At 42.2% G+C, this 72,089-nt stretch overlaps 3 protein-coding genes across 4 annotated transcripts in view; 1 reads left to right on the forward strand and 2 right to left on the reverse strand.

Annotated features, from left to right (window-relative positions):
- Positions 1 to 3,937: 3,937 nt before the first annotated feature.
- LOC130069860 (peptidase inhibitor 16-like) lies at positions 3,938 to 37,499 on the reverse strand. Of its 2 annotated transcripts, none has more exons than XM_056234012.1 (7): positions 37,302 to 37,499; positions 8,916 to 9,064; positions 8,703 to 8,778; positions 8,504 to 8,613; positions 4,519 to 4,610; positions 4,323 to 4,385; positions 3,938 to 4,280 (listed from the first exon to the last, which is right to left on the reverse strand). In XM_056234012.1, exons 1-7 carry the CDS (start codon positions 37,455 to 37,457, stop codon positions 4,102 to 4,104), a joined length of 825 nt encoding a protein of 274 aa, XP_056089987.1. In that variant the 5' UTR covers positions 37,458 to 37,499; the 3' UTR covers positions 3,938 to 4,101. The 2 variants fall into 2 exon arrangements, with proteins under 2 accessions (XP_056089987.1, XP_056089986.1); XM_056234011.1 differs by lacking the exon at positions 37,302 to 37,499 and adding an exon at positions 19,560 to 20,159.
- Positions 37,500 to 46,908: 9,409 nt separating this feature from the next.
- On the reverse strand, positions 46,909 to 51,414 carry LOC130069866 (peptidase inhibitor 16-like). The gene is made up of 5 exons (XM_056234018.1): positions 51,164 to 51,414; positions 49,533 to 49,681; positions 49,325 to 49,400; positions 49,130 to 49,239; positions 46,909 to 47,072 (listed from the first exon to the last, which is right to left on the reverse strand). The coding sequence occupies exons 1-5, from the start codon at positions 51,317 to 51,319 to the stop codon at positions 46,934 to 46,936; spliced, it is 630 nt and encodes a 209-aa protein (XP_056089993.1). The 5' UTR covers positions 51,320 to 51,414; the 3' UTR covers positions 46,909 to 46,933.
- A 15,106-nt stretch (positions 51,415 to 66,520) lies between these two features.
- The window catches only part of LOC130069851 (specifically androgen-regulated gene protein), an 8,942-nt gene continuing 3,373 nt past the window's right edge, over positions 66,521 to 72,089 (forward strand). Inside the window, exon 1 of the mRNA XM_056234003.1 lies at positions 66,521 to 66,625. The gene's annotated coding sequence lies outside the window, so the exon portion shown is untranslated. The remainder of the gene's footprint in view (positions 66,626 to 72,089) is intronic.

The raw sequence follows: 72,089 nt of genomic DNA on the forward strand, positions 1-72,089 counted from the left end.
AAGGATTGTATTTTTTCCGAAATCTAAGCGTTTTATTTTATTTTATTAGAAGCGAGTTTTTCCCCATCTGTCAATTCAATCCAGATTATTTATTTAAAATAAATAAATAATAATAATAATAATAATTAAAAAACAATAAACAATAATATGAGGAACTCTTTTTCTCATGTGTATTTTGGTGACATTTAACATATTGTTAATACATTTTGTATACTGTTTACAAAGTTGTATATCATAAACCTGTCATCTTTGACGTTTGCAATCTTTATAAATAATAATAAGACCATAATATGAGGCATTGCGTTTGGAAATAAACACGATCAGATAAGGCAATTTGTATGGGCAAAATTCAACTGAATATATTCCTTCATATAGCCCGTGAGTTTTGGGGGTAGTGCCCTTTTTTCAGGTCAGAGCAACTGCCCCACAAAATTCCTGTGCACGTCCCTGCTTTGTTCTTTACAAATGTTAATCAGGTTGATATGAGGAACGATGTCTAGTGCTGGATTTCACTTTGAGTGTTTGTCCTGTTTTGATCCTATTACGTTGAATGAATAGAAATAAATAATAAGGCACTTTGATTTAATTTGAAACACGTCAAAGCAGATGCACGTCTGTGACGTCTTCAAATGTGCATTTATTTATCTTTTTATTTTTTTATTTTTTTTACTTATTTGCTATTCTGTGTCTCTAAAGCTGATCGTGTCTGTACACAGTAGCCTATATGTTTTATTGTATATATTATTATCATATTAAGAACCAATCATGCTGTACAATCAATATGCTGTAGTTACAACATCTGCCAGCAGGGGGAAACGAGACAACGCTAATCACACGAGTCCACGGACGGTTGACCCTTTTCACACAGACCAGACCTTTACTGTCTATGGACCAGACGCGATGACGTGTTTTAACGGTCATGATCGTAAATGCTGCAAGGTTTTTTATATCTATATATATGCACATTTATAACACTGTAGCCTACTTAGTAGCCTATTATATTGCCGTTGCATAAAATTACAAAAAAATAGTTAACGCTGCTGTGAAGGTGTTTCTAGATAATACAGCGGCTGTGGGAGTGACGGTAAAAAAAATTTTTTACCGTCTATTTTTTTCTCTTTTTGAAAGTTGTAAAAACATATTGTCGAGTTCTTTTGCTATTTTAGAAAATTGGAACATTGCATAGCCTATTTAATGTCTTTCATTCGCGCTATAGAAGTTTACCCAACCACTTCCGCTTCTGAGAAACGTGAAACGGTTTAAACCCCTATTAAATAACATGTGTGATGTAGGCCCAGGGCCGTAGCTAGAGGATTCGGGGCCCCCTGAAAAAATATATTGATGTGGGCCCCCATCACCCTCCACCAATATTATATACTGTACAATAGATGAACATGGAGGCCCACATAACAGAAGATGGTGATGTTGTTGTAAAACCTTTATTTTAAAAATTAAATGTTTATTTAAAAATTACAACGAATAAAAACTAACAAAAAGCAAGAAATTGTTCAATAATAATAAAACCAATTTTTAAAAAGTAAAATTGTTTTTCCCCATCAGTCTGTTATAATTCATAAATCAAAAAGTAAACATTTAGAAATTGACAAGAATGCAGTCTAATTAAAAAAATAAAACCATTCATTGTCTTATTATTAAATAAAGCGAATACATTTATTCATCCAAGTGCAGTGTGTTTTATTCGTGTTTTCTCGATGTTTTAAATATCATCAGCCGGCAGGTCAGATGCAAAATGCAATGCGTCATGACTCGTGTAATTTTTTTAAAACTCTAGTTACAATACTGTAAAAAGACAGGAATTTAGACCACGTAATTATTCGGTCTATTATGGCGCGCACCGATAATAAAAAATGACTGTACACGGCAGACTGTAGACGGAAGTTTTCTAATTCCCAGCGAAATAACAATATATAACCGGTCTTTAAGAACGTCTTGATCGACTGGGATACAACCACTCTCCTTGCCTCCCTCTCCGTCTTTTCCTGGCATTTCTGGTTCCCTGATTTATGTTTTCTTTTCCCCGACATTTTTCAGTCAGTTAGTCTCCTGCTCTTCCACCAAGTTCATCGTTAACTTCAGGCTGCCGCCTCAACTCTGATTGGTTCTGTTCACGAGCTGGGGTGGGACTTACAATTCTATTGGGTCCATCTGATGTTTGTCACTGACTCTGACTGAATAATTAATAAATACTTTAGGTCGGACTAAACCATTTTTGTGGAGGTAAGAGAAGCAGACATTTGGAAAAATATTTACCCAAATTAAACGTTTTTGTGGTTTTCATTTAAATCTCAGGCATACAACTAATATAAATATTAGAATTATTCATACAACAGGGGCCTAAATAGTATAACTGCTGGATTTTGTGGGGCCCCCTGGGCAGCGGGGGCCCCTATAATTGTCACCACCTTTCACCCCACTAGCGACGACCCTGTGTAGGCCTATTTGTCATAGATTGATGTAAGATATAAAACATTAAAATGCCAAAAGGCTTAAGTTTACTTTACAACCCAGTCAACCTAGCTTGACAACTTGTGTCATATATATAGACAAAAACAAAGGATTTGCCACCACCAGTTTTACCGAGGACTGCAGACCTTCAATAACCGGAGGATGATGAAGAAAAAAGTGAACCTGTGTTTGTTTTTGGGGTATGTAGCCTATGTATCCTAGATCCTAGTGATTTCAAGCCAAGATGACTGCCATTAATAACGCACGTTGCTGGTGCTCGTCATTCTAGTAGGCTAAGCATTGGACAAATAATGTTATACAATCTAAAGTCCAGGTCTATTTTGGTGTGTTTTCCATGAGCTGTGCTTATAAAATGTGTTTATCTAGGCTAAAAGTGTTTTTTGTTTTGTTTGTTGATAGTACACTACCATATAAATGACCCCAAAGCTCATAGACATGAACTAAATGCGACTAAACTCCCTTTTTAATGTCATTGGTCTTTGAAAATGCAAAATATTCGGTTAAAATCCATTAAAACAGAAAGATGTCAACACCTTTGAGTTATACTGCCATCTAGTGATGTCTGTTGAGTCCAACATGGAACATCATCATCTGTGAATTATGATTGGTGGAGATGATCAATAACTGTTAGTGGTCGTGATCCGTCATGTGACTGCATAGAAGTTCTCACAGCCAAAATAAGGACAATAGTGGACATTTGACCACATATTAAATAAAATGACCACCACAGGTCATTTTAAATAGGATAAATCATTTTAAAAAATGGAGTAAACAAAATTCAAAATTTATTCGTTCATTTAGGTTTTTCCATTCCAGTTTTTACCAGCTTTTGAATTTGAACAAAAATATAAATGACGTTTACCCTACATATAAAAAATGTATACATGTAATACATGCATTCATTTGTGCATTGTAATAATTCTCAAATTGTTCATTAAAACTAATATACTGTCAATCTATAAAAAGGCTGCGCAAATTCAAACCAAAAAATATATTTTTTTATACAATGCTAAAGTGACACATCTTACAGTAAACTTAAAGACATTGGGGTGAACAGATGATAGAATCTTGTTTCTGCCATGCAATTAAAAATATTCTGACTTTTTTTATTGCAATTGCGAGTTTATATCTCACAATTCTGAGGGGGAAAAAAGTAGCAATACCTTATTTATTTGTTATTCCATGGCGGAAACAATCTTCCATAAAAACCGGCTTGCATGAGATTATCTTAAAAGATTTGAAAAAAGTTTTCATTTCACTATACAAATAGCTGCAATAAAACAAGAGGTTAAATTCAAAGAGTTTGGTTTGTTTCTCAAACACCTTCATTTACTCTTAATGTCTTAGTTTTCTGTTTTCTACCGTATATACGCTATTGCCGTACTAATCGAAGCCTTTGGTGATTATGAGTCAGGACATTAAACAAGACTCAATATCTTCAGTCATTTTGCTTCTCAAGAAAATGTATCTTGATTTATGAACGTTTAGATATTTGTACTGGAAAACAAGACAAAAATACTGAGGAAGACAATCATTTTTGCAGTGCACACACACATCTTATGCGTTGTGTATGTGTCTTATCAGGTTATGAAGGATCTCATCCACTCCAGACCCTCACAAAACAAGCGCCAGCACGATGAGCATCAGTAGATGAGATGTGACGCTTTCCATCTTGGATCCATGACTCATTTGTTTCGTTGTTTTTTTCATGCCGGTCTCATCTACTTTATCAGGCACACGTGTGGGCTCTCGGGGAAAATCGACGGGCTCCGTGGTCCAGCGGGAGCGCTCAGGTAAGGCAGTGACAGGCTCCGTGGTCCAGCGGGAGCGCTCAGGTAAGACAGTCGGATCTTCAGTGACGTCCGGCTCCTCGGATGGATGGAAGAGATTCTCACGCACTGTGAGGAAAAGAGAGATTGAGAGGAGTGTGTACAGCAAAAATAGGCATTTAGTTATTCATGGCCGCTTTCCACAATGTTTTAGTTCATGTTAGCTTTAAGTTGATTTGCACTGATAAAGTTTTAACATTACCGCAGATTTCCTCCTCACACACTGGCAGGTTTTCTGGACACTTTGAGCACGGCTCTCCAGACACGTATGGAAAATGTCCTGGAACATTTCCCCTGAAATGAAGGAAAAAGGAAAGGGGGTGTGTGTTAGAAAGTGAAGTTAGTGGAGAGGATTTTCATAGATATTTCATTTTATTATGTGAAATTTATTTTAGATCAGTGGTTCTCTACTAAATGGCTTAAATATCTTTAAATAAGCTTAAACAGCTAAAAATCAAGATTGTCATTTCTTAATTCATTCCCTCAACAACTGTCATATTTAGCTATATGTTTCTAGAACTGGAAAAGTCATGAAAATGTATACAATCTTAAAAACTCCTAGTTGTGTCAAGCTCTTAAATATTTTATTGAGAAGAAATTGCCATTTGTGAGTTAAAAATATTTATACAATCCTTATGTCATAATCACTGAAGATTTTTTAAATATACAGTATTTATATATAATGTATAATACGTGTGTGTGTGTGTGTATATATATATATATATATATATATATATATATATATATATATATACACACACACACATATATATATAAATATATATTATATACACACACACACGTGTGTGTGTGTGTGTGTGTGTGTAAATTTAATAAACTTAAATTTGATTAAATAATACAGATGAGAAAAGTTATACTGAGCATTATTTTGACAGAAAAAAACCTAAATAAATAAATTATTTAAAGAATGTTCAGTTCTTCAATCTTCTGAAATTGATTTATACAATTTTATATTTCACTATAGTGTCACTTCTAGTTTCTGAAAATAAAAAAAAACTTTGAAAACAAGCAGCTTTGATAGTTGTGACGAAGAGGCTGAGGCGGTCGGATCCATGTGCAGTAATTTATTGATACAGGTAAGCCAACAAAGGAAAGCAGTCATAAAACTCAGAAGCCCGTGGCAAGGGTAGCAGCAAACTCAAACACAGCACACTGGTAAGGGCAATCCAAGAAACGTACGTCAAAACAGGCAAAGGTCAGGGGCTGGCAGCATAGGTTCAAAAACGAGTTCAGAGTCCAAGTCCAAATATCAGAGAAATACGAGAAAACGAGCTAGAGACAGCGTGTAGGTAAAACAAGACTTCACAAATGAACAATGAATAGAGCAGACCAGATAAAGGGGACCTAAGGGTACACAGGTGATACTGATGCAATGATGGGGTGGTTAATCAGGAGGTAAAGAGCAGGGAAGGATGAAGGGAAATGAAGTCCTAATACGCAGGAGAGAGGGATCTGGTGAAACCAGGAGGAGGCGTCGTTGAGCGTTCTGTGACAGAGCCCCCCCCCTGCGAGCGGCTCCGGAAGCGAGGACCTGGTTGACGGCGGGGTCTACCACGGGGTCTTGGAGCAGGGCGATCAGGATGGTCCCGGTGAAAAGCAGCAGTTAATGTGGGGTCCAGGATATCCTGAGACCTGACCCAGGAGCGTTCCTCGGGACCGTACCCCTCCCAGTCGATAAGGTATTGTAACACCCCGCCGTGACGTCTGGAGTTCAGGACCTCTCGCACCCGGAAAGCCTCCGCACCGTCCACCTCAATGGGGGGAGTCTGCACAGGAGCGACCTCCTCCTGGCTCCTCTCTCTCCTGGGGGCGACAGCGGGCCTGAAAAGGGACACATGAAATGTAGGTGAGATCTTGTAATGAGCAGGAAGAGCCAAACGAAAAGAAACTGGTGTTATCTGACGAAGAATCTTAAATGGTCCGACGAAACGAGGAGACAGTTTCCTGCTCGGGAGCTTGAGAAGGAGATCTCGCGCAGAAAGCCACACCCACTGGCCGGGTCGATACCTGGGACCTCCTCCTGCATCCTCTCTCTCCTGGGGGCGACAGCGGGCCTGAAAAGGGACACATGAAATGTAGGTGAGATCTTGTAATGAGCAGGAAGAACTCACCGAACCTAGATCCAGCAGCCATGCCTACCTGGAGTCCAGACGTAAAGATTCTCCGTCTCCGCCAAGAGAATCGCGCTATCGAGGATTATGTCGCAGAATTCCTCGAGCTGGCACATCTTGCGCAAATGAGCACCCATTGCTTGACGATCTTCTTCCGCGGGGGATTATCGGAACCACTCCGGTCTCAGATGCCCGAACCTGATCCGCACGGGTCTTTAGAGTGGTATATTGACCTTGCCCTGTTGTGGAGCGGCTCTTCGTTTACTGTAGGCGTGGAGGAGAAGAAGCTGCGAGAGCCTGCGCTTCACGTCAGCCCGGTCGCGCCCGCGCTTCACTTCAGCCCAGCCGAGACCGCGCTCCACAAGCCTGCACTTCTCGTCTGCCCAGCCGAGCCCGCGCTTCACGTGAGCCCCGACGAGCCCGAGCTTCACGTTAGCCCCGACGAGCCCGCACTGCTCGTCTGCCCAGCCGAGCCCGAGCTTTACGTGAGCCCTGCCGAGTCCAGTGAGTCAAGTGAACCGAATCCCGAGTCAAGTGAACCGAATCCCGAGTCAAGTGACCCGAATCCCGAGTCGAGCGTGCCAAGTACCGAGCCGAGCGTGCCAAGTACCGAGCCAAGCGAGTCGTCCAGTGAATCAAGTGAGTCATCGTCCAGTGAATCAAGTGAGTCGTCGTCCAGTGAATCAAGTGAGTCGTCGTCCAGTGAATCAAGTGAGTCGTCGTCCAGTGAATCAAGTGAGTCGTCGTCCAGTGAATCAAGTGCATCGTCCAGTGAATCAAGTGCATCGTCCAGTGAATCAAGTGCATCGAGTGCCGAGTCAAGTGCATCGAGTGAATCAAGCCCTGTGACGCGCCGCCGCAGGAGGAGGAGGAGGACTCGTTCGGCTCACCAGGCTCCGGTGAGCGTACCCAGACGCCTCGCCGGCCCCGCCTCTGCGCCTCGCCCTGCCGGGCCCCGCCTCTGCGCCTCGCCCTGCCGGCCCCGCCTCTGCGCCTCGCCTTGCCTGCGCCCTTCAAGCTCCGGGAGGTCACTCTTGAACCCAGTTACAGCCCGGAGGTTCCTCCCGTGGATTTCCCCAAGTATTTTTTTTGGGGGGGGCAGTAGGTACCCTGAGAGGGCCATGGAGGCAGTGCTGACATGGACCTTGTCGGTGCTATCTCCACCTGAGCCTCCTATGCCCTGGTCCCCTGCCAAGTGTGCTCCGCCCTGGTCCCCTGCCAAGCGTGCCCCGCCCTGGCCGCCGTCACGTCCTGCTCCGCCCTGGTCACCGGCCCAGTCTGGTCCGCCCACGCTCTGCGGCCCAGGCCCGCCTTGGCTACCTCCTGGTCCCGTTCCCCTGCACGGGCCTGGCCCTCCGTCCCTCCCCCAAGACCGCCTCCGCTTCACCGCCCTCCTGAACTTTTTGTTGTTTTTATGGGCGTCAGGAGCCACCCATAGGGAGGGGGCTATGTTACGATGTGGTTTTGTGTCCTGTCATGTTTAGTGGTTCCCTGTCTTGTCATTAGTTTTCCCAGGTGTTTCCCATTTACCACGCCCCCTTGTTATCCTATCTAGCTCGTGTGTCCCTGATTATTTAAGCCCTGTTTCAGCCTTGTCTTTGTGAGTTCTTGTTTAATGTTTACGTGTATGTTGGTTGTTCTTGTATCCTGTTCCCGAGTCCTGTATCCACGTTTAGTTTGTTAAATAAAGCGTGTGCTGCATTTGGATCCTGCTTCATCTCTGCCTCAACCGCACCACGTTACAATAGTACAGCAGAAATATCTTTGGGTGCCTTTGAAAGTATACATTTACATGTAATCATTTAGCAGATGCTTTTATCCAAGTGACTTACAAATGGTCCATGAGTCCTTCGAAAAGTTTGAGAACCACTACTTGAGATAGCTAGATAAATACTTATAGATAAATAATATATAAGATAAAGCTGTGTTTCAGTATTAGCTGGTGGTATAGACTTCTAGACTGAAATATTTGTATATGAACTCATATGATGTTAAGTTGCAACTTATACCACAATAAATATTGTAAAAATAAATATTGTAATGAAACACACTTACTGAGGATAGTAATCACAGACGAGAAGAGTGGACTTACTGAAACCTAGACCCTCAACAGTGTCACAGAAGTGAGTAGCACAGCCAATTCTATTGGTGTCTGCCCACACCATCTGTAAAAACAACAGAAACGCATCGTCACATCTGCATAGTAATAGTCTGTGAATACCAATCAAACGCACAGAATGGAAACGGTGCTTACCTGAGTGTAATGGCCACACATTTTGTCTTCAGGACAGAACTTGTTTTCATAGTTATAATCCACATTTTCCTCAAACCTGGGGTGCAAAGAAATGAGTTGCTTTAATGCTTATAGGTAATATATCCGCATATCACAGATCATTGGTATGTATTCTTTTTGGCATCAGTCATTTATTCATTCTCATTTATGTTTTAGTTAAGATAGTTTTCATACCAGCTAACCGTTGCTGCGGTTGCATTAAAAGGTCCAGTGGTGAGATAGAGATTTTCACCCAAAGTGAGTTTCTGAAGGTCAGGGTTGTGGTCCCAGATGCATTTTGCTGCGTAAGCTTCCGCCACCACACGCAGTGTCTCGTCCCACACCTTAAATGACAGAAACAAGTTTGATGATGTTATTTGACTTTGACATTTGTTAGTTTTGTGACAGCAGAACAATTTATTTACTTAAAGGGGCACTTCACCTCTGGGAAGATGAATGTGTATTTAAAATGGGTCATTTATGTAGAAGAAATGTGAAATTATTTTTGAATTTGGAGCTTTCTAGACTGAGAAAAGCCAGAAAATGCATAGCTGTCAACATTTGGTTTTCAAAATCCGGGAGATTTGTTCGGCGCGGGGGGGGGGGGGGGGGGGGGGTCCGGTGTGTTCTCTTTCACACATTTCTGTTATTATCAATGTAGCTGACTGCACAGTGAATCTTTCATAATATATACACTTTGTTTGTTATAATTAGAGGATTTGCCAGCATACAGAATTCAGCACTGAACAAAAAAGTTTTGAGCGATGAGGGGAGTCTATCTTAAATGCTTCTGATTGGCCATTGCGTTCAAGAAATCAACACATATGTCTGTGATTGGCTACATCGCTCAACGCTGCAAACATGTTATAAATATAAACTCTGGCCTGTAAATCGTTTTTGTTGTTATTGTTGCTTTTCTGCAACAGATGAATAAAAATGTATTAGTTTTTTGTGTTTTATTCATAAATATTTCTAGTTTGCGGGAGTCCCGCGAATCGTTTTATTCTCAAACACACAGAGTGAGTGCATTACCGCCCGCGCTCGCACTCGGCCATCAAATCTAGTCCCGCGCCGCACTCTATTTCGGGTTAAGCTTTCCGCGACTGCGCAACTGGGTTATAGGTTGCCAGGTTGAGATGACAAACGGGTTGAAATTGTATATGGTGTGTGGATTGTGTGAATATAATGCATTTAATACAAGATCTGGCAACTGGTCAACATTAGACAAACATATTGTTCCGATTATTCATAAAGGAGTTTGGGCCATGCAAATTACGGGAGTTTCCCGGGAGAAATAACAAACCGGGAGGGGTCCGGGAGATAGGGCTAAAAAACGGGAGAAACCCGGGAAAAACGGGAGTGTTGACAGGTATGGAAAATGTATTTTTGGCTTATGTGGATGAAAGACAACAACTCCCAGAATGCACTTGCTTCGCTGCCCTAGGAGGCCACGCCTACCGGTAACAGAGCGCAGTAGTTAAACAACAAGGCTAGGCTACTACTATTGAGTCTCCGTGATGAGTCTGCCCGAGATTTCGAGATCGATATTGTCCAGGATTCAGCTTTTGCGTTCTATAGTCGCCATTCATCATGTTTACTGTGGCGAGCAGGACGAGTGAGGGCCGTGGGAGAACGACACGAGGCCGGTGGCGTGATTACTGATGAGCGACACCTGTGAGACGCACCGGCCTCATATCTCTCACGGAGGAGTGGGAATTTTCTTAGCAAAACGCACTTCAACCGATCACTTGTTTAGCGTTCATGTAAACACTACATTCAGATTCACCAATCGGAATGAATTCAGTTAGATTGAAACAAAAGGTGTGCATGTAAACAATGAATGGCGACTGCAGAAATCAAGCTGAATCCCGGACATTTTGGACGATCTCGAGGCCGGACATGTCCGGGAAGAAGAGGATGGTAACCCCTACTAAGCTTTCTCCTACTACTCAGCTTTCTCCACAGAACAAGAGCCTGCTAGCTTAGCTTCCAAAAAAAGATGGCTGACATTGTGTACATTCTGTGTGAGTGAGATCCGTGAGATCCCACCCTCTATGGGTGGAATTGAGAACACGTGGGACAGAAGAGCAACTATTGGCTGTAGTCTTTAGCCTCTGGCCAAAAAAATCCTCCGATTACGCAAAATGACGATTTTTGCGTCATCGGAGGATTTTTTCCAGACTAAAAATACATAAATCTCTCATATCAGGGGGATATGGGGGGGGGGGGGGGGGGTTCTACTGATACAAAGCTTAATGCTAAATCCTCAAGTGCCCCTTTAACTCTTAAATAAACCAATGTTGTTATTAATTATAATTCTGTAAAATGATAACTTAAGTAATTACCGTAATTCCTCAAATAAAGACCGGGGCCTTTATTTACCTGAACTGCAGATGGTAGCCGGCTTTTATTTGAAGCAGGCTTTTATTAGAGGCAGGCCTTTATTTCTAATTCGCGATCCCCGCCCGCCAGCCAGCCAAGTTTCCATGGTGACGCATCATGCTTGGCACGTGTTCACCACAGCCAAAATAGCCAACAGATGTAGCGCTTTTATTTCTAAATATTAACAAACTTGCTTACCATGTCATCAACTATCTTCTATTCTGACTCTCAAATCCGTGTAAGTTGAGTTTGTTTTGTTGTTTAAAACCCTTTATAAATTATCTTGATCTGTAACGCGAGATGGGCGCCGCAGTTCAGAGATTCATGTCTGTTGGATTTGTTACGTTACAGCGCGTGAATTCTTCAGTTTCTCCCGAAATACATGAAAGTAAGTGGCCGGTGAACTGGGAGAAGAATAGATTCAACTTTATAGTTACTTACACTGTGTATATGATATGAATAAAACACGTCGCCAAATATATTTGAATGGATTGTTATTGCTGCTTCCATAGACACCATTGTGTATTTTACAAACTATAAATGTATTGTTTTGCTACACATCATATCTATTTAAATGTCTGAAACCTAAAATAAACATGTGGTTAAAAACACTGTGATATATGACAAGCGCTGAGCGCGTCCGTCTTTGAGTGTACACTAATTTTTCCCCGGCCTTAATTTGAGACCGGCCTTTATTTGTCCGCGTTGACCACGCCCCCGGCCACTATCAGAGGCCCGGCGTTTATTTGAATACCGGTTTTTATTTGAGGAATTACGGTAACAATGAGTGAATCTTGCAAACGCCTGGTCATATTTCATGCTAAAATCCAAAATAAGGACATTATATAAATATGCAGGGCCTAAAACTAACTTTTTGCCACACCTGCCAATGGCTGGCAACTTAAGAAAACGTCTAGGTTACGATTGTAACCTCTGTTCCTCTGTAACCTCAGGGAACGAGACACTGCGTCAATGACGCTATGGGGAACGCCTCCGCGTGAACCGGTGTCTGAAACGCTTATCTAATCACACCAAACATATTGGCCAGTGACAGCATATGACATCACTAAAGTGCGACCTGGAAATATATAAGGGGAGCCTGTAGAACATGTCAACAACTTATCGTCTGAACAGACTGTTCAGCAGGCATCCCGGAGGCATGGCGAAAAGACGTCTCGTTCCCTGTTCTCAGGGAACAGAGGTTACAGTCATAACCTAGACGTTCCCTTTCGAAAGGGAACTCGCACCGTGTCAATGACGCTATGGGGAACGATATACCAACACCACCATGCTGAGGGGAGTGCATGCCAAATTATGGCTGTGAAAAAAAAAACGTCAAAAAATGTCAGTTTCCAAAAAACACTCCCCCTTCGGGTCACATACCCCCTTTCCAGCACATCTGGAAAATTACAGACCGGTATAACTTCTTCCATTTGTCGCGAAAACACTTGAGCGAGTTGTTTTCAACCAGATCTCTTCCTTTCTTACACAGAACAACCTCTTGGACAACAACCAGTCTGGTTTCAAAAGCGGACACTCAATTGAGACTGCCCTGCTCTCGGTAATTGAAACTCTGAGACTGGCAAGAGCAGCTTCCAAATCCTCAGTTCTCATCCTGCTGGATCTGTCTGCTGCCTTTGACACAGTTAACCATCAGTTCCGACGGTTGCTGCTCGCATCTCAGCCTGCCTGACAGACATTTCTGGCTGGATGAAGGACCACCACCTTCAACTGAACCTTGCGAAGACAGAGTTGCTTGTGGTCCCGGCCAACACAACACTACACCACAACTTCTCCATTCAGCTAGGTTCGTCATCCACAACTCCATCAAGGTCAGCCAGGAACCTTGAACTGCCCGGTCCAGTAGATTTGCCTTATACAACAGTAGGAGAATCAGGCCCTTCCTATCAGAGCATGCTACACAACTCCTTGTCCTAGTACTTGTTCTATCCAGACTGGACTATTTTAATGCTCTCCTAGCAGGTCTTCCAGCTTGCACTGTCAAACCTCTGCAACTGATCCAAAATGCTGCAGCCAGTGTGGTCTTTAACGAGCCAAAGAGAGCACACGTCACTCCTCTCCTCACAAAATTGCACTGGTTGCCAGTTGCCCGTCACATCAAATTCAAGTCACTGACTTTTGCCTACAGAACAACTACTGGCTCTGCTCCCTCCTACCTAAACTCATAACTTCAGACTTACGTGCCAAACAGAAAACTGCACTCTGCAAGTGAACGCCGTCTTGTGGTGCCATCTCAAAGAGGCACAACATCTTTTTCTCTGACTTTTTCTGGTCTGTTCCATGCTGGTGGAATGTCCTGCCCAACTCAACCAGAGCTGCTGAGTCCGTAGCCATTTTCAAGAAACGGCTGAAGACGCATCTTTTTCGGCAACACTTGATCCATTAATACTAACACTTTATCTTCTATTCTATATCCATTATCTTTATAAAAAAAAATATATATATTTTTTAAGTACACTTACTGCGTTAGATTAAACTGGGAAGGATAATAGCACTTGCATATTGTTATCCTATTGTTAGTTTAACTGCTGCTTATTGTTCTCATTTGTCGCTTTGGATAAAAGTGTCTGCTAAATGAATAAATGTAAATGTAGAAACAGGGAGGCTCCATGGGGGCCTGCAACGTGATACTTAATGCCTTTGCAATGCTAAGCATCCACTCGTTGGGGAGCCGCCTTCAAGTGGCCTGTTAAGGCCTAACTACTTGATAGCGGGACTGTTAGTAGAGCTAGCCTCAGAAGCCAGGTGCTCTCACAGACATCTCTGTGGGCCCGGTTATACTTATTTAATATTGCCAACAGGCAGTGTACATGGCAGAAGTGCTATCGGCCCTTTAAAGCAAGGGGAGTACAATCTTACGCTACCGGATTATCAAGGAGGCCTACTGTAAGGCCTACAGCTTCGAATTTCACGGACGTCAGCCCGGGCAGTGCTTTGGCTTTCTAAACAGAGTCTCTAACATTATTTGCCTCACTTGTGGAGGCATCCGATAGGGAGGACTGCAGATAGTGGCAGTAATCACTCACAGACCGGATCATAGAGACGGGCATCCTGGAGAGTAGAACCCAGCATAGCTCTTTCTAACCCTTGCAAATGAGGGGAGTGACCCTACTCGATCCTGGTTCTACACAGTGCTTCAAAGCCCTGTGGATGCTGAGCACTCTAAGAGGGACCCTAATAAGGGGAGCACATCCAGCTCTAGGGTTTACATTGCCAACAGGCAGTGCACTCAACAGAAAGTGCTATCGACCCTTTAAAGCAAGGGGAGTACAGTCTTACGCCACCGGACTATCGAAGAGGCCTACTGTAAGGCCAACAGCGTCAGCCCAGGCAGTGCTTCAGCTCTACGGGAGCATACTCAACCATTCCAAATGGGAAGGAGTAACTAATCTGTCTCTTCTTGAGCCTGGGTGGTGAAGGGTGATGTGATATACGAGCTAGGGGTAGCAAAGTACTCTAAATACTGCCCTAACAAGGGGGGTACTATCAACATGACTCTGAGGAATGTATCAGGGTCGAGGCCTATTATCTTTTTTTTTTCAAGTTCAAATTTACAAGACAGATTTTACATTCTCTAGTAAACCCAAGGAAATGAAGGCCACAGTAAGTGGCCAACGACTCAGCTCTAAAGGGTGGAAGCTTGAGCATACTGCTAGAGAGAAAGGCCTGACAACGCCCATGAGGTATCTACATGAGAGGCCTAGTTACTAAGCCTAAGCCAGATATCGAGGCGGCCCCGTGAGGGCCGACACGAATATTATATGACGGAAGTTCAGAGCTATAATCTCAAAGCGACTCTCAAAGTGAGAGGAGACCTGCTGCTCTAGTATAAGGTGGCTATCAAGGTGGCCTGACGAGGGTCAAATGTTTGACTCTTCTATCTGGAGTTTGACAGAGCGGTGGCCTCAGTAGAATAACTCCCGCTAGGGAGGAATCCATCTCACACAGAATGTCTGTTTGATGCTCAGATGAACGGTGGCCTCACTAGAGAATTTTCCATAAAATAAAGCCAACCTGTTCACTACTACAGATTGGCACTACCCTCTACATAAGCCTGCCAACTCTAATATAAGAGGAGGCCTCTGGGAAGGGTATGCATAGGCTACCTATATATGGGAACTTCAGGGCCCTAATTTCACCATCCTATAAAAACCCTACCTAACACCCCCATGATACTTTATAACAGGGAACCGTGGTCTACCCTTTAACCTTACTACAACTCTCGTAAAGGGAGGAGACCTACAGAGCTCAACCTGCTGCCCATAGATGGCCTGAACAACATTCACAAATGGAGGCCTATCACCAGAAGAGCTCGAAAGAGCGCACTTACTACCAAACCCGACGCCAGACCTACAGAAGGGTTCCTACGCTGAAGGAATAACTCATCATGGGTCCAGCCTCAGGGCTGATGCAAGAAGCGCTTGGGGTGAGAAAACACAGATTCGGACCGCATTCCTTTTTATTCTCATGCGGTCCAAATCTGACAGCAAATCAGCCTGGTATGCTTGCAATGCCGCCATTGTGTGCAAAGCATCACCAACCAGACCCGCCGTCGCTGCGTATGCCCTGCCATTTAAGCGAGACTTTCTCTTTTTTATGCTTGAAAGGCAGGGCCGGAGCACTTAATGTCGGTGCCTCTCCAGCTGCAAGATAGTTCGCAAACATCTCATCAATTGGGGCATCAACACATACCCGCATCCCCTCAACATCAGCGTAGTTTGTGCGCTGATGGTGATGAATGCGCGCTGAATATGGGTTCTTCCATGCCTTTTCGATCTCATTGTGTAGATCGGGCAGGAATGGAAGGCTCACGAGAGCTGGAGCGTTATGGCTGGAAAGGAAACTGCCACAATATTAAGGGGGTATTTTTTTAATTTAAAGCTAAATATAACAAGTCTAGAACATGACAATGAGGTATATTTTACATGAACAAAAATGTCCTGAGTTCTATTTGTTTATATTTTTTAATTGGACCAGAGCTAACATGATGTATTTTTATTACCTACTGTTATCAAAAATTAAAATATACTGTAACAAAAAAGCACTTAACAGTATCAAATTGGAGGATAGAGAGTCAGTAATGTATAATAATAAGATTAAACATTCAATTTTCAGTTAAAGGCATGTCATTATTGAATTCAGAGATGCCATTGTCTAGCTGTTTAGTTGAATTAATATCTGTGTAATCAAATTGATGATAATCGCTAATGAAGGAAAATTGCAGAATTAAATAATAATTTTTGAATAAAGTTAAATAGCCACCAGTTAATTTACATTTGACCACAGTTACAATATTTACTAGTCTAAGATTCCTCAGTCAGATTATGTTAACTTTAAGAATTAAAACGAGACAACACAGACTCTTATCAACAACAATACTAGGCCATCTTGGTTAATGTTTCAGAAAAGTTCAAATGAGAAGTTACAGTGTTTCCTTGAGGATTTTTTTTAGCAGTGGGGGCAGGTCTGTCCAAACAACAAACACCCCTGATGCTGAGCATATGCTGTTAAATAGTAGCCTACCCCTGGAGCCTGTTCCTTAAGTCTGTTTTCACCTATACAATAATTTTAAAAAATGAGTGATGTGAGGAATTATTGATAGTCAAACAATCTGTTGGGTGCCCGCAGCCCGCTCGCGTGTCCGCGCTATTCTCCGACATGCCCGCTCGCGGTGTGTAGCTCGTGTCCGCGCTATTCTCCGTCATGCCCGCTCGCGGTGTGTAGCTCGCGTCCGCGCTATTCTCCGACTCCGACATGCCAGCTCGCGGTGTGTTTTTTACACGTGTCCGCGCTATTCTCCGACATGCCCGCTCGCGGTGTTCTTTATCAATCAACCAAAGCCGGTCGCGGGGGCGCCGCCCTCGCCATCTTTCCATTCACTTCACTTTTGCTATTTAACCAGAGCGAATGAGACGAGTGCGTCACGTGTGGTGTTTGTCAACGCGCCTTTTGAGAGAAGTGAAAGTGACTGCTCGGCTAGTATCGATACTTCGGGAAATTAGTATTGGTACCGTTCAGATATTTCAGTATCGATATTTATCGAAATATCGATATTTTTGACAACACTACTTACAACTCATCATACGCGGGCAGGGTGGCTGTGAGGGTTCAGGTCGTACATCCTCTTCCCCCCTTATCAGCCATCTTCTGCTCTCTTGGGCTGGTTGTTTTTATAGCCAGCAGAGCACTTGCTGCTGGATGAGAGGATTTTTTTTTTTTTTTTTACATATCCTCATCCTGTAGCTCACTCTCACGAGTCTCTGAGGGGCATGAGAGATTACCAATTCTCTCCAACTCCTCACCGAGCTCCCTCTGAAAAACCCCACGATTCCAGTCTCCACTCTGCCTCAGCGCGAGCGGGACCCAAATCGCCGGGTACAGATGTCTGTCTCTCGAGAAGAGGGCAGTCAAGAGTGGAGTTTTCTCAAGGGAAAAACTCATAATTGGCACAAGCAGATCCCTGAGGAACTGATTGGGCATGCTCTGAGCTCAAATAATAAACATACAATTTGTGTGTGTCATCAGGTGTCAAATATCTTAGACACAGATGCACACACTTCCTGAAGCATTTTTCACAAGCCATTTTGAAAGTGATGGCATAGGCTGTCGCCGGCCAATAGGATTGCCGTGATTAGATGAGCGTTACAGACACCAGTTCACGTGGAGGCGTTCCCCATAGCGTCATCGACGCACTGCGAGTTCCCTTTCGAAAGGGAATGTTTTTTGCAAAAACGGGCAGTAATGACACCAACATTTTAGATACTTGTGAAAATTCGCAATTTTCCAATTTTGGTAACACAGCTAAAACTACTAGCCTAATATAAATTTAAAACATTATTAAAGACAAGTAAACAGCCAGTAATAAAATAAGGAATAATAATTAAATTACAAGCAATAGCACAAATAAATAGGTCTTTAGTATTAGGATACTGTCACTTTAAGACCTAATGCACGGATCCAATATACTGATATACTGTACACATGCATTTTCTTTCTCTACTGTTTACGTTCACTTAAGACATAACCGACAATGTTTACTAGGATACTCGTCGAGACGGGCGTTTTTTTTTTACCTAATGTTGTGTGAATTTGTCCATTCAAGTGCAAGAAGAAATGAAAGTGAGCTCAATTTAGTATTCATGCGATGTCTGAGACGCGGTTTTCTGGGCACGTGCTTCAGATGCTTAAACTTCCCACACAGCGTGCGAGTAATGAATTGATTTCCCTTTCGCATCTTTTTTGCGCTTGAATATTTAAGTAGGCAATTCTTAAGCTTTCATGATGATGCAACATTAAGAATGGCCTATTTAAATATTCAAGTCCAAGAAGACGTGAAAGGGAACTCAATTCATTCCATTTATTTTCAATTAATTTGTATCATTGATTTATATGAGAATTGAGCACCTCCAAATTCTCACACCTGTAATGGTTTTCTTTCCTCATTTTTTTTATTTTTCCGGTCAAATATGACCCAGCATGTTGTTGGTATAATCCACTCTATTGTTGTGTAAATGTAAGGGAACAAAACATGTTTCACACAACACCCAGAATCTTTTCCACTGAATCTCCCCATATTTCTGCTCTGAATTTCACCCGTAATACAAATACAAGAGATTAAGACAGGATGACCACATGGGGCTTTATTAAAACACTCACACTCAGCATAGTGTTCCTGCGGTCTCATATAACATTCACATTCCTCAGCAATGCACCCCCCCCCCCCCCACACACACACACAGAGATGTTGTGCAACGGTATTTCATGCATCCAGGCACCCACACCACACGCACTCCATTAAGTCTAAATCAACTGGAATCAGAAATCATTGGTTTCTTTCCGAAAAGTCCCTCTTTATAAATAAAGGATGGTCTCATGCGTTCACATAACGCAAATTGAGGTGTGTTTCATACAGCAGCAATGCTTCTTCTTAAAGGGACATTTTAAATACTTACATTGATACTAAATGACTTTATACCAAAATGACTTTATGCTGAGTGATTTGTTTAATACTTTTAGGATCAGTTTTCATTTGGTAAACCACAATCATGATTACTGCATTACTTAGACTGCCTTGTGTTTTGAAGTTATTTGTGGTAATGAATAAGCATTATGACACAATTACCATGGATATTAATGTGATAATTGTTGTTTACAGCAGTAATGAGACCATTAAATATATGATTCCAGTGATTGATGGCAGATTATTAGATGCTTTGACCTCATAAGAGCATCCAGAGACCAAAACATCAACAGTCTGAGATCAAACTCAATCACACACATGTGGTTGGGGAAAGTCACAATGTACACTACCATTTAAAAGTTTGGGGTAAGTAAGTGTTTTTTTTTAAAGTACTTTTTTTAAAAAGGTTTTCACCACTAGAACCAAAGCGAAATATGTTGTGTACATGTGTTTCTCCAGTCAGGTGCATCTCTTACCACTTTTTGCATGAAGGCGGCGCTGGGCTGAACCTGAGAGCGAAGCTTGTTGTGCATGTCCACGATGGTTGATTTCTCCTGCTCGGTCAGTTGTCCAGCAGCTAAACTCAGAATCGCCCAGATCCCGGCGCTCCAGAGGGCCACGTCCCAATACATGCTGCCTGTCCGACTGCGAGGACACTAGATCAGCTGGACAAAATCCTCTTCTCTTGTTCTGAGTTGTTCTCTGCTGTCTTACCCCGTCACTCGCTGTCCATAATGCCTTCAGAACATGTAAAAGTATCTCTCTCAGAGCTGTTAGTGTGTGTAAGTGAGAGAGAAAGTTAGGACAGGACCCCAGAAGGAAACTCCCACCCTTTTTATCCTGTACTCAAGCTGCCCCTTGGTCATATTACACATCTCACATGCACATAAACACACTCCACCGGTTTACTCATAATACTGGGAATACATGACTCTGTCCGGCTGTCCAACTAGAGGCACTAGGTCTCCAAGGCGTTGAGAAATACTTGGGTTTTCGTCACAGGGCATGTTATAGCAGCTCTGCTTGAGGAATGCCTGAGATAACAGGGATATGATTTGGTTTATCTTGCCTGTGTTTTGACATGAAAATCTTATGTACTCATATTACTGAAGTAATTTCCTTTGTACCAGGTTCTGCTCTCTCCGGCGAGGATTCACCCTTATATCAGTGGGTACCTCCCTGCAGAGGGTTACACAAACCCAGATCTCCTTTACTTTAAGTGACACCAGTGAAATTCTTTCCCTCTTTAAAGCTGAGCTGTTAACTGAGAGGATTATTTGATTTCAAAGATAAGGTCTGAATTGTTAAAATTGACAACACAAAGTAACAACATTTCAAGAAACAGATTTTTACATATTCTAGAGGGTTTTTAAAAAAATACTTTGTTTTTTATTGCATTTTCTTGAACACTTACACAGCAATATACATCACATGTCTGTAACAACAAATATAATGTACAAAAATAAAACAAACAAACAAACAAACACCGGGGCTCATATTACATGAAAACGTCCAGGTTACGACTGTAACCTCTGTTCCCTGAGAAAAGGGAACAAGACGCTGCGTCGATGACGCTTTTGGGAACGCCTCAGGCATGATAGGTGTCTGAAATCACAATCAAATCACGGCAATCACATTGACCGGCGACAGCCCGTGAATCATTAGCGTGAATGATTAACGTGGGACCTGGTAGTATAAAGGGCGCCTTGCAAACATGACAAATCACCTTATCGTCTGAAGGGACTGTTCGGTAGGCAAGCCCCGAAGCATGGCAAGGAGACGCAGTGTCTCGTTCCCTGTTCTCAGGGAACAGAGGTTACAGTCGTAACCTAGACGTTCCCTTTCGGAAGGGAACTCGCACTTCGTCGATGACGCTTTGGGGAACGATATACCAATGCCACCATGCTAAGGGGAGTGCATGCCAGGTGGCAGTGACAACTGTCAGAACAAGCAAATTCAAATGAAACGCTAGAACCACTCACTCTCAGGTCACACCGGGCTGTCAGTGACAGCATTCCCTACGGTCATAGCCCAAGCTAAGCCTCACAGGAAAACCTCCATAAACATGGTAAAATGAAAGGCCTACCTGGACCTGCTCAGGGCCTGGAACCACAGTTTCCACTTAGAAGGGGTCCCTTCTGGGGAATGTGGCTAGGGAACCCGAAGGAACCCCAGCCAGTCACTATTCAGGGGAACGTACTCACCCCGAAATGCCACCAGGACGGCCTGACCCGGCATCAGTTACATAGACACTTTGTCTGGCCACTTCTTGTCTGTCCGGAGACAGAGCCTCTGGACACTAAGGCATCCAACCCAAGGGACTGCGAAGCTGGCAGTGAACCACTCGTCCCGGATCTCAGAGACGGGATGTCCCGGAGAGTATGACTCAGCAAGTGCTTCCCAACCCTTGCCAGCGAGGGGAGTTTCTCTACTCGATCCACGGATCTACCCAGTGTGTATGTTTCAAAACACTGAGGAGGTCTGTGAAGGCCTAAGGACTGATCTAACTGGGAGGCCTCACGAGAGGCCTACGACCGTCTGACCAGGCTCAGGAGTCCGCATGCTCAAAGTGACCCTCGATGAGGGGAGCACATGGTCCGCCTGGTAGGCAAACCAGGCTGTAGGCAGGAAAAAGGTTCCAGGAGGGAACCAGTAGCAGAGAATGAACACTTAATCGAGCCAAGGCGCAAGCTCGCCTTCAGCAGCTGCCTGCTAAGACCAGCTGAACTGATAGCAAGAGGCCACTAGCTTCCTGAACCCAGCACCGCTAGGGAACCACTCACAGGGAGGCCTGGTGAGGCCTACTACCTGATAGCCACAGTATGTGGTCACCTACAGGGAGGTCTAGTGAGGCCTACTACCTGAAAACCACAGTCTGTGGGAACTCACCTTCAGGGAGGCCTGGTGAGGCCTACTACCTGATAGCCACAGTATGTGGTCACCTACAGGGAGGTCTAGTGAGGCCTACTACCTGAAAACCACAGTCTGTGGGAACTCACCTTCAGGGAGGCCTGGTGAGGCCTACTACCTGAAAACCACAGTCTGTGGGAACTCACCTTCAAGGAGGCCTGGTGAGGCCTACTACCTGAAAACCACAGTCTGTGGGAACTCACCTTCAGGGAGGCCTGGTGGGGCCTACTACCTGATAATCACAACATGTGGTAACTCATCTTCAGGGAGGCCTGGTGAGGCCTACTACCTGACAGCCATAATATCTGGGAGCTTTTTCTTCTACTTGATAGTTTGTAGGCTAGCTGTCCAGTTGTCTGTCCTTGGGGCTTGTCCCCAGGGAGGCCTGGTGAGGCCTACTACCTGATAGCCAATGTAGGTGGGTATTCGCCTTCAGGGAGGCCGGGTGAGGCCTACTACCTGATAACCATCTTAAGTGGGAATTCACCTTCAGGGAGGCCTGAGGGGCCTACTACCTGATAGCAACTGGAAGCTGAGTCCGGGTGACAGTTCCAAGGCGGCCTCCTAAGGCCAGCCAGCTGGGGACTCGCCTATCAGGGAGGCCTGGTTGGGCCTACTAGCTGAGAGCAAGTCAATTCTGCTAGAAAGGAACACTGTTGGGAACATACTACACCAACATACCTTTGGGCCCACCCACAAGGAGGCCTAATACGGCTAGCTACCTGGTAGCGGCTATAAAGTATGTCCCACAATGTTGGGACTCACCTCCGAGGAGGCCTGTCTAAGGCCTTACTACCCATCTGCTGAGTCAACTGCCCGAACCACCAAGGCCAACCACGAGAAGTAAGCTGGCCTACAGCGCCCTCTTGGGGGCTGCCCACTCAAGGAGGCCTGCTGAGGCCTACTACCTGACGGCGCAGCCTTCGTTGGCAGATAAGCTGTTTACACAGCGCCTACAGCATCCTGGTGACTAATCACATTGCCCACGGCAGTGTACTCAGCAAGGGAGCTAGCACCCTTAAAACAAGGGGAGTACAACATACACAACTCTGCCTCAACAGAGGCCTCTGTGTCAGGGGCCTACCATCTATACGCATGGGCGTCAGCTCAGGGCAATGCTCTGGTTTCAGGGGAGCGTACTTCGACCAACAAGAAGTGAAGGTTAAACTTCCCACTCGACCCGAGCCATAGTGGTGCGAGGTAGGATATTACAGAACTGGAAGTGAAGTGCTCAGACCTACCCTGTATCACAGGGGAATACTCACACCTCACCCTGGGGTTACCAGGATGCGGGCCTGCCAGCGGCTCTAGGGGTGACAGAAATGTATCTGTGCCCAACCTAGGGGAGTGGGGCTAGACTTGAGAGCCACCCACCTACAACCCAGCGCTCGAGCAGTAGCCTATACTGGCCTAGATAAGTAAGCCAGTTCTGCATGGCAGGGTCGGGCAGACAGAACCAGTCCTCTTCGTGAAGCGAGAGACGGCCTAACCCTGCTCAATAAAGACATGTACCATGGCGGCCTATTTAAGGCCTAACCATGTTCTTATAAACCATCCTCTGCACCACGCTGCATTTCTCTTGTTGCCCCAGAATGCAGAGAAGGGGGCGGGCCTTGGCCTAACGACTCCCATGGGAGGAGGTTGTTATACAGGAATGCTAGGAACCTACATTCACAAAGTGAAGGGTCAAAGGCAGAAATGCTATTTTTAGCAGAGCGTCTCCATTATCCCTGGCACAGCCTAGGCCAGCTACAGAGGCGGCCCTGGTGAGGGCCAACCTGCAAGCATAGATCTACCTGAGGGCTTGGAGGAGCCACAGCCTTACTAACAAATATAGTCTGTATTATTCCATACAAGGGGCTGCAGAAACGCTCAGTCTACTGAAAACCCAAAAGAACTCAAGGGGCGAAATACTCAGGAAGTCGTCAGACGGCTCAGTGGGCCGGACATAGATCTATCTGAAGCTCTAGCGTCAGTCAACACTCCAAGTAAAAAATTATATGAGAGAGAGACCAACTACTCTACCCTGAGGTGGCTAACAGCCCGAAGGCTAACATAGTTACTGTATCATTCTGGCCACCTAACGGGGAACTTCAGGGCCCTAATAATCCAGGAAATTTCTCTTACCTTATTACCTTGACATGACCCCATAGCTCTATACAGGGAACGAGGTCTGTAGAGAGATACATTTCGGAATTTTAATTCACAGAAAATGACTCTTAAAAAGACCAGACAGCTCACCTGCGGCGTGTGGAGTGAAGACTCGCCAGAAAGTTCTATACGAACCTGGGGTCCACCACTTTACATGCCTGAAAGAGGCGTTCTCACTACCCAAGCCTAGGCGGGCCATCAGACCATCGTTCTCATCATAGGCCCATCCCCAGGCCTGATGTGATGAACGCTGGGGAGTCGGAGAGAGGAGAGGGCAAATTTCATGACCCTCCGGGGAGGTTATCCATCACCGACGCTGTGTGCATTTGTGCTGGATAACCTCCCTCAAATCTCTCCTGTTGCAGGAGTCACGCCTCTTCTGCGCCCTGCTCCTCCAGGGAGGGGGCGTACGAGAGGAGACGCTGGCTCGCTGGCCCTGCCTATGGTCCTCAGACCGTGAAGGGCCAGGTCCTCCCGCCTGCCTGGGCGTGGATATGGATCTCAGCGGTATACATGTTTTAAATGCAGCTGAGCGCGCCTTCGCCTCCCTGAACTTCCCCACCACTGCCTCTACGGAGGTGCCGAAGAGTTCAGAGGGTGACACCGGTGAATCGAGGAGAAAGGATTCTCTTCTCTTTCTCCCAGATGTTGGCTAGATTTAGCCACAGATGTCTCTCCGTGGCCACCATCGCCGCCATCGACTGACCAATCGCGGCAGCGGTTTGCTTGGTGGCCCAGAGAGCAAGATCTGTGGTGCGGCGCAGCTCAGCCACCGTCTCAGGGGACATTCCTGCCCCCTGGTCGAGATCCCCCAGCAGGTCGGCCTGGTATGCCTGCAGCACCGCCATGGTGTGCAGGGTAGCACTGGCCTGACCCGCTGCCGTGTATGCTCTGCCATTCAGATGCACCGTTGTTTTCAGCGGTTTGGATGGCAGGGTTGGAGCTCTCAGTGTCGACGCCCGCCCAGAAATTCATCAATGGGCGGCATTGACACGTACCCATGCTCCTCGATCCCCTCGACATCAGCGAAACTAGCTCCCCGATGTCGGTGGATACGGGCAGAGTATGGGTTCTTCCATGCCCTCTCGACCTCAGTATGAAGGTCGGGAAGAAATGGAAGGCTCACCTGAGCTGGTGATCTATGGCCTAGGAGAAACCGATCGTCGAGCCTGCCGCGAGCGATCTCTCCTCTAGCCAAGGCAGCTGCAACCTGCCTGCGGCGTGCTCCATTACATCCACCAGCTCTGCATACACTGGGCAGGGTGGCTGAGGGGGTTCAGGATCATACACCTCCTCAGCCATCTCCTGCGCATCCTGAAGAGCACCAGCTGCGGGAAGAGTCGGTGAAAAATCTTCACCCTCAACCTGCAGTTCGCTCTCGTCAGTCGTCGGGTCATCTGAGAGGTTTTCAGCCCTCAAGGTGATCGACGAGCTCCATCTGGGACCCCCATGATGCAAGCCGCCGCTCTGCCTCGGCATAAGCGGGACCTGAACCACGAGGTCCAGATGCTGAGCCCTCTTCACTCTTCACTTTGTTTTCACAGAAAAAACGCTTACAGTTTGCACAGCAGGCTCCCTCGAGAACCTCCCGTGCATGCTCTTCTCCCAGGCAGAAAACGCACAGCTCGTGTGTGTCACCCGGCGTCAAAAACCTTGGGCACGGGTCTGCACACTTCTGAAAACAATCAGCCTTTGCTGCACGTTTCATTTCCTCACCGTTTTTTTGAGTTGCGTTTCACACAGACAGTCCCTGAAGACGAAAGGATGATTTGTCATGTTTGCAAGGCGCCCTTTATACTACCAGGTCATACGTTAATCATTCACGCTGATGATTCACGGGCTGTCGCCGGTCAATGTGATTGCTGTGATTTGATTGTGATTTCAGACACCTGTCACGCCTGAGGCGTTCCCCAAAGCGTCATCGACGCAGTGCGAGTTCCCTTTCGAAAGGGAACGACATGCACAAACCAACGTTGGATAATACAGTATGTACTTTGGAAGTCAGAGTTAACAATACATTGCAATCAATAATAGCCACAGAGCAATAAAATAGGGTTAATACAGTTCAAATTAAATTATATTTTCATATGAATAAAATACCTAATCAAGCATTTTGTTAGGTTTTTACATATTCTGATGAAAATGTGAGTGTTTTTTTTTTGGTGCAAAATGTGAAAATAAAGTGAAACGCAAGCGTGCATTCAAAAAAGATTTCAATACCCTGCATATTAGGGGTGTATTGGTACACAGAAGTCACTGTTCGGCGCGTACTTCGGTTTTTGGGTCAGGGTTCGATATGAGTTCGGTACAACAGGAAAATGCAACAAATCCTGTCGAGGAACATAAGTGAGTCGGCTGCGTATAGGCCCCCTCTCGTACTGATTGGATAGATCATTTGAACTTCTTCCTCCTGAACTCTGATAATAAAACATAATTTAGTGTATTAGACACTAAGCAGTAAACAGAATGCACTCATCTGCCATTGTCACATACGGTGCACAATGTTCAATATTACGCTTTTTCAAGAAATCACGGAAAGATGAACAGAAAACTTCACCTTTCCTTGGGGAGACAGTGAAGCGGCACCTGAGGATTCCCATTCCCAGAACACACAAATTTCATCACGGAACTGTAGTAGTGAGACTTCCACAACACAAATTGGCACAATGCCAAATTATTTTGTATCATTATAACAGCGGAAACAGTACTACTCAAACAGAACATACTCAAAAAACAGTAGACGGCACCCAAGGTTTAGATTTAGGCGATTTATGCGCATTTGTGAGGTCAGGCACTGATTTTGGATGAGAAGGCCTGGTTCGCAGTCTCCGCTCTAATTCATCCCAAAGGTGTTCTATCGGGACATTGCTTTGTGCACTGGTGCGCTCTCATGTTGGAATAGGAAGGGGCCATCCCGAAACTGTTCCCACAAAATTGGGAGCATGAAATTGTCCAAAATATCTTGACATGCTGAAGCATTAAGAGCAAGGGCGTAGGTTTAGGGGGGGACGCTAGGTGCTAGTCCCAATCAATATTTTGAGATGACAAATTTGTCCCCACCAATATTTAGCAAGCTCCTTTGAACTGCTATTTTGATATTTGCGCTGCATTTGGATCTTTGCGCTGCCATTTGGATCGATTCCAACGGCCAGGACGACGACAGTACAAGATACGCCGTAATTTGATTGGCGGCGGGGTATCTGACAGGCAGGCTACACGCGCGGGCCGGGACTACTTTTTGTGCTTGCACTCACTGGCAGCGAGCGAGCGGGTGGTGTGTGTGTGTGCGCGCGTGACGACGCCGACGGTAAGTTACCAGGGCTGTCTCTGCGTGCCATATACAAAGGCCAGAGTAAAACATTTTAATATTCCGTTTTTTTGCCCCTTTTTGTACTTTGTAGATCAGCTATGTCACCCAAGAAGAAGAAAGGGGACATACGAAGCTTTTTCATAAAGCAGAGTGTAAGTAGGCAAAAATAACTAGCAGTAGTGACTGACCAGGCTTTCAAATGCAGATTCTAGTGGAAAATAGTATTAACTGGTGATCCTGGTTACCCAGGATATTGTTACAGTTAAACCTAGCTTGAAGCTTCTGCAATCTTTCAAGGTTAGGAGCATTAATTAGGGGTGTGCAGCACAGATAGACTCATAGAAGTCGCACTATCATGATAGAATGCTACGTTAGCAAGTCACTGAATGTTAATTAGCCTACCTTAACTTAGAATCTTGCCGTCATAAACAGTGGATCATCTGAGACATTTTTCGTTTCTACATTCTGTTTATGTAATGTATTTGTGAGTGTAGCCTACTTGCTTAGACACATGTGCTGGAAAAACATGTTGGCAATGTTAAAAAGGCAAAAGTTAACACTGTTGGTTATTCAAATATAATAAATCATTATTTGATTGATAATATCCAAAATAACAATATCTGGTAGGAGGGTTAAACTTGCTAGCCATAGGATAGACTACAAAATTAATTAACCATTTTGTATGCAGGAAAGACAGCATCAAACCACAACAGATTTACATTTATTCATTTAGCAGACACTTTTTATCCAACGACTTACAATTGAGAACAATAGAAATGACAAAGGAAATCACCATTAAAGCACTGTTACTTATCTTACAACAAAATAATTCCCGGCTGGGGGGGGGGGGGGATTGGGGGCGGGGGATGTCCCCACCAAAGCTGAGACCAAACCTACGCCCATGATTAAGAGTTCCTTTCATTGGAACTAAGGGGCCAAGCTAAACCCCTGAAAAAAAACCCCACACCATAAACCCCCCTCCACCAAACTTTACACTTTGCACAATGCAGTCAGGCAAGTACCGTTCTCCTGGCAACCCCCAAACCCAGACTCGTCCATCGGATTGCCAGCAGAGAAGTGTGATTCGTCACTCCAGAGAACATGTCTCCACTGCTCTAGAGTTTAGTGGCGGCTTGCTTTACACCACTGCATCTGACGCTTTGCATTGCACTTGGTGATGTAAGGCTTGGATGCAGCTGCTCGGCCGTGGAAACCCATTCCATGAAGCTCTCTACGCACTGTTCTTGAGCTAATCTGAAGGCCACATGAAGTTTGGAGGTCTGTAGCTATTGTTTGTAGAAAGTTGGCACCTTCTGTGCGCCTCAGCATGCGCTGACCCTGCTCTGTGATTTTTGACGTGTGTCTTTGAGGGATTGGCATCCGCATGTTAGGGAGCTCATTTTTACTTCAAAAAAGTAATTATTACTAATTACTTCATCAATGTTGTATTTAAAATACTTTTCTAATTACTCTGTCTGAAAAGTAATTTAAATACTCCTTAAAATCCTTCTAAACTATGACCAAATAGACAACAAAAAAGGAAACTCTTTCAATAATTTAATAGGAGTCAAATATGTAATAGTTTAGCTTTTTAAAACATCTTAGCTTTATTGAAACATTAATAAATAAACAAACATTTAATGAACAAACGTTACCTTCTTTAGTTACCAAACAGAATTCCTCCGCAAAATATCTGAACAACAAAAAAGCTTATTTAAAAAAAATTGAGTGGAATCTGGGTCGAGGCAGACTACAATTTCTTACAGATCTCATCCACTCCAGACCTTCACAAAACAAGCGACAGCACAATGAGCATCAGTAGATGAGATGTGACGCTTTTTATCTTGGATCCATGACTCATGGTTGTTTTTTTCATGCCGGTCTCATCTACTTTAACAGGCACGTGTGTGGGCTCTCGGGGAACGTCGACGGGCTCCGTGGTCCAGCGGGAACGCTCAGGTAAGACATTGACAGGCTCCGTGGTCCCTGTGGTCCAGCGGGAGCGCTCAGGTAAGACAGTGACAGGCTCCGTGGTCCAGCGGGAGCGCTCAGGTAAGACATCGACAGGCTCCGTGGTCCAGCGGGAGCGCTCAGGTAAGACAGTGACAGGCTCCGTGGTCCAGCGGGAGCGCTCAGGTAAGACATCGACAGGCTCCGTGGTCCAGCGGGAGCGCTCCGGTAAGACATCGACAGGCTCCGTGGTCCAGCGGGAGCGCTCCGGTAAGACATCGACAGGCTCCGTGGTCCAGCGGGAGCGCTCCGGTAAGACAGTCGGATCTTCAGTGACGTCCGGCTCCTCGGATGGATGGAGGAGATTCTCACGCACTGTGAGGAAAAGAGAGATTGAGAGGAGTGTGTACAACAAAAATAGGCATAGTTTAGTTATTCATGGCCGCTTTCCGCAATGTTTCAGGTCTTGTTAGCTTTAAGTTGATTTGCGCTGATAAAGTTAACATTACCGCAGATTTTCTCCTCACACACTGGCAGGTTTGCTGGACACTTTGAGCACGGCTCTCCAAACAAGTATGGATTTTGTCCCCTAAAATTTCCTCTGAAATGAAGGAAAAAAGGAAGGATGGGTTTGATAGACATTTCAATTCATTATGTGAAAGGTATTTTAGATCAGTGGTTCTCAAATGACTTAAATATCTTTAAGCTTAAACAGCTAAAAATTTCTCATTTCTTAATTCATTCCCTCAACAACTGTCATATTTAGCTATATTTATATGCTATATATAAGTGTGATTTCTAGACCTGGAAAAATCTTGAACACGTTGCTTTTATCCAAAGTGACTTAGAAATGGTCCTTGTAGTTTGAAAAGGTTGAGAACCACTACTTAAGACAGTTTTAAAGCTGTGTTTCAGTATTAGCTGGTGGTGTAGACTTCTAGACTGAAATATTTGTATATGAACTCGTATGATGTTAAAGTTGCAACTTATACCACAATAAATATTGTAAAACTGGCCATATTCTAGAATGAACACTTTCTAGAACATTGAGCTCATGTTCAGTTTGGATTATTGAAACACTTACGGAGGATAGTAATCACAGACGAGAAGAGTGGCCTTCTTGAAACCTAGACCCTCAACAGTGTCACAGAAGTGAGTAGCACAGCCGATTCTATTGGTGTCTGCCCACACCATCTGTAAAAACAACAAACACATCGTCACATCTGCATAGTAATACAGTGAAAACCAATCAAACCCACTGATTGGAAACGGTGCTTACCTGAGTGTAATGGCCACACATTTTGTCTTTAGGACAAAACTTGTTTTCATAGTTATAATCTGCATTTTCCCCAAACCTGGGGTGCAAAGAAATGAGTTGCTTTAATGCTTGTAGGTAATATATTCACATATCATTTGTATTTCTTCTTTTTGGCATCAGTCATTCATTCTCATATATGTTTTAGTTAAGATAGTTTTCATACCAGCTAACTGTTGCTTCGGTTGCATTAAAAGGTCCTGTGGTGACAAAGAGATTTTCACCCAAAGTGAGTTTCTGAAGGTCAGGGTTGTGTTTCCAGATGCACTTCGCTGCGTAAGCTTCCGCCACCACACTCGACAATGTCTCGTTCCACACCTTAAACGACAAAAACAAGTTTGATGTTTTTTGACGTTTGTTAGTTCCCTTTCGAAGGGAACTCAACAATACGTCATCGACGTTATGGGGGAACGCCTCAGGCGTGACAGGTGTCTGAAATCACTATCAAATCACGTCAATCACATTGACCGGCGACAGCCCGTGAATCATTAGCGTGAATGAATAACGTGCGACCTGGAAGTATAAAGGGCGCCTTGCAAACATGACAAATCATCTCATCGTCTTCAGGGACTGTTTTGTCTGTAACTGCTTTGAAAATCAGGTAATTATGAAATGCTTTCAGAAGTGTGCAGACCCGTGCTCAAGATATCTGAAGCCGGGTGACACACGCGAACTGTGCATTTTTCTGTCTGGGAAGGGAGACGCGCACAGGCAGTTCTCGAGGGAACTGCCTGTACAAATTGTGATCGCGCCGGTCCCTCTTCTCGAGAGAAGAGGGTTCAGCGTCTGGATGTCACAGATGAAGCTCGCCGATCGCCTTGAGAGGGGTGTAATCCTCTCAGACGATGCGGCGGCTGACGAGAAGCTGCAATTGGATGAAGTAAAAAAAAAAAAAAAGGAAAACTTAGTCCGGCAGCAAGCGCTCTCCCGGACAAACAGGAGATGGCTGATGAGGGTGGTAATAATAAGATATTTTCCTGTATCTTCTCAGCTACCCTGCCCCGTGTATGCTGAGCTGGTGGTATTATAGAACGCGCCGCGGACAGGCTGCAGCTGCCGTGCCTGCTCGTTGGGGGACAAATCGCTCGCGATGAGAGCGGTTTTTCCCCGGTCATAGAACCACCAGCTCAGGTGAGCCTTTCATTTCTTCCCGATCTCATACTGAGATCGAGAGGACATGGAAGAACCCATACTCTGCCTGTATCCACCAACATCAGCAGGCTAGTCTCGCTGATGTTGAGAGGATAGGAGAGCGTGGGTATGCGTCGATGGGAAAACAATCGACACTGAGAGCTCAAACCCTGCCAGTTGAATGGCAGAGCATACAGGCCAGCATTGAATGGCCAGCAAGAAGAGGGATCTGAGGGAGGTGATCCGGCACAAACGCACGTTGCGTTGGTCATGGATCATCTTCCCTGAGGGCGTGATTGTATCTTAGCCCTTTCCTCTCTTCCCCGACTCCCCAGGCGCTTCTTACATCAGGCCTGAGGCTGGGCTCATGGTTAGAACAATGTTCTGATGGCCCGCCTCGGCTTGGTTAGTGAGAGTGCCTCTTTCAGGTATGTAAAGGTGGTAGACCCCATGTTCATGAAGAACTGTCTGGTGAGTCTTCACTTCGCACGCCGCAGGTGAGCTGCTGGTCTTTCAAAGAGTATTTTTTGTGATTAAAAAATAATATGTTTCTCTTTACAGACCTCGTTCCCTGTATAGAGTTATGGGGCCATGTCAAGGTAATAAGGTAAGAGAACTTTTTTGGATTATCAGGGCCCTGAAGTTCCCCGTTAGGTGGCCAGAACGATAACTATGTTAGCCTTCGGGCTATTAGCCACCTCAGGGTAGAGTAGTTGGTCTCTCTCTGATAGAATGTTTACTTAGAGTGTTGACTGACGCTAGAGCTTCAGATAGATCTTATGTCCGGCCCATGGGACTGTTTTGACTTTTCTGAGTATTTCGCCCCTTGAGCTCTGTTGAGTTTTCATTAGGTTGAGCGTTCAGCAGCCCTTTGTATGGAATACAGACTATATTCTTTAGTAGGCTGTGGCTCCTCTGAGCCCTCAGATAGATCTATGCTTACAGGTTGGCCCTCACCAGGGCCGCCTCTGTAGCTGGCCTAGGCTGTGCCAGGGATATTAGAGGCGTTCTGCTAAAATTAGCATTTCTTCCTCTGACCCTTCACTTTGTGAATGTAGGTTTTTGGCATCCCTGTATAATCAGCCTCCTCCCATGGGAGTTGTTAGGCCAAGGCCCGCCCCCTTCTCTGCATTCTGGGGTGACTGGAGTAATGCAGCGTGGTGCAGAGGATGGTTTATAAGGACATGGTAGGCCTCAGTTAGGCCTCCGTGGTATATAAGTCCTTTTGAGCAGGGTTAGGCCGTCTTTCGCTTCACAAAGAAGACTGAGTCTCCTGCCCGACCCTGCCGTGCAGAACTGGCCTACGGATTTAGGCCGCCAGTGTGGGCTTCACTAATACCTTGCTGAGCTACTGCTCAGGCTGTGGGTTGTAGGTGGTTGGCTTTCATTCAAGCCCCACTCCCCTAGGTTGGGCACAGATGTTTTTCTGTTACCCCTAGAGCCGCTGGCAGGCCCGCACCCTGGTAAACTCAGGGTGAGGTGTGAGTATTCCCCTGTGATTCAGGGTAGGTCTGAGCACTTCACTCCCAGTTCTGTTTTTATCCTACCTCGCACTACTATGGCTCGGGTCGAGTATGAAGTAAGCCTTCACTTCTTCTTTGGTCGAAGTTCGCTCCCCTGAAGCCAGAGCATTGCCCTGTGCTGACGCCCATGCATAGATGGTAGGCCCCTGACTAACTGGGGCCTCCACTGAGGCAGAGTGACGTATGTTGTACTCCCCTTGTTCTAAGGGTATTAGCTCTCTATGCTGAGTACACTGCCATGGGCAATGTGATTAGGCACCAGGATGCTGTAGGCGCTGTGTAAACAGCTTATCTGCCAACGAAGGCTGCGCCATCAGGTAGTAGGCCTCAGCAGGCCTCCTTGTATGGGCAGCCCCCAATAGGGCGCTGTAGGCCACTTCTCGAGAGAAATGGTTGGCTTTGGTGGTTCGGGCAGTTGACTCACCGGTGGGTAGTAGGCCTTAAACAGGCTTCCTCTGAGGTGAGTCCCAACATTGTGGGACATACTTTATAGCTGCTACAGGTAGCTAGCCGTACTAGGCCTCCTGTGGGTTGGCCCAATAGTTCCATTGGTGTGGTATGGTTCCCAACAGTGTTCCTTTGTAGCAGAATTGACTTGCTGTCAGCTAGTAGGCCCAACCAGGCCTCCCTGATAGGCGAGTCCCCAGCTGGCTGGCCTTAGCAGGCCACCTTGGAACTGTCACCCGGACTCAGCTACCAGTTGCTATCAGGTGGTAGGCCCCTCAGGCCTCCCTGAAGGTGAATTCCCACTTAAGATGGTTATCAGGTAGTAGGCCTCACCAGGCCTCCCTGAAGGTGAGCTCCCCACATACTGTGGTTGTAAGGTAGCAGGCCTCACCAGGCCTCCCTGAAGGTGAGCTCCCCACATACTGTGGTTATCAGGTAGTAGGCCACTCTGGGCCTCCCTGAAGGTGGAGCACCCCACATACTGGGGTTATCAGGTAGTAGGCCTCTCCGGGCCTCCCTGTAATGTTTCTCTAATGGTGCTGGGTTTTTGAAGCTAGTGGCCTCTTGCTATCAGTTTCAGCTAGCCTTAATAGGCAGCTGCTGAGGGCGAGCTTGCGCCCTGGCTCGCTAAAGTGTTTATTCTCTGCTATTTGTTCCCTCCTGGAACCTTTCCTGCCTACAGCCTGGTTTGCCTACCAGGCAGACCTTGTGCTCCCCTCACTGAGGGTCTCTATGAGCATGCGGCTTCCTGAGTCTGGTCAGACGGTCGTAGGCCTCTCGTGAGGCCTCCCGGTTAGATCAGCCATTAGGCCTTCACAGGCCTCCTCAGTGTTTGCAAACACTGGGTTGATCCATGGATCGAGTAGAGAAACTCCCCTCGCTAGCAAGGCTCATAAAGCACTATGCTGAGTCATACTCTCCGGGATATCCCGTCTCTGAGATCCGGGCCGAGTGGTTCACTGCCAGCGTCGCAGTCCCTCGGGTTGGATGCCTTACTTAAGGCTTTTTTCCAGAGGCTCTGTCTTCGGACAGACAGGAAGTGGCCAGACTAAGTGTCTATGTATCTGACGCCAGGTCAGGCCGTCCTGGTGGCATATCGGGGTGAGTACGTTCCCCTGAATAGTGACTGGCTGGGGTTCCTTCGGATTCCCTAGCCACATTCCCTAGAAGGGGCCCCTTCTAATTGAAGTTGTGGTCCTAGGCCTTTGAGCAGGCCCAGGTAGGCTTTCATTTAACTATGTTTATGGAGGTTTTCCTGTTAGGCTTATAGCTTGGGCTATGACCGTAGGGAATGCTGTCACTGACAGCCCAGTGTGACCTGAGGGTGAGTGGTTCTAGCATTTCATTTGAATTTGCTGGTTCGGACAGTTGTCACTGCCTGAGGGCATGCACTCCCCTCAGCATGGCGGCGTGGGTATATCGTTCCCCATAACGTCGATGACGTATTGTTGAGTTCCCTTCGAAAGGGAACGTCTCAGGTTACAAATGTAACCTTTGTTCCCTGAGAACAGGGAACGAGACAATACGTCTCCCTGCCATGCCTCGGGGCTTGCCTGCCGTACAGTCCCTTCAGACGATAAGGTGATTTGTCATGTTTGCAAGGCGCCCTTATATACTTCCAGGTCGCACGTTAATCATTCACGCTAATGATTCACGGGCTGTCGCCGGTCAATGTGATTGACGTGATTTGATAGTGATTTCAGACACCTGTCACGCCTGAGGCGTTCCCCCATAACGTCGATGACCTATTGTCTCGTTCCCTGTTCTCAGGGAACAAAGGTTACATTTGTAACCTGAGACGTTTTGTGACAGCAGATCAGAACAATTTATCTACTAAAATCTAAAGTAAACCAATGTTGTTTTACATTATTATAATTATGTATTATACTTTAACATTGAGTGAATCTCGGAAAGCCTGGTCATATTTCAAGTTAAAATCCCCAAAAAAAAGAAAAAAAAGGGGGGAATATATAGATATACTTACAATGAATATCACAAATAAATACAATAGAACTAAGATACAAGTGAAAAACAGTGCTTTTCAGGTAGGTCTATAGTATTAGGATACTGTCACAATAAGACCTAATGCACGGATCCAATATACTGATATACTGTACACATGCATTTTGTTCCATACAGTTTACGTTCACTTAAGACATAACCAACAATGTTTACTATAGGAGACTCGTCGAGAAAGGCATTTTTTGACCTTTTGTGTGAATTTGTCCATTCAAGTGCAAGATGATATGAAAGTGAGCTCAATTTAGTATTCATGTGCTGTCTGAGGCTTTCTGGGCACGTGCTTCGGATGCTTAAACTTCCCACACAGCGTGCGAGTAGAATTTGATTTCCCTTTCGCATCTTTTTTGCGCTTGAATATTTAAGTAGGCAATTCTTAATGTTGAATCATCATGAACGCTTATTGAAATATTCAAGTACAAGAAGATGTGAAAGGGAACACAATTCATTCCATTTATTTTTAATTAACTTGTATCATTGATTTATATGAGAATTGAGCACTTCCAAATTTTCACACCCGTAATGCAAAATAAGCTTGGTTTTCTTTCCTCTTTTTTCATTTTGCAGTCAAATATGACCCAGCATGTTGTTGTTGGTATAATCCACTCTATTGTTGTGTAAATGTAGGTGAACAAAACAGGTTTCACACAACACCTAGAATCTTTTCCACTGAATCTCTCCATATTTCTGCTCTGAATTTCACCCGTAATACAAATACAAGAGAGTAAGACAGGATGACCACTTTATTAAAACACTCGCACTCAGCATAGTGTTCCTGCGGTTTCGTATAACATTCACATTCCTCAGCATGTCACACACACGTAATGGTATTTCATGCATCAACACACCCACACACACTCCATTCAGTCAAAATCAACCGGACTCATGGTCTCTATGTGAAAGGACCCTCTTTATAAATAAAGGATTGTCTCATGTGTTCACATGACACAGTTGAGGTGTTTCACACAGCAGGTAACCTTTATCTTAAAGAGCCATTTTACATAACATTGATACCAAATGACTTTATGCTGAGTGATTTATTAAATACTTCATTTAGGATCAGTTTTCATTTGGTAAACCACAATCATGATTACTGCATTACTTAGACTCCCTAGCGTTTTAAAGTTATTTGTGCTAATGAATAAGCATCATGACACAATTACCATGGATATTAATGTGATTATCGTTGATTACAGCAGTAATGAGACCATTAAAGATATGATTCCAGTGATTGATGGCAGATTATTAGATGCTTTGACCTCATAAGAGCATCCAGAGACCAAAACATCAACAGTCTGAGATCAAACTCAATCACACACATGTGGTTGGGGAAAGTCACCATGTACACTACCATTTAAAAGTTTGGGTTAAGTAAGATTTTTTCTTTTTAAAGAAAAGATTGGAATGACAAAAAATGTGCATGTTGTGTACATGTGTTTCTCCAGTCAGGTGCATCTCTTACCACTTTCTGCATGAAGGCGGCACTGGGCTGAACCTGAGAGCGAAGCTTGTTGTGCATGTCCACTATGGTTGATTTCTCCTGCTCGGTCAGTTGTCCAGCAGCTAAACTCAGAATCACCCAGATCCCGGCGCTCCAGAGGGCCACGTCCCAATACATGCTGCCTGTCCGACTGCGAGGACACTAGATCAGCTGGACAAAATCGTCTTTTCTTGTTCTCTGCTGTCTTACCCCGTCACTCGCTGTCCATAATGCATTCAGAACATGTAAAAGTATCTCTCTCAGAGCTGTTAGTGTGTGGAAGTGAGAAAGAAAGTTAGTACAGAACCCCAGAATGAAACTCCCACCCTTTTTATCCTGTACTCAAGCCGCCCCTTGGTCATTTACACATCTCACATACACAAACACACTCCACCGGTTTATTCATAATACTGGGAATACGGGATTCTGTCCCGCTGTCCAACAAGTCCAACTAGAGGCACTAGGTCTCTCTCCAAGGCGTTGAGAAATAATTGGGTTTTAGTCACAGGGCATGTTATAGCAGCTCTGCTTGAGTAATGCCTGAGATAAGTGATATGATTTGATTTACCTTGCCTGTGTTTTTCATGAAAATTTTCTGTACTTATATTACTGAAGTAATTTCCTTTGTACCAGCTAGGTTCTGCTCTCTCCGGCGAGGATTCACCCTTATATTAGTGGGTACCTCCCCGCAGAGGGTTACACAAACCCAGATCTCCTTTACTGTAAGTGACGCCAGTGAAATTCTTTCCCTCTTTAAAGCTGAGCTGTTAACTGAGAGGATTATTTGATTTAAAGGATAAGGTCTGAATTGTTAAAATTGACAGAACAGTTGAGCTGTTCCTTTTGCCCTACAACTTGAGTAACAACTTTTCAAGAACTAGATTTTTACATATTCTGATGAACATGTGAGTGGTGTTTCAAGTAAAAGTGAAAAGCGAGCACGTATTCAAAAAAGATTTCAATACCCTGCATATTAGGGGTGTAACAGTCGGTACACAGAAGTCACGGTTCGACACGTACCTCGGTTTTGGGGTCACTGTTCGATACGAGTTTGGTACAACAGGAAAATGCAACAAATCCCCAATTCTAGGTTGTTTCATTTGTTTTGAACAGACCGTAGTGCAAATTACAGTTTGTTTCAATAGCACCATTTAGTCCCCTCTGAGTTAGTTGGTACGGTACAGCCTACTTTCACGAGTTTACACCTAAGTCCGGGACACACTTAGCGACTGTAAAACGATTATGAATGCAATGCGGGTTATGCGCAACATTCTTCCGGGTTCTACAAAAAGGTTTAACTACTTCCGGCCGTCAGCTACTGAGGTAAACACGGTGTAGTAATTGCGATCTTTTTTAGCCGGTATTTACAGGAGCTACCCCTATCAATTTCAGATGTACACCGAATTGCCAAACGGACGTCCAGAGCCCCGAGTACTCTGTTAGACAAGGGATTTAAGTTTTAAGCCTCCTCATTTATTCATAATTATGAAGGTGTGTAGCTTTTGCTTATAACGAAATTATCACGCCTAATGTTTCAGACCCATATCGCCCTGACTGACTCATCCTTTGGGAACTGGTGGAAACTTACCCCAGAGTTAATTTTTCCCGACACAGAGCAGATCAGCACACAACAAAAACTGCTGTTTGGATGTTTCCATTCCTGATATTTCAACATCCATGAAATTTTAATTAAAACAAACACACTAAAGTTTGATCAGAAATAAGAATTTTATTATAATAAGTGAAAATTAACAGTTACCTCAGAGATCACCTACTGCTGCAGATGTGTACGGAAGTGAAAAGCGGAAATGATTAGGCCTGTTTTCCGGTTCGAACGCTGGGCGTTCCGGATAACCCCTATTTGATACTTATGGCTGATCATGCCCAAACGTGCAGAGTCAGAGACAGTTGCGTTCAGTCGGTGTTTAAAATCTGCTCCAGTCGTTGGAAACAGTCTGTAAGTCTGTTCAGTTCAGTCTTAGAATGTTTCAGCTAGTCGTTAAGTGTGTCCCTGGCTTTACAAATAATCAGATAATACACTGTGACACGCCCCAAAGCAAGGAGAGGTTTCAGCTGCCACAAAACACAACCACAAGAGAGAGGAGGGCAGCGTCAACAGAAACTGTCTTTCATTTAACAAAAAATATATAGGATATCCAAAAGGTATCCGAATGGGAACTTATGTTCTTGCCGGTATGGGGTACTCATGACAACTGTGGTCCTACTGTCTGTTTGAACTCTAGGCCTCCTTGAAGGGGGAAGACAGGAAAAACAAAAGGGAGAGTTGGTAAGGCAGAGGTTACAAGGTTACCTGTGTCTTTTCTTTCTCTTCAGCCAGTTTCACTCTATGCCTCCCTGTGCTTCTTCACCTCATCCTGGGGTTGTCTGCACACAGGACCATCTCTCCTTTGAGTGAAGCACAGATCCCAGATTTATATTGACCTCCATGGGCCATTATTGGCTACAGCTGTGAGTGATTCCATGTTTGAAGGGTGAACAGGTGGAAGTATTCATAATTGATGATTTTTCCCGGCTGGGACTTACTTCTTTGCTCCTGGGCTCCTTTCTCCAACATTGGTGTCCCACAACACGTACTTGGCGTGCTGTCTGAGGAGAGGGCTCCAAGCTCAGTATTTTGGCCCCAACCCAGGGTATTCCCCCCCTTTCCCTGGCTGTGGTAGGAACCAGCCAAGAGTGAGTAATCGGGGTGGCGGAGGGATACTGAAACCTGTCGAGGAACATATGTGAGTCGGCTGCGTATAGGCCTCCTCTCGTGCTGATTGGATAGACGTGTTGATTGGATAGATCATTTGAACTTCTTCCACCCAAACTTTGTTTATAAAACATCATTTAGTGCATTAAGCACCAAGCAGTAAACAGAATGCACTCATCTGCCATTGTCGCATGAACAAAGTTCAATATTACACTTTTTCAGGAAATCACGGAAAGATGAGTGGAAAGTGGCAACTACATCTGAGCCTACTTCACCTTTCCATGGGGAGACAGCAAGTGAGGCGGCATCTGAGGATTCCCATTTCCAAGACATGCTAATTTTATCACTGAACTGTAATGAGACTTCAACAACACAAATGGCACAATGCTCACTCGTATTGAATCTGTGTTTGGCATCACAGAGACTGCATTAAACTGGTTTAAGTTTAATGCTTATCAGACCATAGTCAGTTTGTTGCCATGGGTGGACACAAGTCTAAAATTGGCTCAATCAAATTTGGTGTTCACCAAAAGGTATCGACTCTGAGTCCATTACTTTTTAACATGTATATTTTTCCTCTTGGTCAGCTCCTTAGATCTCTTGGATTCAAGTTTCACTTGTATGCAGATGACACCCAGATTTACATTCACTCAAAACTGGGTGATCATGCGGCTGTAGTTTTTCTGGAACACTGCATTTCTGAGATTTGGATGAGTCAAAATTTCCTTTGCCTTAACAGTGATAAAACAGAGGTCATGATCATTGGTTCTACCCACTATCACCGTTACATAAAGCTGTCAGGGTTCTGTCACTTCTGTCTAGTGTATTTCTTGGTTTTGTGACAGAGCTCTGACACTCTTGGTTTTGTCTCGTCTTTGTCTGAGTGCGCGGTTTCGAGCGTGCTCGAGCCGTGCACTAGCTTGTCCACGTGCCTTGTTACATGTGTGGGGCATGGTGATTGGATCCCAGCACATCGAACTAGTTTGGTTTCGGTTCTGTGTCGGGATTCAGACATCCATGCTCCGCGTGTTTGTTTTCTGTAGTGAGCGCACAGGATGAGCTTTTGCTTGTTCTCGTGCGCTCTGTCTTGTTGTGTGAGCGTGCGGTTTTGAGTTCGCTCAATTCAATTCAATTCAATTCAATTTTTATTTATATAGCGCCATTTCAACAACCAGAAAGGAGCACAAAGCGCTTTCCATAAAACACACAAAAAAGACAGCAGTACATAAAAGTTGCAAATTAAAACTAATTTAAGCAGTTAAAACAAAATAGATAACACAACAACTACAGGTTACATTGTTACATCCAGTGCCGCTGCTAGCCATTTTGGTGCCCTAAGCATAATTCCTTTATGATGCCCCGCCCCCCCCCCCCCCCCCCCCCCATTTTTAAAAAAAAAAATTAAAAAGCTAAAAAGTAACACTTTAGATTAGGGTCTAATGCTTACTAACTAGTTTCATTACCATGCAATGGCATGGTTTTATAATCACTGGGATCCCGAATTTGAGGCAGGTTAGTTAGGGGTGTTCGGGGGAAATTTGGGATTTTGGGACTACAGATGTGCATTATAAAGATGTTGTGAAGGCAAAAAAAAAAAAAAAAAAATTCAATAACAACAGCTTCAAAACCATGTCAGTGGGTAGCTGATTATTTTTCTCTCCTCATCAGCATCACACTCTTTTTCTCTTTGTTTTTATCTTGCCCTGTCTCTTCCCCTCCTAAAGTTGGCTTTTTTAAATTTACTAAAGGTTACAATTTGTATTTTATTCTCAATATGTAGGCTACACATTCATTATAAATCCTGTGCCTAACATGATGAAAACGGCTTTGTTCATGTTTCTTGTCCCCTCACAATGACAGTAGCCTAAACTATTACACTAGGCTACATGTTACATAGGCCTATTTTCAGTTCAAAATGGCGAAATTAGACAAAACTATATTAGTTTGCCTAATTATTTTTTGTCATTCGTTTAACATTTATGACCTAAAAAAAACTGTCAAATAAAGTTAAGTTTAGCTACTTACATCTTATCTCGCACTTGACCGTACACTGAAGCGTCGAGTTGCACTGTTAAAATTCGCGCTCAGCGTCTGTGAACATAAAGCCCGCCTACTTTGATTTGATTGGTCATCTCAAATATTCTGACATTGACGAGCAGTGACAGACCAATGAGGCTCAGATGAACACACACATGAACACATCACACACACACACACACCCTGTCCTGTGTTTTTGACGTGCTCTCTGTCTCTGCTCGGCGCCGCTGCGGAATGAAGAGTAAGAACGCGCCGAATCTGATTATAACAAGAAGTTTGATGATTGGTTTTTCATTAGGCTATTTTTGGTGCCCCCTCAGCACTTGGTGCCCTACGCACAGCGCGTGATGCGCGTGGTGGGAGCGGCGGCGCTGGTTACATCTGTCAGCTGCAGGTGCCATCATATGCCAACTGATGGCATCCTAGTCCCTCACCGTTTACATTAGACTCTGTTTTTCCCGGACTTAATTTCCCAGAATCCTTTGCTCATTATTAGTTTATCTGTTTCAGCTGTGTCTTGTTTCATTTGATCATCACCCTGTCTATTTAAATGCCTTTTGCCTTCATTCAGTATGAAGTCTTGTTTGTTTGCTTGTTTGGTTTACACTCTGTCAATATTTTGAGCAGTTCCTGGTTTCTTTATATTTTCCTGAGTTTTTGATTTCTTGGACCCGTCTGCCTCAGTTGGTTGTATTTGTGTTCGTTCTGATTACATGTGCTTGACCCTCTGCCTGGTATGGACTATGACCTTGGATTATATTTGTTAATAAACTGCGTTTGGATTCTCACTCTCTCTGCTGAATGCTGTCTTAGCACCACAACCAAATCAGTACATACATGTTGAAAGCCTTCCTGAAAAGAAACGTTTTCAACTGCGATTTAAAAACACTCAACACAGTTATGTTACGAAGGGGAGTAGGTAAGGCATTCCACAAAGTAGGTCCCTGGATGGCAAAAGATCAACCTCCAAACTTTTTACATCTGAACTTAGGGATAATCAAAGTGGTGTTCTGAGAGGAGCGGAGGGTTCTGGCAGGTTGGTATACAGTGACCAGCTCGGAAAGGTATGCCGGAACCAGACCATTGATGGCCTTAAAAACAAACATCAAAACCTTATACTCCACCCTAGACCGTACCGGGAGCCAATGAAGTGAGCAAATAACGGGGGTGATGTGTGAGCGTTTATGGGTATTGGTAAGTAGACGCGCTGCTGCGTTTTGAACCATCTGAAGACGGTTAAAAAGTGATTGGTTAAGCCCAGTATAGAGGGCATTACAGTAATCCAGCAGGAATGATTTCACCTTACTGAGGAGCCTTAGCTGGAAAAAGATAGTCTTAACAACTGCCCCAATCTGTTTGTTAAAATGCAATCTATTGTCGAAAGCCACACCCAGGTTACGAACAGTGGATGCAAACTGGGGCGTGAGAGGGCCAACACTAAGGGGGGTACAAGGTGAGTCCGGGGTAAATAATATATACTCGTTCTTACCTTCATTCAAATAAAGAAAGTTTTGAGAAAGCCACCGTTTAATGTCCTGGGTGCAGTTATGGATGGGGTCTAATGTCGAATGATTGTTCAAAAACTACAGGAAGGTAGACTTGAAGGTCATCAGCATAGAAATGAAACTGAACGTTGTGTTTTTAAATGAGTTGACCAAGTGGGAGCATATAAAGGGAGAACAGTATAGGACCCAGAATAGAACCCTGGGGCACACCAGATGTTAAGGGGGCAGCTGAGGAGGAGAAGTCATCAAGCATAACTGAGAATGTTCTATTGGTGAGATATGACGAGAACCAGTTTAGCACCGTGCCCTGTAGACCCACAACATGTTGTAGACGGGCGATGAGGATTGCGTGGTCCACGGTGTCAAAAGCAGCGGTAAGGTCCAGCAGCACCAGAACCACTGAGTTTTTATTATCCAAGGCTCTAAGAATGTCGTTATGAACCCTCAGTAAGGCTGACTCTGTACTATGTCTAGACCTAAAGCCAAATTGAAATTTGTCCCCCATACCATGCAGATTGAGGTATGACTGAAGCTGGGAGAAGACAAGCTTTTCCATAAGCTTAGCCAAAAATGACCGATGGGATATGGGGCGAAAATTAGACAGTACCGAAGGATCAAGATTAGGTTTCTTTAGTAACGGTCTAACAATAGCGTGCTTGAGAGGAGTAGGAACAACGCCCAGACTAAGACAGCAAGACGCTCGGGCCGTACGCTCTTCTGTCCACGTGTTTTGTGTAGCACGCGGTTCGGGTTTACATCGGCCGCGTGCTTTCATGTCGTGTTTTGTCTTGTGCTGCGTAGCACACAGCTTGTGTTTTCCACTAACTGTGTGCTTTCATGTTGTCATGTTTTGTGTGAGCACATGGCTGGTGATTTTATTTTGTGTTCTAGTCCTGTTTGTTGTGAGAAATGGCTTGTCCTCTTCTTCTTCCTTGGTGTTTTAAGGCAGAACATGGCTTGTCATGTGTTTCCTTGTGCCATGTGCTCTCCTGTCGATTGTCTAGCCCCTCCCATCTTGTTACCTTGTTATAGCAGCTCTGCTTGAGGAATGCCTGAGATAACAGGGATATGATTTGGTTTATCTTGCCTGTGTTTTCCATGAAAATCTTCTGTACTCATTTTACTGATGTAATTTCTTTTGTACAGGTTCTGCTCTCTCCGGCGAGGATTCACCCTTATATTAGTGGGTACCTCCCTGCGGAGGGTTACACAAACCCAGAGCTGTTAACTGAGAGGATTATTTGATTTCAAAGACAAGGTCTGAATTGTTAAAATTGACAACACAAAGTAACAACATTTCAAGAAACAGATTTTTACATGTTCTAGAGGGTTCTTAAAAAAATACTTAGTTTTTTTTACTGAACTTCAAGTCAAATGACAACATAACATTTTGATCAGTGGCCAAACCATTTGTTGTTTTGGGGGTAGGGGGTTCTTGACCACTATTTCAAGGACAATTAGGAAGAAAACAAATAAAAAGCTTTTATGTTACTCAAATATTAGATTTTTTTCCACAAATATGCCTATTTTATTTATTTTTTAACAATTATTTCATAATTTAATGAGGGCCCAATTCAAAGCTTAATTTTAAGGTATAAACATGACATCAAGCTGTAAACATGAAAATTACTTTTTAAAGCAATGAGTATTATCTGTGAATTATGATTGGTGGAGATGATCAATAACTGTTATTAGTGGTCAGTGATCCGTCATGTGACTGCATAGAAGTTCTCACAGCCAAAATAAGGACAATAGTGGACATTTGACCACATTTTACAGAAAATGACCACCACAGGTCATTTTAAATAGGATAAATCATAAAGAAATGGAGTAAATAAAATTCAAAATTTATTCAAGTTCATTTAGGTTTTTCCATTCCAGTTTTTACCAGCTTTTGAATTTCAACACAATATAAATGACGTTAAGCCTACATATATAAAATATATACTCTATGTACAATACACGCACTTGTGCATTGTAATAATTCTCAAATTGTTCATTAAAACTAATACTATACTGTCAATCTATAAAAAGGCTGCACAAATTCAAACCATGAAAACATTTTCCAGATAAAGTGACACATCTTACAGTAAACTTAAAGACACTGGGGTGAACAGATGATAGAATCTTGTTTCTGCACTGCAATTAAAAATATTCTTTTTTAAAATAGACTTTTTTTATTGCAGTTGCGAGTTTATATCTCACAATTCTGAGGGGGGAAAAAGTAGCAACACCTTATTTATTTGTTATTCCATGGTGGAAACAATCTTCCATAAAAACCGGCTTGCATGAGATTATCTTAAAAGATTTAAAAAAAGTTTTTCATTTCACTATACAAAAAGCTGCAATAAAACAAGATTAAAGATTAAAGATTAAAACAAGGTTAAATTCAAAGAGTTTGGTTTGTTTCTCAAACACCTTCATTTACTCTTAATGTCTTAGTTTTCTGTTTTCTACCATATACGCTATTGATTATGAGTCAGGAGTTTCATTGAGAGATATTTTTTTCTTCTTTTAAGCAAAATTGATGCGTTTTTTATTAAACGAGACTCAATATCTTCTGTCATTTTGTTTAACTGTACACAAGTAACTGTATCTTGATTTAAGAACGTTTAGATAATTGTAAAAATACTGAGGAAGACAATAAATCATTTGCAGGGCACACACATCTTATGCGTTTTGTGTATTTCTCAGGTTATGAAGGATCTGAAGGTTATGAAGGATCTGTAAGAAAAAATGATGTGGACGTCGAAGATCTCAAAAATGAAGTTAATTACAGCATAGCAGTGGCGAGGTACACAAAGCACCTTGGGTTCACCGGCGTCAGAATGAACCCAGAACATCCAATTCTCAAACCTTTTATCCTGTTACAGTTTTACCACTCTTAAATGAAGTTGCTCCTGTTGTACCAGCTGTGGTCTGTATGTTAATGAAGTTGAGACACCCCATTGTCTGAGAAGGTTCTCTGTCCCACATCCATTCCCATTCTACAAATGATGATGACCATTTGCTCAGGATGTGATCAAGCCAAATGGTGAAGAAACAATATAACTTCACCTTCATCTCTATGATAATTGAGCCATTTTTAGGGGATGAACTTATTCTAAAAAAAAAACATATTTTTATTTATAAATTTTCCAGACCCTCACAAAACAAGCGCCAGCACGATGAGCATCAGTAGATGAGATGCGACGCTTTCCATCTTGGATCCATGATTCGGCTCTTCAGTGACGTCCGGCTCCGCGGATGGATGGGTGAGATTATCACGCACTGTGAGGAAAAGAGAGATTGAGAGGAGTGTGTACAGCAAAAATAGGCATAGTTTAGTTATTCATGGCCGCTTTCCACAATGTTTTAGTTCATGTTAGCTGTAAGTTGATTTGCACTGATAAAGTTTTAACATTACCGCAGATTTTCTCCTCACACACTGGCAGGTTTGCTGGACACTTTGAGCACGGCACTCCAGACACGTATGGATTTTGTCCCCTAAAATTTCCTCTGAAATGAAGGAAAAAAGGAAGGATGGGTTTAATAGATATTTCAATTTATTGTGTGGAAGGTATTTTAGATCAGTGGTTCTCAAATGGCTTAAATAGTTTTATTTAAGCTTAAACAGCTAAAAAGGTATTTCTCGTCATTTCTTAATTCATTCCCTCAATAACTGTCATACTTAGCTATATATATATATATATATATATATATAAGTGTGATTTCTAGACCTGGAAAAATCATGAAAACGTCTAGTTGTGTCAAGCTCTAGAATATTGATAATATATATTGAGAAGAAATTGCTGAGAAACTGCCATTTGTGAGTTACAAATATTTATAAAAACCTAAACACACACACACACACATACACTCACCTAAAGGATTATTAGGAACTCCTGTTCAATTTCTCATTAATGCAATTATCTAATCAACCAATCACATGGCAGTTCCTTCAATGCATTTAGGGGTGTGGTCCTGGTCAAGACAATCTCCTGAACTCCAAACTGAATGTCAGAATGGGAAAGAAAGGTGATTTAAGCAATTTTGAGCGTGGCATGGTTGTTGGTGCCAGACGGGCCGGTCTGAGTATTTCACAATCTGCTCAGTTACTGGGATTTTCACGCACAACCATTTCTAGGGTTTACAAAGAATGGTGTGAAAAGGGAAAAACATCCAGTATGCGGCAGTCCTGTGGGCGAAAATGCCTTGTTGATGCTAGAGATCAGAGGAGAATGGGCCGACTGATTCAAGCTGATAGAAGAGCAACTTTGACTGAAATAACCACTCGTTACAACCGAGGTATGCAGCAAAGCATTTGTGAAGCCACAACACGCACAACCTTGAGGCGGATGGGCTACAACAGCAGAAGACCCCACCGGGTACCACTCATCTCCACTACAAATAGGAAAAAGAGGCTACAACTAGCAAGAGCTCACCAAAATTGGACAGTTGAAGACTGGAAAAATGTTGCCTGGTCTGATGAGTCTCGATTTCTGTTGACACATTCAGATGGTAGAGTCAGAATTTGGCGTAAACAGAATGAGAACATGGATCCATCATGCCTTGTTACCACTGTGCAGGCTGGTGGTGGTGGTGTAATGGTGTGGGGGATGTTTTCTTGGCACACTTTAGGCCCCTTAGTGCCAATTGGGCATCGTTTAAATGCCACGGCCTGAGCATTGTTTCTGACCATGTCCATCCCTTTATGGCCACCATGTACCCATCCTCTGATGGCTACTTCCAGCAGGATAATGCACCATGTCACAAAGCTCGAATCATTTCAAATTGGTTTCTTGAACATGACAATGAGTTCACTGTACTAAAATGGCCCCCACAGTCACCAGATCTCAACCCAATAGAGCATCTTTGGGATGTGGTGGAACGGGAGCTTCGTGCCCTGGATGTGTATCCCACAAATCTCCATCAACTGCAAGATGCTATCCTATCAATATGGGCCAACATTTCTAAAGAATGCTTTCAGCACCTTGTTGAATCAATGCCACGTAGAATTAAGGCAGTTCTGAAGGCGAAAAGGGGTCAAACACAGTATTAGTATGGTGTTCCTAATAATCCTTTAGGTGAGTGTGTATATATATATATATATATATATATATATTGTGAATATAAAAAAATATTTTTAATTTATTTTATAAAAATATGATTAATATCTGAATATATATAAAATATCACTATATCACTTCTAGTTTCTGTAAATAAAAAAGTTTGAAAACAAGCAGCTTTGATAGTACAGCATAAATATGTTTGGGTGCCTTTAAAAATGTACATTTACATGTGATCATTAGCAGATGCTTTTATCCAAAGTGACTTAGAAATTGTCCTTGAATAGTTTGAAAAGGTTGAGAACCACCACGTAAGACAGTTTTAAAGCTGTGTTTCAGTATTAGCTGGTGGTATAAACTTCTAGACTGAAATATTTGTATATGAACTCATATGATGTTAAGTTGCAACTTATACCACAATAAATATTGTAAAACTCGCCATATTATAGAATGAACACTTTCTAGAACATTGAGCTCATGTTCAGTTTGGATTATTGAAATACTTACGGAGGATAGTAATCACAGACGAGAAGAGTGGCCTTCTTGAAACCTAGACCCTCAACAGTGTCACAGAAGTGAGTAGCACAGCCGATTTGATTGGTGTCTGCCCACACCATCTGTAAAAACAACACACACATCGTCACATCTGCATAGTAATACTGTGAAAACCAATCAAACCCACAGAATGGAAACGGTGCTTACCTGAGTGTAATGGCCACACATTTTGCCTTCAGCACAGAACTTGTTTTCATAGTTATAATCCACATTTTCCTCAAACCTGGGGTGCAAAGAAATGAGTTGCTTTAAAGCTTATAGGTTTCCGCATATCACAGATCATTGGTATTAATTATTTTAGTCATCAGTAATTTATTCATTCTCATATATGTTTTAGTTAAGATAGTTTTTATACCAGCTAACTGTTGCTTTGGTTGCATTAAAAGGTCCAGTGCTGACAAAGAGATTTTCACCCAAAGTGAGTTTCTGAAGGTCAGGGTTGTGTTTCCAGATGCATTTCGCTGCGTAAGCTTCCGCCACCACACGCAGTGTCTCGTTCCACACCTTAAACGACAGAAACAAGATTGATGATGTTATTTGACTTTGACGTTTGTTAGTTTTGTGACAGCAGATCAGAACAATTTATCTACTAAAATCTAAAATAAACCAATGTTGTTTTACATTATTATAATTATGTATTATACTTTAATTAATTTACATTGAGTGAATCTCGGAAAGCCTGGTCATATTTCATGTCAAGATCCAAAATAAGAAAAAATGAAAGAAAGGGGAAAATATATACATATATACATAAATACAATAGAACATAGAAGATACAAATGAAACACAGTGCTTTTCAGGTAGGTCTATAGTATTAGCATACTGTCACTTTAAGACCTAATGCATGGATCCAATATACTGATATACTGTACACATGCATTTTTTTTTTCTACTGTTTACGTTCACTTAAGAACCGACAATGTTTACTAGGATACTCGTCGAGACAGGCATTTTTTGACCTCATTTTGTGTAAATTTGTCCATTCAAGTGCAAGAAGAAATGAAAGTGAGCTCAATTTAGTATTCATGCGATGTCTGAGACGCGGCTTTCTGGGCACGTGCTTCAGATGCTTAAACTTCCCACACAGCGTGCGAGTAATGAATTGATTTCCCTTTCGCATCTTTTTTGCGCTTGAATATTTAAGTAGGCAATTCTTAAGCTTTCATGATGATGCAACATTAAGAATGGCCTATTTAAATATTCAAGTACAAGAAGACGTGAAAGGGAACTCAATTCATTCCATTTATTTTCAATTAATTTGTATCATTGATTTTTTTTGTTGAGAATTGAGCACCTCCAAATTCTCACACCCGTATTGCAAAATAAGCTTTGTTTTCTTTCTTTTCAAATATGACCCAGCATGTTGTTGGTATAATCCACTCTATTGCTGTGTAAATGTAAGTGAACAAAACATATTTCACACAACACCCAGAGTCTTTTCCGCTGAATCTCCCCATATTTCTGCTCTGAATTTCACCCGTAATACAAATACAAGAGAGTAAGACAGGATGGCCACTTTATTAAAACACTCACACTCAGCATAGTGTTCCTGCGGTTTCGTATAACATTCACATTCCTCAGCATGTCACACACACACACTACGCAATGGTATTTCATGCATGCATGTATTACCATGGATATTAATGTGATAATTGTTGTTTACAGCAGTAATGAGACCATTAAAGATATGATTCCAGTGATTAATGATGGCAGATTATTAGATGATTTGACCTCATAAGAGCATCCAGAGACCAAAACATCAACAGTCTGAGATCAAACTCAGAAATCACACACATGTGGTTGGGGAAAGTCACCATGTACACTACCATTTAAAAGTTTGGGGTAAGTAAGATTTTTTTTTTAAGTAAAGACATTTTTGCATTGACTTTTTGTTCAGTAACTCTTGGAACATTTAGGTTTTCACCACTAGAACCTTAGCGAAATATGTTGTGTACATGTGTTTCTCCAGCCAGGTGCATCTCTTACCACTTTCTGCATGAAGGCGGCACTGGGCTGAACCTGAGAGCGAAGCTTGTTGTGCATGTCCACGATGGTTGATTTCTCCTGCTCGGTCAGTTGTCCAGCAGCTAAACTCAGAATCGCCCAGATCCCGGCGCTCCAGAGGGCCACGTCCCAATACATGCTGCCTGTCCGACTGCGAGGACACTAGATCAGCTGGACAAAAACCTCGTCTCTTGTTCTGAGTTGTTCTCTGCTGTCTTACCCTGTCACTCGCTGTCAATAATGCCTTCAGAACATGTAAAAGTATCTCTCTCAGAGCTGTTAGTGTGTGTAAGTGAGAGAGAAAGTTAGTAAAGAAACCCCAGAATGAAACTTCCACCCTTTTTATCCTGTACTCAAGCCACCCATTGGTCATTTTACACATCTCACATGCACATAAACACACTCCACCGGTTTATTCATAATACTGGGAATACGTGACTCTGTCCCACTGTCCAACAAGTCCAACTAGAGGCACTAGGTCTCTCTCCAAGGCGTTGATATATAATTGTGTTTTAGTCACAGGGCATGTTATAGCAGCTCTGCTTGAGTAATGCCTGAGATAACAGGGATATGATTTGATTGACCTTGCCTGTGTTTTTCATGAAAATCTTCTGTACTCATATTACTGAAGTAATTTCCTTTGTACCAGCTAGGTTCTGCTCTCTCCGGCAAGGATTCATCCTTATATTAGTGGGTACCTCCCCGCAGAGGGTTACACAAACCCAGATCTCCTTTACTGTAAGTGACGCCGGTGAAATTCTTTCCCTCTTTAAAGCTGAGCTGTTAACTGAGAGGATTATTTGATTTAAAGGATAAGGTCTGAATTGTTAAAATTGACAGAACAGTTGAGCTGTTCCTTTTGCCCTACAACTTGAGTAACAACTTTTCAAGAACTAGATTTTTACATATTCTGATGAACATGTGAGTGGTGTTTCAAGGAAAAGTGAAAAGCGAGCACGTATTCAAAAAAGATTTCAATACCCTGCATATTAGGGGTGTAACAGTCGGTACACAGAAGTCACGGTTCGACACGTACCTCGGTTTTGGGGTCACTGTTCGATACGAGTTTGGTACAACAGGAAAATGCAACAAAACCCCAATTCTAGGTTTTGTTTCATTTGTTTTGAACAGACCGTAGTGCAAATTACAGTTTGTTTCAATAGCACCATTTAGTCCCCTCTGAGTTAGTTGGTACAGTACAGCCTACTTTCACGAGTTTACACTTAAGCCCGGGACACACTTAGTGACTGTAAAGTATTCATAATTGATGATTTTTCCCAGCTGGGACTTACTTCTTTGCTCCTGGGCTCCTTTCTCCAACATTGGCGTCCCACAACACTTACTTGGCGTGCTGTCTGAGGAGAGGGCTCCAAGCTCAGTATTTTGGCCCCAACCCAGGGTATTCCCCCCCTTTCCCTGGCTGTGGTAGGAACCAGCCAGGAGTGAGTAATCGGGGTGGCGGAGGCATACTGAAACCTGTCGAGGAACATATGTGAGTCGGCTGCGTATAGGCCTCCTCTCGTGCTGATTGGATAGACATGTTGATTGGATAGATCATTTGAACTTCTTCCACCCAAACTTTGTTAATAAAACATCATTTAGTGTATTAAGCACTAAGCAGTAAACAGAATGCACTCATCTGCCATTGTCGCATGAACAAAGTTCAATATTACGCTTTTTCAAGAAATCACGGAAAGATGAGTGGACAGCCTTTGCTTGGAGAGAGCCTTTCCCTTCAGCTTCCCACAGTAACAGACAAAGAGCTGGTCTGAGGTCCTGAAACCAGTGTTGTAGTCGAGTCACCAACTGTCGAGTCCGAGTCGAGTCTCGGGTCCCAGTGTTCGAGTCCGAGTCCAAGTCCGAGTCACCAAAGAAGAGTCCGAGTCGAGTCCAAGTCGAGTCCAAGTCGAGTCACCATTACCTGAGTTCAAGTCCGAGTCGAGTCTCGAGTCCCGTGTTCGAGTCCGAGTTGAAATTATATACACTTAAGCCAAATCAAGCAACAATTGTCAGGCACTCTTTCTTGCAGCTAGAAATGTGTATGATATCACTAGTATTGCCATTCACCTTAGTTCAAATCATTGTCAACTAGCTGTGGCACGATTAGCCTAAATTTATTTAATTGTTTAAATACATTTTTGGATGATCAGTCAACTGGAATGGATAAAGAAAACAAAAAAGAAAGCCTAATTGGACAGAGGAGGAGAAATGCATTCTTCTTGACGAATATGGTAAAAGAAAAACAATTTTGAAATGCAAACTAAATCCCAATGTAACTGCGGCAAAAAAACAGAAAATGCAGTGCTATAAGCAGTTGTAACTCCGCAGGAAAAGAGTGGTTGCGATGTGTGACATAGTCAAGGTCGCCGTCTAGTTTGTTAGCTAAAATAAACATAATTGTGTTATTGTATGATAAAGCGGGATTAAGCACTGAGCGCGTCCGACTTTGGCTCAGCGCCAGCCATAGCACGAAAGCACAGTTTAAATCTGGCAGTTATGTCAAGTCACTGTACATTCGCTCCTTAGTGGTCAGCTCAGCTGCTGCAAAGCGTGCCAAAATCGAAATTGCTGATTAGATGTAGAGGAACTTATCTAGTGTTAAATGAGTGTTACGTTATCTCTCTCACGAGAATGCAGCGTAAAGTGAGTGACGTCAGTGAGTGTGTTGTCAAGCAAGGAGAGCGAGCGGTAGCAGTGTCTGTGAGGGAAAAAATAGATCATGGCCGGTCTTGGACCCCGAAACAGGAAACGTGTAACATCTTATATAAAATTTTTATAACCTATTTAGTCAGAAACAACGTCATTCATTTGATAAATGCTCAAGTCCGATTTTATATATTCTCAAGTCCGAGTCCAAGTACTAGTCATCAGTCCGCGAGTCCAAGTCGAGTCACAAGTCCAGAGAATGGAGTCTCGAGTCGGACTCGAGTACTCCATCACTGCCTGAAACACTGCGTTCTGTCTACATAGGTGCGGAGAGCACGTACTGGACAGAGCAGTGCCAAGGCTGGGTCTGCCTCCTCCAGGGGCAGCGCTTGCAGGTTCACCACCTGGTCCCGGAAGGGAGTGGTAGGAACCTTGGGGATATATCCAAGCCAGGGTCTCAGGATCAAGTGAGAGTAGGCCAGCCCGAATTCCAGGCACATTTCGTCAACGGAGAATCTTGATGGAGAATCTACCCTCTTGATGGAGACCAATGCGACTAGGAGCGCTGTCTTCATTGACAGGAACTTAAGCTCCACTGATTGCAAAGGCTCAAAGGGAGCACTCTGCAGGGCAGTTAGAACCACTGCGAGGTCCCAAGAGGGAACGAGAGGAGGGCGATGAGGATTCAGTCTCCTCGCTCCTCTCAGGAACCTGACGATCAGGTCGTGTTTCCCCACAGACTTACCTTCGACTAGGTCATGGTGTGCGGCAATAGCGGCAACATAGACTGGGGAGGGAGACAGCCTTCGCTCCAACCCATCTTGAAGGAATGAAAGCACGACACTGATCGAATATCTCCGGGGGTCTTCTCGGTGAGAAGAGCACCAGTTAACGAAGAGGTTCCACTTCAACGCATAGACGTGTCTCGTGGACGACACGCTAGCGGAAGTGATGGTAGCCACCACCGCTGGTGGTAGGGTACTCAAACCTGCCTCGTCCCGTCCAGGAGCCACACGTGGAGGTTCCAAAGATCGGAACGAGGGTGCCATAGGGTGCCCCGTCCCTGAGAAAGGAGGTCCTTCCTTAGGGGAATCGGCCAAGGAGGTGCTGTCGCGAGGAGTACAAGTTCGGAGAACCAGGTCCGGGTGGGCCAGTACGGTGCGACCAGAATGACCTGCTCCTCGTCCTCCCTGACCTTGCGCAGGACTTTTGTCAGGTTTTTGGGTGAGGGATGAAGCGAGGACTCAGGTGCAGAGTTGATGGGCTTTTAATGATAATAAAATAAAACAGACAACAACAACTACCCCGAAGGACTTGGACTTGGACTTGGACAGCAGGGAAACACTCGGTGTACATACGATGACGAACCAGCACAGGACTGCAAACACAAGGAGAATAAATAGAGAGCAAACAAGGCAGGTAACGAGGGAGGATAGGTGGGGCAAATCAATCAATAATCAGGTAACAAGATGGGAGGGGCTAGACAATCGACAGGAGAGCACATGGCACAAGGAAACACATGACAAGCCATGTTCTGCCTTAAAACACCAAGGAAGAAGAAGAGGACAAGCCATGTTCTCACAACAAACAGGACTAGAACACAAGCACATGGTCAGTAAAATAAATCACCAGCCATGTGCTCACACAAAATGACACATGAACACACGGCCAATGAAAACACATAAGCCACGTGTTCACACAAAACATGACAACATGAAAGCACACAGCTAGTGGAAAACACAAGCTGTGTGCTACGCAGCACAAGACAAAACAGTGAATGTAAATCTGGGTGTCATCTGCATACAAGTGAAACTTGAATCCAAGAGATCTAAGGAGCTGACCAAGAGGAAAAATATTAAATGTTAAAAAGTAATGGACTCAGAGTCGATACTTTTGGTGAACACCAAATTTGATTGAGCCAATTTTACAAACTGACTACGGTCTGATAAGTAAGACTTAAACCAGTTGAATGCAGTCTCTGTGATGCCAAACACATTCAATACGAGTGAGCATTGTGCTCACTTGATAGTGGACGCCATTGCTTTGGCATACCAGCAGCAAGGCCGACCGTGCCCCCTTGGTGTGACTGCCCACTCCACCCGGAGTCTGGGCTCCTCTTGGGCTCTAGCGCATGGCGCCTCGCTAACAGACATCTGCAGAGCTGCAGGCTGGGCGACACCGAACACATTCGCCAGATTCTACAATCTCCGAGTGGAGCCAGTGTCCTCTCATGTACTCGCTTTAACCCAAGCTAGTACCGGACCCGCTCAGGTGTCTTCGCTTGCTCCCCATTCCACTCTACGGACTGGATACGTGCGATATTCTCCTCAGGTGAGCTTCCCGAAAGCCCTGAGTTCCTCCAGCACTCCTGACATCGGCACCAGTGTCTATTGCCTGCGCGTCGGCTAGGTGCCTCCCGTGTGCATGGTCCCTCCTCTGAGCGACCCCCATATGTGTATTTCCACTGTAAGCCTCTCTGAGCATGTGTCTTTCCCAAGCCACCATTTCTTTGCCATTGGCTCGTTTTGTAATACTTGAAGTTGATAGGCTTCTAAGCGAAACCCCCCATTCGTCGTCATCCGACTGAACGTCTGTTCCTGAACCTCTGTTCTCTACTCAGGGAACGAGGGTTACATCCGTAACCGAGACGTTTTCTTCCGTACTGATTATTGCAATGCTTTGCTTGCAGGGATCTCGAAAACTACTCTACATTAAAGCTGCTGTAGGTAACTTTTGAAAAAATGTATTTGCTAAAACTGTCATTATGTCCTGACAGTAGAATATGAGACAGATACTCTGTGTAAAAATCAAGCTCCTCTGGCTCCTCCTAGTGGTCCTATTGCCATTTGCAAGAAATACACGCTCCCGGTCAGAAACAACCAATCAGAGCCAGGAGGAATGTCTTAGCAGTGTCAATCACGCTCGTGTACGCGCAGATCACACCCCTCTCTTGCACAGCGCGAGCCGTCGTTCAAACTCAAGATTGCCGGTGTGCTGCAGCTGTGCTTATGACGGAGAAACAACCTAAACTGCCAATTCTCGAGTGACACCTGCTCATAAAAGAAAGAGGTAAAAGGAAAAAGACTGATGACGATAAACAAGCGAAAAAGAAAGAATTACACAGAGCCCATTGACTCTAGCCGCATAGCATGTAGATAAAATGTCACGCACTCTGCTAAGCAACAATTGAAACCTGCTAATTCACTGGCTTGTCATGTTGCTGAAATAATGTACTAGCACACCTTATCTAGCATTATATATCGCTAGAATAATTACTTACATACTGTAACGTTAGTTACCGTTATATTAACGTTATCTTACTAGCTATTTATAACTTATAGAAAGAGTGCAACGTTATAAAGTTACATGTAGGTTATTGCAAAATACATAATGATTTGAGGACCAAGTTTGTAGTCAAAGTATGGGCAGGCCATAGTCAATGTAAAGCATATTATTGATGTTTAGTCCCTATTAGTGAATGTTCCATATAATTTTTTATCCGCTGTTATCGGTGGCCCTGTTTACTAGCCTGCGCGTTCACGACAGGCTCCGCTGTGGAGGACGAGCTGTGGAGGCAGGGCTGTTACAGCGCAGCAGAGAGCAAGTGGGTGGGACCTGTAAGTTGTGCTTGTTCAAATTTTCAGGCTAAGTCGACGTTTTCTCAAAACTCCCTACTGCAGCTTGAATTGCAATATGTCCAAAATTCAGCTTCTATCCTGACAGGTATCAGGACTAGAGAGCACATCACTGCAATTTTAGAATATTTATACTGGCTCCCTGTCAGGGTTCATATAGATTTTAAATCTTATAAGGCCTTGCATGGCTTAGCACCCCATAATCTATCTGAGCTCTTAACTGTTTACACTCCAAGGCGTGATCTTGGCTCCTCTGATTCTGGCCTTCTGACTGTTCCCTCAACTCGCTTGTGCTCTATGGGTGACCGGGCTTTTTCCCTTGCTCCAAAACTCTGGAAATCTCTTACATATGAGGGTTATACTTTATTTTAAGGTGTCATTTTTACAGTGTAATTATATATTTAAGTACTGAGTAATGTAGCAACTACATGTACTTATAGGGTTAGGTTTTGGTTGAGGGTTAGTTGCATGCAATTATGCATAATTTACTGTTAGTACTATGGTATGTACATGTAACATATGTAACAAGGACACTGTAAAATAAAGTGTTACCCATATGATATTAGACATGTTGAATCTGTTAGTGCTTTTAAAAACCTTGCTTATAACTCACTTTTTTTAGACTTGCTTATTTGTGATTTTATAGTGTACTCGTATATTGAATTTTGAATATTGAATGTTAAACATACTGCTAGTTTATTGTTTTGATGTTTTTATCTCTCTTGTTATTTATGCATTTACTTTTTAACCTTTACATTGTATCCTTTTCTGTGTAAAGCGCTTTGAGAAGTAACATTTAAAGGCGCTATATAAAATAAAGTTTATTATTATTATTAATGACTAATGATTTTGTCTCATTATAACAGCGGAAACAACTTAAAATTCTCAACAAACAGTTGACGGTAGCCATTGACTTCCATAGTAGGAAAAAAAATACTGGAAGCCAATGGCTACCGTCAAATTTCTGATAACCAACATTTTTCCAAATATCTTCTTTTGTGTTCAACAGAAGAATGAAACTCATACAGGTTTGGAGCAACATGAGAGTGAGTAAATGATGACAGAATTTGTATTTTTTGTGTGAACTATCCCTTTACGGATGTAGGGTGCGATTTCTTTGCCGTTGACGTGCGTCTCTTTGAGTGATTGGCATCCTCATGAGCTCATTTTCCCACACCTGTCGGACTCGGGACATGTGTCCCGTGTTAATGACCTTATGGATTGTGTCTAAACTGAACAGATGCCTTCTCTTATCAGTTATTGCATTCGACCGTAGCTCTCCAGTGATGAGTTGTAGGCTACTATAAAGTTTTTACTGCTGCTTTTGAAAGGGAAGGGTTGATCTTTCTTGTGCTGAACTAGTTTATTTATTTTATTTCTTCTGTAGGGTGTTGTCCTAGGCGTGGAACATTTTGCTGTTCAGATACTCCTTTCCATTTCCAGATGTACAGGCATAGCAACAGCAGTCTCCAAGCACCACAACACTGCACACATGCAAGGCCCATGTCTAATGATGTATTGCAGCACTGTACAAAAATGCACCAAAATCCCCCATATTTTGAAACTGTTTTGTGTTTTAAAAATAATGTCACTTGTCAAGTACATCATATATATTAATAATACATACTCATATTTTAACGTATGCAATAATGGGTAATTTGTTTATTGGACAGAGATGCTTAGAGATGAGAAAACAAACAGCTCATCTGACCAAAAACTCAGCTGGATCTCTGCTTTGTGTTTCCCAGATGTGTATCATAATCATATCACTCATCCATGTGTTTGCTCATCCAAGTTTTGCAGTTTCAAGTGGATCTTCATTTTAACTGCTTGAAATGTGGAGTGGATTTTATGCCCACAGGAGTGGAAACTATCTAACCTGTAGAAAAAGGTGAATTGATTGTAATTATAATATTATATACAGTGACATATTTTTTAAATTAGACACACACACACACACACACACACACACACACACACACACACGCACATATATCTATGGTAATAGGATATGACAATGTTGATATGTGTGGACTTGGCAGAATAAATCTGCTGCTGCAGAGCAAGTACTGGACCTGTTATGCCAACGCACACACACACGACACGCTGCTGTGAGCAAGCAAGACATGCTGCTGCTGTACAATATAGCATACATGAATTACCCGTAGCAGATCTATACAGGTGGAGCTGGGGAAGGTGGAGGGTTTCTGAAAAGCGCGCTGCAAACATTTTACGTCTGTGTATATTGTGTAGATAGTACCTGTCCTGTTTATGCAACACTTTAAAAATCAGCAAAAGGGTTATATAAATCAAATGTATTATGAAACAAAAGACAAAAAGCTACTATGTACATAGTTTAGTCCCATTCAGTGTACGTCTCGGCTTGTCTCATTAAATGGAGCATCTCTTGTCACTGTCCAGAAACAGTCCAAGCATTGATTGGCTCCATTTGAAGTTATCTGCACTGCTCACACAAGTACGAGGCGTCTCTGCTTACTTTGGCTAAACAGAAATGTGCACAATGCTGTATGACGGGTGCAAAACTCAGTTCCTGGATGGTAACAGCCCTGCAGTCTTTAGCTTCAACCTTAAAGGATTAGTTCACTTCAGAATGAAAATTTCCTGATAATTTACTCACCCCACGTCATCCAAGATGTTCATGTCTTTATTTCTTCAGCTGAAAAGAAATGAAGGTTTTTGAGGAAAACATTCCAGGATTTTTCTCCATATAGTGACTTCAATGGGGTCCAACGGGTAAGGTCCAAATGTCAGTTTCAGTGCAGCCTCAAAGTCTCGACACGATCCCAGCCGAGGAATAAGTGTCTGATCTAGACAAACCATAGCTCATTTTCCAAAAAAAAAAAAATATATATATATATATACTTTTTATCCACAAATGCTCGTCTTGCACGTCCACGACTTCACGCATTACGTAATCCCGTTGGAAAGGTCAGGCGGTAACCTGACGTAGGTGGAAAATGTAGGGTAGGGCGAAAAACTCATTTTCTCCTCCAACTTCAAAATCGTTTGATTTGTTTAAATTGTATTTATTCATTTTTTTTTTGTAAAGGGCGTTTGACTTTTGCACGTTTACTTTGTAAACGCTAGGTCTGTATTTCCGCCAAGATCACGCATGACCTTTCAAAGTGATTACGTAATGTGTGGCGCATCACAGCTAGTGCAAGATGAGCATATGTGGTTAAAAAGTATAGAAATCTTTATTTATTTTTTAGAAAATGAGCGATGGTTTGTCTAGATGAGACTCTTATTCCTCGGCTGGGATCGTGTCTAGACTTCAGCTGCACTGAAACTCACATTTGGACCTTCTACCCGTTGGCATAGATATCCATAATAAAGGCTAGATGTCTCGCCCACGCTGCTGGCCAATGGAGGTGGACGTCTGCACCTGGCGGCCATCTTGTCACAGGCAGCTCGCTCATTCCTAACATTGTGTTTTAATGGTGCATGTACTTTTTAAATAACCATAACTTGCTCAATTTTCTACCGATTTTCAAACGCTTTGGTTTGTTATAAACGTCAGAAATGTAGTTATGACACTGCATACTTATGAATAATAAGTGTATCAATAAATAATCCAGAATTATAGCCACGTTAATAACGTTTGTAAGAAACCAAACCCTTTGTAAATCCGTCAAGATTTCAACGAGATAAGAGTATTTGTGTTCGTGCTGATCACTCATCTCACATCAGGCACCACAGAGAACGCCAGAAAGCTTGCCTGTGACAAGATGGCCGCCGGTGATGACGATAGAGAGACTCCCCCGTAAGACATCTAGCCTTTATTATGGATATCTATGCCTGTTGGACCCCACTGAAGTCACTATATGGAGGAAAATCCTGGAATATTTTCCTCAAAAACCTTCATTTCTTTTCGACTGAAGAAAGAAAGACATGAACATCTTGGGTGGCATGGGGTGAGTAAATTATAAGGAAATTTTAATTCTGAAGTGAACTAATCCTTTAATTAAACACACCTGATCCAGCTCATCAAGTTCTTCAGTTTCTCTGAAAACTACAGGTACGGGATGAAACTAAATTTGTCATTTGTTCATCAGAGTTATGTAAGCTTCATTATGATTGCATCATCCATGACTTCAGCGCCTAAAACCAAATTTGTGCCACACCTGACAATGACCGATGCTTAAGGAAATGTACCGGCCATAAATATTTTTGACCAGCCATGAAACTGTTTTTCAAAAATACAGTTATGACACCACAACTTTAGATACCAGTGAGGATTTCATAAATTCACAATAGCTGCTATTATGTCAGTATACATATGACCCTGGGAATGGGACAGCATTTGCTATGCTATTGAATAGCATAACTTGAAAACTAGAGCCAATCAACAGTTTTAAGCATCATTTTCATTCTCAGTGACCCAGAATTAACAACGTTTGACTACATTTATTTCAGAAGCATTTTGGCTGTAAACCAGTGTTATTTATTAAATAAAAAGTGTAACATAATGTCAGGAATACTAATATCAGCTATTTAAAAATATATATATATACAAATACAAACTTTTCACACATATTAAATGAACTGAATTTTATTTTTAAGAAAGCAAAAAGTGCAATATTCCTTGTCCAAACTATCCAAAACTTTTGGCAATTTTTGAAATGAAGAAAAACTAATTATCCTTTAATTAAACAGGAACATGAACTGAACATGTCAAGACGTCTTTAAATGAAAGTGATTCACATGAGTGGAGAGCATTTTACCCAGCATCCTTCACTCATGATGAATCGCATAATTCATTAAAAAGACTTCACAAATAACATTCGGTGATGTCGCCTGATGACTTCACAGGTCATTGCCATGCTATCAACACTGTCTGTAACATTAATTAACATATTCTAGTGTATTGATATTCACATGATGTTACAGGGCAGTTGCTCAGAAGTGCAGTTGGGATTGTTGTGAATATGGGCCTTTGCTTTAAGTGTAGAAACATGGGAGAGCAGATCCAGATGTGCTGGGAGGGGAGATGGAGGTCTCTCTAGGGAACCTTGATTTCACCATTTAAAGTCCACACGCAACCACAGAATGTTCTGACCGAGATTTGGATTGGTCAAAGAATCTGATCAAAACAAGTTCTTTATGATGTCATGTCTGGGTAAAAACTCCATAGGGAAAATGATGTTTAACAATAACTTATAAACCTTTAAAGACAGGCCTACTGTGAGCTATGATGATATTTGCTTCAGTTTGCTTCGCATTATTGGTAATATGTATAATGTACATTATATTGTACATTACTTTTTGCAATGAACTTAAAATATATTGTTTTTTTTACATATATAATCAACATTTTAAAAGAGTAGTTTTATATTTCTTCTTTGTTTTTAATTCGATCATGCTGTTTGCAATGCTTCATGGGATTGTAGTTCTTTCCCTCACTAAAGCCGTTACACAGTCTTTACCTCTGTATTTTTGTCTGATTTTAAAAAAAACGTTTTTGCTTCAAATCAAAGTTTGTAGAGTTGTGATTCTCCTCATAGCTGGTTGGCTTGGTTCATGGCTTTATGACTTTTTTTAATTCTATGGGAGAAATGAATGAGAAAAAATACTTGTTGCAATATATCCAGCTTTTTCCTACGCCCAATGATGCATTGAATTGTGGGAGTAACTTCTGTTTAAGTGATAATTCAAAGTGATTTCCGTCATTGTGACAGACAATGAATATTGTATTTACCTGCTTTACCATTCCAGCAAACACTGTAAATAGGTATTAGAAGTGAAAAGGGGAGACAATTACATTTGAAAGCTTGATTTGTTTACAGTAAATCTTTGTTTCAGTCACCAAACCGGAAGTGCCACCCGTAAACTAAAACGCAATAGACTTGTTAGGAAAAAGGTGGACCTGAAATGTTGTTTTGTTTTTTACTTGTTAAAAATGTAAATACTGTTTCTAGAATTCACACTGAAGCCCTTTAAAATATATTCATTCATGAATCATATTCATGATACACTCAAAAGTCCAGTAGCACCTCATTGCAGTACACGAGATCCAGGGGGCGGAGTTGGATCCAGATCTAAGGGGTGGATTAGGGATGGGGTGGATTAGGGGTGGGGTTAGGGATCAGGGGGCGGAGATGGGTAGGTTTAGGTATATGTAAGGTGGGAGGTGTTGGATCTGGATCCAACTCCTCCCCCTGGATTTCGTGTTCTGCAGTGAGGACCATCTCCAAAAGTTTGGGGTAAGGTTTTATCAGCAAAAAAAAAAAGAAAAGAAATTAACACTTTTATTTAGCAAAGTCACATTAAATTGATAAAAAAAAAGTCAGTAAAGACATTTATTAAATTAATAAATATTACAAAAAAGTTATATTTATAATAAGCGCAGTTCTTTTGAACTTTCTATTCATCAAAGAATCCTGAAATGAAAATCACAGTTTAATAAAAATATTAAGCAGCCCAACTGTTTTCAACATTGATATTAATCAGAAATGTTTCTTGAGCATCAAATCATCATATTAGAGTGATTTCTGAAGGATCATGTGACACTGAAGACTGAAGAGTGACACTGAAGAGTAATGATGCTGAAAATTCAGCTTTGATCACAGGAATAAATTACAGTTTAACATGTATTACAACAGAAACCAGTTAATTTAAATTGTAATAATATTTCACAATGTTGCTGTATTTAGAGTAGTTTTGATCAAATAAATGTAGCCTTGCTAAGATTAAAAAACTACTTTCAAAAACATTAAAAACCTTAATGTTTCTAAACTTTTGACCAGTACTGTATATATATATATATATATATATATATATATAGTCCAAATTACAACAAGGTGAATGTTTCTTGATTCATTTTAAAATATTACAATTTTAGAACTATAAATATATACATAACATACTTTCAAATATTTTAAAGGTTAGATAATTTAGGTAAAAAATAGATCAAAAGTTATTCTTTTTGTATTTATTTATTTTAACATGCACCTACTATGCAGCTAATGATCTCCACTGGAAATGTCCTACCTAATATTTTTAAACAATGATTTTTTCCGATTTGCTGAGATATTCTTCATGCTGCTGTACTTTCATTTCTTCTCCTCTAGATGTCTCTGTTGGACTAACAGACTAAAGGAAAAGGTTTCCAAACCAAAAACCTTCCCAGCAAGCAAGACAATTTTAGGCTATAGCACTTTTCCAAACAAATTAATGCCGTTCAAAGTGCTTTACAGGCAAAAAAGAAAAGAAAAGAAACAATAGATAGATAGTAGACCCAGTAAAACACACAAATATTTTTTTAATATAATTTTGTTATAACCAAATTGCTCAGTAGACGCAGCCTGAAAACATGATTTAATATCTCGTCCACTCGATAACTTGAGTCGTAATAAAGGCTAATGTTTACATGAGCTTAGTGCATTTATAATCTGTAGTTAGTTCTCTTATTACTCACAAGTTAAAAAACCCCTGATGTAACTAAAGCTAATGCTGATCAGTGATCTGCGTGGTTGTGTTTGTTCCTCTGTTAAAGCTGAAGGACTGCCGTAGGGCATGACATTAAGGGAAGTATATTAAGTTAATGTATTGATGAAATGCCAACAGTTGTAGTTGTAGCAGGCGGTGTGGGATTAAGTCACAGTTGGTTAAAGTGGATGGAGAGAAGTTAATTCAGGCTAATCCTCCTGACACTGTAAAACAGAGAGTGTTAGGGGTTAATCATGTTGGGACGGCTCTGACGAGAGACATACGGATTGTCAAAAAGATCAATGCGCACTATAAGGACCCCACAAATCACATCAAATGATTAAACGTGATTTTTTTTTTTCGGTTTGTGATTCACGTGTTTTTTTATATCACAGGATGATTCATGCAAGTCATGTTAGCACTTTGATTTGACGTCATTAATAATATTTTCCGGATTCCAGTTCTTGCATTATTTTTCAATAGTAGGCTACAAAAGAAAGGGAGCCTCCCTTATAATTGCCCAATCTTGTCCTTTGCTCTGTATCTGTGATGAAAGCGAAACGTAAAACATATCTTTGATTTAACAAACTGACAAATAACATAAGCACCAATACAGTCAGATCATAAATGCTCTTTAATGGTTTTTCCAGCACCTTGACTTTAATAAATAACCATTTTGTCTGATATAAAGCTGATTACACCCTGAACTCAGGCAGGTTTACATCGATCACATACCATAAACGTGATCCCGTATCCAGGTAAATCAATGACCAGGTGGAATGTCATTGTTAAACAAAAGCCAAGAGCTGATTCCTCAAAGTTGGGCTACTTCTGTTTGCATTTGCTGATATGGGAAGGTAGTAAAGTATTTCCCCCTCAAAGAAAAGAGCATTTGTTCAGTTCCTGAATACAAATAAATGCATCAAAGCCTATCACAATGACAACATGATAAAACATGAATCACTTGAGAGTTTTGGGGAAGGAGTCATCCGGCCTATATTATTAGGCTACATATTTTAATTATTACATGTCTTTTAACATGGTTGTGTAAGTGAAATGTATTAATGAGGTATTACAACAACTTGTAAAAGTTACTTGGCATTTCATTTCCTTGGGTTGAAGTGAAACTTTAATTTTTAGGCTATCTCTTCTTACTTCAGTTATTAGTGATGGTTATAAGGGTCTCCTCATCTATGGCAAATTCATAATACTGTATAGGCTACTGTTTATTTAATTATGCAGTATAGAACATAAGCAATGTAGATGGAGTACTGTATCCCACAATGCAATTCGGTCGACTTTTTTTTCTTTTTTTAAGACAAATTAACATTTACACTTGCTTATTATTCACTTTGAACGTTAAATTGGATTGGGGAAAATAAATGTATTAATTAGTTGAAATACCCTAAACATGAAACATGATGAGGTAATGTGACAATAATCAATGGGTATTATTGTTACATTCTGTATATTGTTTTACGTGATTTTTTTCGATAATGTTTACGGCACAGTACAAGCCGTGTTTACTGTAAACTGTTGTTTACACGTTGTCTCGGGCGTTGTTCAGCCAATCAGCTGCGGCTTTGTGTGTGACGCATGCGCAGATGAGCTCAGATGAGCTGCGCTGTTGAAGAGTCTCGCGCTCTCTGACTGGTTTACTTCAGAACAACTGAGAGAGACACGCAGGTGAGCGACTGCAATTCCCGACGGGCAGGTAAGACTTTAACTGCCTTTTGACGGGTATTTTCAGACTCTTATAATGACAGCGTGTCGCATATGCCTTAATTGTAAAATAAATAGTCTAAAAACTTAACTATCGCAGCGTAAATTTAGGTGACAGGTTACCTGTGCTGTGTGTCAATAGCAGTTTTTAATGTCCACTATCATGGCAGTAGGAGTTTATGTGACAGATGTCAAATCCCTGTTCACATACACTTTAAAGACGCTTAATGTATTTATTATAGCTGTGTTATATGTGTTTGTAAGTGAAAGACTTTGTTTCATAATTCAATGAAGTTAGAAATTAACATTTTGATTTAATATTGTGTTTAAAAAGATCATAACTGCTTAATCTGTTCATTTGGATATTCTTGATTTTCTTTTTTGTCAGGGCCATATATATATATATACAACTAAGTTACTACTAAATATTTGTAAAATTTTTATTTACAAGAATAACTGGAAAGTACACACCTATAATGTAAGTCTGCTATAATGAACTCAAACTTTTGCTGGGAAAAATTTGCATATTGTAAAACATTTGTGTGATGGTTCCAGGATTATCATAAGCCTTTTTTTACAAAAGCTCATTTGTAGAATTCGTCTGATGAAGCCAAAAGCATGTTTTATTTAGTGTTCAGTGCACTAGACAGCTAAACAGCAGAGGGCCGGTCATAAATCTTTCCATGGTGTCGTGTTGTTAAATAGGTGGTGTGTATAAATTATGGGTACACTATATCTAATTATGCAAACAGAGAGGTTTGCAGCTTTCATGTGTGCTTTGCATGTGTATTCGGACTATGTGTGTTTATTCTAAGTAAATGATTGGCCAGGACCGGCAGATGACTGGCCTTCATATCGTAGCCCAATATTTCACTTTTTTTCTCTCTCGTTTTGTCACATTAAGCTTGTTGAACTTTGTATGATAGTGCAATTATGTAGAAAATCAGTTGTCTGGGACAACTGTCAATTACACAGCTCAGCATCATTATGCTAAAATATACGACTACAGATTGCTGCGATTGGCCAATAAGAAACGATGAACATAAATTCCACAAATGCAATTACAAAACGTATGCACTCAATTGATATTTTTTTTATCCAATAGGAAGACATGCTCATAAACTACGATGGAAACATTCACGAATAAATCCTTCGACGCGCAACAAAAAGCTCATGTGACTTTGCCTCAGCAGAGGCTGTGATTGGATAACTGGACTAACCAGCGGACCAATCACGTCACAGCATCTCAAATGTGGGCTTTGTCATTCTGAAATGCGTGAGACAAAGTCTTTCATCAGAATGATGTGGTTTAATTTCTCATTTTCTCTCCCAGAAGCGTCTCACACGATTGCGTTCTTCTCACACACTAGCATCCAAACACAAGAGATCATGACAGCGTTTATTGCGTTTCGTCTTTCATCATTTATGATGGAGGAAAAAAGAGCCAGTGTTTCCCAGATTGCAGCAACTTCCATTTTATTACAGATATTTTGCGCCAATTTCCCTGTGCCAAGTGTTGATTTTGTTCTCTTGAACACATGAGATGGAAATGCTGCTTTAAACAAAAAATGTTGTATGCGATATTCCAAGTTTGCACATAAGTTAAATTTGCAGCTTTAGATGGAAATATAGCTATTGACCTTTAATCAGTTTCTCTCGTCCTCATCACATGCTTATGCTGAAGTTACAATTGGCTGTGAAACGTTCAATTAAATTTAAACAAATGCTGATATTTAGTGGTTCTACTTGGACACTAATGTCTTTGTTTTCCGGCTCGCAATCTATTTTAAGCTGCCACTCCCTCAAATACACGAACATGTTCATTTTATGAAAACAATAGTGTGTGTGGGCTCAAGGGCAAACCCAACGATACGCCACAGAACCTGATTACTTCATGCTATTTGAAAGGTTCATTAAGCTCAGCTGTCTCATTATCTGATTTCACTTGTTTGCATTCTAGTCACAGTCAAAGTCAAACATTCCCAAGCCCAAAAGGCGAGGAGATTTTGTTAATACGTGAATAAATTCTGTGAACAGCTGGAATTTGCAGCAGATCCAATCAGGCACGGTGGCATTCCAGTGCGAACACAGCTTTAGGTGTCGGCCGAAGCCATCGTTGTTTCTCTCACGGAGAAGAAGGTGTGTGTTCTCATAATTACCTCACCTCAACGGGGCAGAGCGGACTGAAATATGCTGAACAACTTGAAAACTTTTTAGTTTAGTGAGTTTATCTCAATTATTTATGGGGTTGCTTTTTTAGAATTTGTTGAAAAAGTATCTTAAAATGCTCCATAATTTTGCTGTCTACCTTTTGGAAAAACCTTTTCTTCAGAAGTGCACCTATATGATGCCTTAAAATGCTTCCTACACAGGCAGCTCACTATATGGTGTTGTGGTGTGTTAACGTCTCCCAAAGACTCCATTAAGATGGAGAAGCTTCGCTGCAGTTTAAAGTGCTTCAGATTCACCCTAGAGGTTTCATTGTCTCTGCTAAAATCAAATGCTTAAAGGGATAGTTCACCCAAAAATGAAAATTAGCCCATGATTTACTCACCCTCAAGCCCTCCTAGGTGTATATGACATTCTTCTTTCAGACGAATACAATTGGAGTTATATTAAAAAAGGTCCTGGCTCTTTCAAGCTTTATAATGGCCGTGAATGGCTTTATAATGGCCATACAAGTACATTTATCCATGATAAAAGTGCATCTATCCATGATAAAAGTGTATCTATTCATGATAAAAGTGCATCTATTCATGATAAAAGTGCATCTATCCATGATAAAAGTGCATCTATCCATGATAAAAGTGCATCTATTCATGATAAAAGTGCATCTATTCATGATAAAAGTGCATCTATTCATGATAAAAGTGCATCTATTCATGATAAGAGTGCATCTATCCATGATAAAAGTACATCTATCCATGATAAAAGTGCATCTATTCATGATAAAAGTGCATATTTTCATGATAAAAGTGCATCTATTCATGATAAAAGTGCATCTATCCATGATAAAAGTGCATCTATTCATGATAAAAGTGCATCTATTCATGATAAAAGTGCATCTATTCATGATAAAAGTGCATCTATTCATGATAAAAGTGCATCTATTCATGATAAAAGTGCATCTTTTCATGATAAAAGTGCATCTATTCATGATAAAAGTGCATCTATCCATGATAAAAGTGCATCTATTCATGATAAAAGTGCATCTATTCATGATAAAAGTGCATCTATTCATGATAAAAGTGCATCTTTTCATGATAAAAGTGCATCTATTCATGATAAAAGTGCATCTATTCATGATAAAAGTGCATCTATTCATGATAAAAGTGCATCTTTTCATGATAAACGTGCATCTATCCATGATAAAAGTGCATCTATTCATGATAAAAGTGCATCTATTCATGATAAAAGTGCATCTATTCATGATTAAAGTACATCTTTTCATGATAAAAGTGCATCTATTCATGATAAAAGTGCATCTATTCATGATAAAAGTGCATCTATCCATGATAAAAGTGCATCTATTCATGATAAAGTTGCTCTGAAGTGAAGCGATGCATTCGTATAAGAAAAATATCAATATTTAAAACTATAAAGTAAAATAACTAGCTTCCGGCCAAACGAACACATGGATTTGACTTAAGTCTAAAGCACACCTTATGTGAGTAATGCATGTACTGCTGATTTACGCTACGCCATGACGCACTACGCTACTTCTGACATCACAAGTTTCGTAAGTTGCGCTTTAGGCGCAAGTAGACTGCGTATGGTCGTTTGGCCGGAATATTTCATTAAAAATGAATATTTTTCTTACACAAACTCATCGCTTCACTTCAGAAGGCCTTTATTAACCTCCCAGAGCCATTTTGAGAACTAGAGATAAAAAAGTTTGTAGACAAACTTTAAGTTTGCATGAAAAAGCCTAGCCAGAAAGTTTGAAGAGGTTTTAAAAGCTTGAAGTTTGAAAGTTTTTAGTTTTAATTAGTATAAGTTTTAGTTTAATAGTTTCAAAAGTTTGAAGGTTTTCAGTTTAGAAATATTAGATAGAATTGAAGCTTAAATGAGTCTCGATGGATTAGAAATAGTAATGGCAGCTAATGGAGTCTAAGTGACCTCTGCAAGGAGTTAGAAAGAAAGAAAGAAAGTTTTAAAAGCTTGAAGTTTAAAGCACTTTTATGGACTTCAAAACAGTAACAGCCATTCACTGCCATTATAAAGCTTGGAAGAGCCAGGACATTTTTTTAATATAACTCTGATTGTATTCGTCTGAAAGAAGAATGTTATTTACACCTAGGATGGCTTGAGGGTGAGTAAATCATGGGCTAATTTTCATTTTTGGGTGAACTATCCCTTTAAGTAATACTATTTTTAACTGCCCATCTGCAATATGGGCACATTGTGTTCTCTGGGCGTGGGCTTTTAGCTGTTTCATTCAGTGTGGTTTGATTCTGAACAGGTGTGTCAAACATGCTTATATTCTTTCATGTAGCGCTTGTGTACAGGGTGGATGCAGTTTACCTCCAGGTATTTAGTGAATGTCTTAGCCATCTGTGCTTAGAGATTAATTGATGAACTAATCGATTCACAGCCTGTGTAAAATGTGCAAATCATTGTCAACAGGGTTGCCATGTCTGCGTAACAAAACTATGGACAGCAGGGACAAACAATGCTAAATGCAAACACACAAATGCAACTCATGCATAGTTAGAAATAGGCTTCCAACATCTGATGTCAAAAGCTGTGTGTCCTCCAGTTAAACTACAGTATTTTGGCATAAATGTATCTTCCATTCAGTATAATTTAGTCAAATTATACAGATGCAAACATCGAACCATCATTCGACTACACTACTCGCTAACACATCTCTTGAGGCCAGGAGAGTGAGGTTTACTCACACAGCTCTTACTAGCAAACCTACATATGACATGCTCTCATCCCCAAAAACCTTGAGCAAAACTATGCAAGACGAAATCAAATTCGACCCAGACATGTTTGTGAGCTTGAGTCTGTGCTAAACTCTTGAATGCTTAATTTTAACAGTGTATATCACTATTCATATCTGTGCAGTGTGACGTTTCAGTCATTTTTAACAAGATGATCCTGATAGGGACATTCCCCAACAGAAAAATGCTTTGGCGGTAAAGTGATGTTATGAGATGGGGAATACCATTATACTTTGAAATAAACCATGGCACTGCACTGAAGAAAATTTGGTGTAGGATTTACTTTGAAACTATTTTCACTCAGAAATTGGTCGTAAATTTCACAAATAATTACAAAGAAATGGCAAGTAACCCATTGAATTAAACATGAAATTCAGAAGTAGAAAAACTGACGCGTTACATCTGAAATCACATACTGTATAGTAGGTACTGTATTTGGTTTTAAAATTTACTTTGTGACCGTTAAAAAAGTTTATTCTACATAATATGAATGTGTGTAGTATGAAT

The sequence above is a fragment of the Rhinichthys klamathensis genome, unplaced genomic scaffold (genome assembly GCF_029890125.1).
Source record: "Rhinichthys klamathensis goyatoka isolate OS25496 unplaced genomic scaffold, OSU_Roscu_1.1 h1tg000386l_1, whole genome shotgun sequence".
Classification (NCBI taxonomy): Eukaryota; Metazoa; Chordata; class Actinopteri; order Cypriniformes; family Leuciscidae; genus Rhinichthys; species Rhinichthys klamathensis.

Bases quoted from the DNA above. Each gene is read 5' to 3' on its own strand.
- LOC130069860 (XM_056234012.1), bottom strand. From the start codon at position 37,457: ATGTATTGGGACGTGGCCCTCTGGAGCGCCGGGATCTGGGTGATTCTG. The intron at 4,611-8,503 runs GTAAGTGTGTTT...CCTTCATTTCAG, and splicing joins GTCTGTGATTACTATCCTCA to GGGAAATGTTCCAGGACATT. The intron at 4,281-4,322 runs CTGAGCGCTCCC...TCACTGCCTTAC, and splicing joins TGAAGATCCGACTGTCTTAC to CTGAGCGCTCCCGCTGGACC.
- LOC130069866 (XM_056234018.1), bottom strand. From the start codon at position 51,319: ATGTATTGGGACGTGGCCCTCTGGAGCGCCGGGATCTGGGCGATTCTG. The intron at 49,682-51,163 runs GTAAGAGATGCA...CTGTCGTTTAAG, and splicing joins CCGCCTTCATGCAGAAAGTG to GTGTGGAACGAGACACTGCG. The intron at 49,401-49,532 runs GTATAAAAACTA...TTTGCACCCCAG, and splicing joins ACCAAAGCAACAGTTAGCTG to GTTTGAGGAAAATGTGGATT.